Source organism: Schistocerca cancellata, chromosome 3, assembly GCF_023864275.1.
Source record: "Schistocerca cancellata isolate TAMUIC-IGC-003103 chromosome 3, iqSchCanc2.1, whole genome shotgun sequence".
Taxonomy (NCBI): domain Eukaryota; kingdom Metazoa; phylum Arthropoda; class Insecta; order Orthoptera; family Acrididae; genus Schistocerca; species Schistocerca cancellata.
This window is the reverse complement of record NC_064628.1, coordinates 237,632,029-237,704,117: the sequence shown is the minus strand read 5'-3', so window position 1 is coordinate 237,704,117 and position 72,089 is coordinate 237,632,029. Positions and strand designations below refer to the sequence as shown.

General features: G+C 44.2%; 1 protein-coding gene across 1 annotated transcript; it reads left to right on the top strand.

Annotated features, from left to right (window-relative positions):
- The first annotated feature begins 26,132 nt into the window (after positions 1-26,132).
- LOC126176240 (alpha-2C adrenergic receptor-like) lies at positions 26,133-69,387 on the top strand. Its single transcript, XM_049923385.1, has 2 exons — positions 26,133-26,305; positions 69,150-69,387. Exons 1-2 carry the CDS (start codon positions 26,133-26,135, stop codon positions 69,385-69,387), a joined length of 411 nt encoding a protein of 136 aa, XP_049779342.1.
- The last annotated feature ends 2,702 nt before the right edge of the window (positions 69,388-72,089 follow it).

Here is a 72,089-nt window from a genome sequence, read left to right as displayed (position 1 = left end):
TAAACCACAGCTGCAAAATACTAACACGAATTCTTTACAGACGAATGGAAAAACTAGTAGAAGCCGACCTCGGGGAAGATCAGTTTTGATTCCGTAGAAATACTGGAACACGTGAGGCAATACTGACCTTACGACTTATCTCAGAAGAAAGATTAAGGAAAGGCAAACCTACGTTTCTAGCATTTGTAGACTTAGAGAAAGCTTTTGACAATGTTGACTGGAATTCTCTCTTTCAAATTCTAAAGGTGGCAGAGGTAAAATACAGGGAGCGAAAGGCTATTTACAATTTGTACAGAAACCAGATAGCAGTTATAAGAGTCGAGGGACATGAATGGGAAGCAGTGGTTGGGAAGGGAGTGAGACAGGGTTGTAGCCTCTCCCCGATGTTATTCAATCTCTATGTTGAGCAAGCAGTAAAGGAAACAAAAGAAAAGTTCGGAGTAGGTATTAAAATCCATGGAGAAGAAATAAAAACTTTGAGGTTCGCCGATGACATTGTAATTCTGTCAGAGAGAGCAAAGGACTTGGAAGAGCAGTTGAACGGAATTGATGGTGTCTTGAAGGGAGGATATAAGATGAACATCAACAAAAGCAAAACGAGGATAATGGAATGTAGTCGAATTAAGTCGCGTGATGTTGAGGGAATTAGATTAGAAAATGAGACACTTAAAGTAGTAAAGGTGTTTTGCTATTTGGGGAGCAGAATAACTGATGATGGTCGCAGTAGAGAGGATATAAAATGTAGACTGGCAATGGCAAGGAAAGCGTTTCTGAAGAAGAGAAATTTGTTAACATCGAGTATAGATTTAAGTGTCAGGAAGTCATTTCTGAAAGTATTTGTATGGAGTGTAGCCATGTATGGAAGTGAAACATGGACGGTAAATAGTTTGGACAAGAAGAGAATAGAAGCTTTCGAAATGTGGTGCTACAGAAGAATGCTGAAGATTAGATGGGTAGATCACATAACTAATGAGGAAGTATTGAATAGGATTGGGGAGGAGAGAAGTTTGTGGCACAACTTGACCAGAAGAAGGGATCGGTTGGTAGGACATGTTCTGAGGCATCAAGGGATCACCAATTTAGTATTGGAGGGCAGCGTGGAGGGTAAAAATAGTAGGGGGACACCAAGAGATGAATACACTAAGCAGTTTCAGAAGGATGTAGGTTGTAGTAGGTACTGGGAGATGAAGAAGCTTGCACGGGATAGAATAGCATGGAGAGCTGCATCAAACCAGTCTCAGGACTGAAGACCACATCAACAACAACTTGGATTCCCACGTAGATTTCGTCGAAGTTGTTATGGCTCATATTTTTGATTCTAGGGTGATTCCACTTTGACTGCTAGAAGGTCCAGATCTGTATTTTAGCAATATTTGAAGACCTGACAAATGCGTTTTGCAGGAAATTCTTAATGTTCAAACCATCCCAGATTAGAACAATGGTATGGTAGAAATAATTTTTGACTTGGTGTTCACGATCCACATTTTTATTAAACTCTTGTAAATTCACATATATTTCTTAATTGTCACATCATCAAGAAAACATTTTTGTATCAATCTTCATATACACTCCTGGAAATGGAAAAAAGAACACATTGACACCGGTGTGTCAGACCCACCATACTTGCTCCGGACACTGCGAGAGGGCTGTACAAGCTACGATCACACGCACGGCACAGCGGACACACCAGGAACATGGCGCTAGCTGCGCAGCATTTGTGCACCGCCGCCGTCAGTGTCAGCCAGTTTGCCGTGGCATACGGAGCTCCATCGCAGTCTTTAACATTTTTAGCATGCCGCGACAGCGTGGACGTGAACCGTATGTGCAGTTGACGGACTTTGAGCGAGGGCGTATAGTGGGCATGCGGGAGGCCGGGTGGACGTACCGCCGAATTGCTCAACACGTGGGGCGTAAGAACTCCACAGTACATCGATGTTGTCGCCAGTGGTCGGCGGAAGGTGCACGTGCCCGTCGACCTGGGACCGGACCGCAGCGACGCACGGATGCACGCCAAGACCGTAGGATCCTACGCAGTGCCGTAGGGGACCGCACCGCCACTTCCCAGCAAATTAGGGACACTGTTGCTCCTGGGGTACCGGCGAGGACCATTCGCAACCGTCTCCATGAAGCTGGGCTACGGTCCCGCACGCCGTTAGGCCGTCTTCCGCTCACGCCCCAACATCGTGCAGCCCGCCTCCAGTGGTGTCGCGACAGGCGTGAATGGAGGGACGAATGGAGACGTATCGTCTTCAGCGATGAGAGTCGCTTCTGCCTTGGTGCCAATGATGGTCGTATGCGTGTTTGGCGCCGTGCAGGTGAGCGCCACAATCAGGACTGCATACGACCGAGGCACACAGGGCCAACACCCGGCATCATGGTGTGGGGAGCGATCTCCTACACTGGCCGTACACCACTGGTGATCGTCGAGGGGACACTTAATAGTGCACGGTACATCCAAACGGTCATCAAACCCATCGTTCTACCATTCCTAGACCGGCAAGGGAATTTGGTGTTCCAACAGGACAATGCACGTCCGCATGTATCCCGTGCCACCCAACGTGCTCTAGAAGGTGTAAGTCAACTACCCTGGCCAGCAAGATCTCCGGATCTGTCCCCCATTGAGCTTGTTTGGGACTGGATGAAGCGTCGTCTCACGCGGTCTGCACGTCCAGCACGAACGCTGGTCCAACTGAGGCGCCAGGTGGAAATGGCATGGCAAGCCGTTCCACAAGACTACATCCAGCATCTCTACGATCGTCTCCATGGGAGAATAGCAGCCTGCATTGCTGCGAAAGGTGGATATACACTGTACTAGTGCCAACATTGTGCATGCTCTGTTGCCTGTGTCTATGTGCCTGTGGTTCTGTCAGTGTGATCATGTGATGTATCTGACCCCAGGAATGTGTCAATAAAGTTTCCCCTTCCTGGGACAATGAATTCACTGTGTTCTTATTTCAATTTCCAGGAGTGTATTTAATTTCCACTTTAACCAAACACAAGGCCTGACTGTTTTTTTTTTTTTTTTAGAAAGCGAAATAACAACTTAACTTCTGCAAAGTAAAACAAAGACTGCTCTGTGCGTATTTGCGCCAAAACGGTTACAAGTAAGTCTAAGATTATAACAGTCTCACAGAAATGAATACATACAAGAACCACATCACTGTAATATATCGATACATCGGAGTACCTACACATTAATAAAACCAAATGTGAATATTGTCACAAAAATATGTCTATTATATCTCAGAAAAGTAGTAAGATATTACTGGTATCGAGTACTGGGGTTGGAGTGCCGTAATGGTCACGTAAATAAAGAATCATTACAAGGCCCTCTGGCCGAACATGTGAAAGTACTGTACCGGTGTCCACTTCGGTTATCCGTGCACACATCTCGAACCAACCCAAACATCCATACGGCATAGTGCCTGCCACTTGTAGCGAACGAACAGCATTTGTGTGATTTCCGCATAGGCAGACACAGTGTCTTTCTCGTCATGAAATACAGTCAGTGCAGCGTCTGTCTTTGACAGTGACCACACAGCAAATATCCTTCAGATGTCCGTATATGTGTGAAGGACATTTGTATGGACCTATGCAGACATCTGATCGGAAGTTACAAAAACAATTCTTATAACTACTCTTGAGCTGCCGGTGGCTGTTGAGGATATGAGGATCGGTATGAATCCTCGAGTAGATGGAATCCCTCTTCTACACTCCTCCATCAACGAGTCTGTGACGATACAGCTTTGAGGTATCTCGGATCCAAGGAATCATCAGCGCAGGAAATCCGATGCTATAGTTGGCCACTCAAATTGCTCCAACTCATGGGAATGGCAAAACTCCCCACGAAAGCCTAAAGTGCTGCACTGCATGAAGGGCAACAAGTTGACCGGATACGTGGATAAGGCACCAGCCGGGAAGAGCCCGGACCGTCATCGAGCGAAGCCCGCTCGTCGTCCAATTACGGATCAATCTGCGAGCGTGAATGCAGGTCCCCGGGCGGGCCTATCGCAGGGCGCAGTGGCGCGCCGGCTCCTGACCCGCTAGTGCTACATGGCACGGAAAATTGCTACGCTTCCGCGTGCCGCGGCGCCAGCGCGGTGCTCCGCTCCGCTCAATGGCTGGCCGTCCATACGTCAACTGCTCGCAGCGCGGCGCTTCCGGCGGTCGCCGGCCTGTTGTTGCAGTGACAATGGACATTTCTCCGCCCGCGTTGGCAACAGAGGACTGCTGTGCGTAGCATGTGGATCACTATCTCCTGTAGGAGATAGCTTCAGGCTAGAGCGACGCTTTTGCTAAACATTTAGAACTTAAAATCTCGTTCGAATGGTAAGAAAGAACTGCTACCAGTGGATGAAAAAGATATTTTGTTCATAAAGACAAAGAATTTTTCTGGTTTATTTTTGGTGTTGATTTCAGGTAAAGCACCTCGAATGTTTAATCACACGCAATTTTGACAGAAATTCAGAATTTCTGGGTGGTATACAGAACGTAGCTATGTAATCGTTGTAATAACGCCACCATTGGTTTTTGAAGGTTTGCAATACCATCTGCTACAGAAATATGTTTAATATTTCGGCCTACTAATCTTTTCCTCACTGATTAACCCATGTATGTGTTCGACACATATTATACAACCTACTCCATGCCCCCCTCTCTCTGTTTCCCACTCCTTCCCTCTGTCTGTCCGACTAATCCTTTCATCGGTCTATCTACTTCTCCCCACTCCTCTATCTCTACATATCCCAGGACCCCCTCTCTTTGCCCATTTCCTCCACCACTCTTCTCTGAATATATCTTCCTCAGTTCTCTCTTTCCATCTTCACCTGGACCTCCTCTTTTTCCACTTGTCCACCACCTCTCTACACATTGGGGTTGGACTGCGTTGTTTTGGGGAGGAGACCAGACAGCGAGGTCATCTATCTCTTCTCACTAGGGAAGGACAGGGTAGGAAGAGCCGTACCCTTTCAAAGGAACCATCCCGGCATTTGCCTGGAGTGATTTAGGGAAATCGTGGAAAACCTAAATCAGGATGGCCGGAAGCGGGATTGAACCGTCGTCCTCCCGAATGCGAGTCCAGTGTGCTAGCCACTGCACCATCTCGCTCGGTCTCTCTACACATTCCACCTGTCTCATGCATCTCCCCTCTCCCCACCTCTGTCTCTGTCCATTTCCTCATCCCCCTTTCTCTCTCCATTCCCTCTTTTATTAATCTCAACCTGTCCCAGCCATGCTCATCAGCGGAATTAGCTCCTACAATACAGTTAAACGAAACAGGCTAATACTGCTCTAACAACATGCCTGTAATTGAGGACAAGCTACAAATCAGGGGCTTGAAAATCATTTATTTGCCCCTGGCGTATAGGCTGTCATGCAAATCAGGTCGATAAAAAGTGACTGATACTACTCCACCATGACAAAGCTGCCAAACAGGGTAGCCTACAGGCCAGGACCCAGAAAAACTGTTTCTTGCTTCGGATGAAGCAGGTTCATTTGGCACACTGATAGACTTCCCACACAACACACTTGTCGTTCAGGGCAGCGTGTAAACCAGGGGCTGTATAAAACACATTTTTGCCAGCATCCCCACTTATATTGGAGCTACGAGTTCATACACTTGACAGTGATGATCTCCATGACGATTGCTATTTCTGTGCCAAATTTGCCTGAAATCGAGCCTGAAGTCTAGAACAAAATCTTGGACATACACATGTACACAATGGTTTAAACAGAACGTAATGGACATAAGACCAGGTATTTCTGTTGGTGACTGAGGAAAGTGTACTCAACAATTATACATCAGTATTTACATCAGCTGCAAAGTACTAATTACAGAATTTTTTCATTTTTTACTGAGTGATCTGTTTTACTCAGTAAAAACATTCTACAGCCAAGATCACATAAATATATCTCTATTTACAACAAGCAATTTCGACAGACTTGGCTGCCAGCCTCAGGTCTTAAAAATTTTTTTTGTTATAGATTGCCTTTATTTTGAGTTGGAACCTAACACCAAATTGTCATTTTGATCGATGAAATTTACCACATTATCCAAAGGATTTCATAAATAAAATCAATGAAATTAAAAGGCACCTTGTGTAAATATATGTACATGGATATAGCCAAGTACAACAACAGAGATGCATTGGAAGAAAAAATCTTGGTAATGTTTCTAAATTATAGTTTCCAGTAGTGCTGTACCTAAATCAGAGTGTATTCTTGCGATTGCCGGACAAACACGGCAGAAGTGTAACCTTGAAACAGCTTTGTTGTTCTGCTTTTTCTAAAATAGTATCTTCTGATTCTGAGTACGTATAGTGCAAAATTTTATACATTTTACCTTGTTCTGCGGTCTTATTATGCAAGTCTTCTGATCGGCAGATCAGGAAATACACTGTCGTGTCTTTAAACTATGAACACTATGTCTCATTTTGATGAATGCTTTCTTAGTTATCCACATCTATTATATCCCAACCGGTAGGGGCATGGAGGTGTGTGAGAATAACCGATACATGTACTATGAAGTCTGAAATTTTGTTGAACACCCGTTTAGAAGAGGAAGATGTTGTATAATGGTTAAGACTAAATATCTAACGTAAAAATTCTGTCTAGTACTATGCCCTAGACGTTGCCTAACAGGAAGTACCTCGTATTTTATGCACACGCCAGTTTTATGGAACTGCAGAGCACACTTAATACTGTAAAGTACCCAGGAGCCATCTCCGGCGTGAAAGCAGGTTACGACCCACCAGCCCATTTAAATGAGGCCGCTAACTGCACGTAGCGCGTTCGCCAGCCCGTTACGAAGCTGTGCTGTCTGATCTCATATAACAAAGAACCCTGTAGTGTACCCTGTAACCTAGTTTAGGCGATTACTGCTTAAAACAAACTAGAAAGAACTATTGTATTCTTTGTTAATGCCAGACTGAGGTAAACGAAGAATCAGCTCTTCTGTAGGAACAAAGATTGTTTCGCCATACAACGATCTTGAGAAAGAAAACAGTAGATAACGGCCTCCACGTTAATACCGTGCTCCATGAGTTACGGAAGGCGTTCAGTAGGCGGCCTCGCAGCACCCTAAGGAACAAAATTCGAACGTACATAATATCAGACCAGATTTATGACAGAATCATAGATTTCCAAATACGTCTTACCATTATACAGCGGCACTAAAATTAGTTTATAGCAAGAGTTATTGACAGTAAACTAGTGACTAAAACAAGCGTGTAATCTTTCACCAAAGCTTTTTGATACGTGTATCAACGAAGTTTTAGAAGAATGGAGCTCTAAAATTTCCAAGATGATTGACCTTGGAAGGAGCTAATTATTAACAGTATTTGCAGACGACCAAGTACTGATAGCAAACAGTGGAAGAGTCTTACAAGAAAATATATTTAATTTGAATAACTTATTACAAATTTATCCAATGATTATATTTGCTTATAAAATGAAAGTAATAGCAATTGAAGGGAATCATGTAATAAGACCAAATCCACTGATAAACTCTAAGTCAACAGAACAGATGAAATTGTTTGAATACCTCGTGACAGAAACATCTACATCTACTTACATACTGCGTGGCGGAGGGTAACTCGTAGCACAACTAGCATCTTCTCTCCCTGTTCCACTCCCAAACAGAATGAGGGGAAAATGACTCCCTATACGTCTCTGTACGAGCCCTAATCTCTCTTATCTTTTCTTTCTGGTCTTTCCGCGAAATGTAAGTAGGCGGCAGTAAAGTTGTACTGCAGTCAGCCTCAAATGCTGGTTCTCTAAATTTCCTCAGTAGCGATTCACGAAAAGAGCGCCTCCTTTCCTCTAGAGACTCACACCCGAGTTCCTGAAGCATTTCCGTAACACTCACGTGATGATCGAACCTACCAGTAATATATCTAGCAGCCCGCCTCTGAATTGATTCTATGTCCTCCCTCAATCCGACCCGATAGGGATCCCTAACGCTCGAGCAGTACTCAAGAATAGGTCCTATTAGCGTTTTATAAGCGGTCTCCTTTACAGACGAACCACATCTTCCCAAAATTCTACTAATGAGCCGAAGACGACTATCCGCCTTCCTTACAACTGCCATTACATGCTTATCCCACTTCATATCGCTCTGCAATGTTACGCCCAAATATTTAATCGGCGTGTCTGTGTCAAGCGCTACACTACTAATGGAGTACTCAAACATTACAGGATTCTTTTTCCTATTCATCTGCATTAATTTACATTTATCTATATTTAGTGTTAGCTGCCATTCTTTACACCAATCACAAATCCTGTCCAAGTCGTCTTGTAACCTCCTACAGTCACTCAACGACGGCATCTTCTCGTACACCACAGCATCATCAGCAAACAGCCGCACATTACTATCCACCCTATCCAAAAGATCATTTATGTAGACAGAAAAGCAACAGCGGACCTACCGCACTTCCCTGGGGCACTCCAGATGACACAATCAGAAGAGTGTCATGTGCTCATCAAAAGGATGCGACCAGAGCGCCTTCCACGGAAAGCATTACATTTCAAGGAAAGTGGCAGACAGAATATAGGACGGGACGGCCCACGACCGGCCGGAGTGACCGAGCGCTTCTAGGCGCTACAGTCTGGAACCGCACGACCGCTACGGTCGCAGGTTCGAATCCTGCCTCGGGCATGGATGTGTGTGATGTCCTTAGGTTAGTTAGGTTTAAGTAGTTCTAAGTTCTAGGGGACTGATGACCTCTGAAGTTAAGTCACATGGTGCTCAGAGCCATCTGAACCATTTGGACGGCCCACGGAGAGATGGAGACAACTGTTTTCTTAGTTTCCTTTCGTTTCGGAGCGGGCCAGCAGATACTCTTTGAAATGAAGGAAGAAGAAGAAGAAGGCAAGGAGGATATGAAATCAATTCAGTGGAAGAATACCTCAGGAAGTGAGTCAACCCGCTGTGGAGGTGTCTAAGAAAACTGTCGTCCAATACTTGCAGACATATATTTACGTCTCTACCCGGCAAGTCACCTTACAGTTTGTGGCGAAGTGTACTCTGAGTGCCAGTATCACTTTCTCTTTTCTTATTCCAGTCGTGTTTGGTTCGCGGGAAAAACGACTGCTGGTAAGCGTTCGTGTGGGCTGGATTCTCTCTAATTTTAGCTTCATGGTCTTTCCGCAAGATGTACGTAGCAAGAATTAGTATACTGGTTGATTTTTCTGGGAATGTACGCTCTCGGAACTTCAACAGTAGATAGGAACCTGATGTAGAACGCCTCTCTTGCAGCGTCTACCGTGACGCTTTCGCGCTCACTAAATGCATCTGTAACGAAACGTGCTGCTCTTGTTTAGATCTTCTGTATTTCTCATTCAGTCGTATCCAGTACGGATTCCATACCGACGAGCACGATACAAGTATTGGTGGAACGAGTTTTTTGCAATCGACTTCCTCTGTTGATGGACTACATTTCTTGTACATTCTGCCGATGAATCCCAGTCTGGTATCTGCTTTACTCGGGATTAATTTTGATGTGGTCGTTCCATTACAGTTCGCTCTGTACACATACTCCTACATATTTTATGGAAGTAAATGCTTCCATTCATAGTCCTGCAATAAGGTAATAATACGATAAAGGGTCTTTCTGCCTATGTATTAGCAATACATTACTTTTATTTACGTTTATGGACAGTTGCCACTCCCTGCGCCACGCATTGACCCTCTGAAGGCGTCCCCTTATTTCGCAACAATTTTCTAGGATCACGTCTTCTGTGTATACAACAGCATCATCCACGAAAAGCCGCATGGAACATCCGACGTTATCTACCAGGTGATTCATGCGCATTATGAAAAGTAACGGTCTTATAAAACTCTCTTGGGGCGTGCCAGAAGTTTTACGTATGAAGAATTTCCTCCTTTCAGAATGACATGCTGTGTTCTCTCTGGTAGGAACTCTGTACACCTGTCCCACAGGTGGTTTGGTATCCAATATGCTTGTATTTTCCTCATTAGTTGGCAAAGCGGAACTGTACCAAATGCAGAATACCTTTCAGAGGTGAAGGAACACTGTATCCGCCTGGGCGTCGGTGTCTACTGCTTTTTGGTTATGACTTGTCATCCTGTGACACTTACCAAATAATATTAACTTGTGGAACAGAGAGGAGCAGAAGAAGAGCAGCGTGTTTCGACATATTGTTTCGTAAGTGCGAAAGCGTAGAGATGATCGTCCAGTTCCAGCAGCAGACGCTTCAAGAGAGTCGCTGTACTTCAAACTGCGGTTTTCTGTTGAAATTCCGAGAGCCTAAGAACCTGGAACAGTCAAATATATTTATTAAATCACATATATCCACAAAAGGATAATCAGATATATTCGAGTTCACATGGAGGATTACCAGTAATTGGTCATCCCGCGTGTCAGACAAGAGTGAAACGCGAGGAGAAGCGACAATGGTACATCAAGCTGGTTAAGAAGTACAGGCTTAGATACAGATGTTGATTTAACAAAGACTGGTAGTCATGCTTTATCAATCATGCTGACATATGCTAGAAGTGATGTCCTATTAACATGCTGTCATCATTACCAACAACATCAAAAATTTCCTTCATTAAGATTGGTCCACCTTACAGGCTCCCAAAACTGATCTTCTGATCTTTACTTATGTCAACCACCATTATATTTCCTATGGCCTCATACTACACGGTCCAGTCACATCAATGCGACGACAACCTATGTAAGATGTCAATGTGCAATAGCCACTCAAAGATGAAAGGTCTCTGCAATACCAGTGGAGGGTAAATAAAGTGTGTGCAGTTGATGTGGAAAATAATACAGTCGTTGTCGTTATGCGGAAACAGATTGATTTGTGGGTCATCCAAAAGGTCACGATCATTGACTTTCGGGCCAAAGGTGGAACCGTTTCCGTGACAGCTATGTTTGTAAACTGCTTGTATGCCGCCGTGGTTAAAGTATATCGTGCATGACAAAATCGCGCCATCCAAAACCGGTGCCGAGGCAACCAAGGCACCACGGGCCTTGACTGACGGAAGTGAAGGAATGCTCCGGAGAGTGTGTAGGCGAATAGACATGCAACTGTTGAGCAACTGACCATCCACATGAACCAAGGGGCTACCAACAGTGTCTCCTCAATGGCTGTTCAGCGAATATTGCTGCATATGAGCCTATGCAGAAAGCGCATTGTTCTTATGCCCAATCTCACTGCTGTTCATCGGCAACGAAGACTGAGATATGCACTCCAACACCGCAACTGAAAATCCACTCAGTGAAGACAAAAGGCCTTTTCTGATAAACCACGTTTTTGGTCTGGGGAATGTCAGCGTGGCATTCCCTCAGTCATCTCGTCATTCTGTAAGGCACAGTGGATCGATATGGGGATGCATCTATCCTTGATGACCATGTCCATCTCTACATGCATATTGTTTTACCTCAACACGATGGCATTTACCAGCAGGATGCAACGTGTCACACAGCTGGTAGTGTATTTGCGTGGTTTGAAGAGCACCGGAATGAGTTAACCCTACTCGCCTAGGCACCAAACTCCCCGGATTTAGCCCCAGTAGAGATACTTGGGACCATGTTCATAGGGATTTTCGCTCCATGCAACCTCAACAGAGAAACTTAGCACAGCTGTAATGGAGTCGGCATGGCGCCACATCCCTGTCGGTGCAATCTAGAACCTCATTGCCTCTCTTACACCACATATCGCAGTGACTCGAGCTGCAAAAGATGGTTATTCTGGCTTTTGACTGGTTTCACATTAATGTTGAAGAAACGAAGATTGGGTTTTTCGTCTGGTCAACATCGAGGTCATTAGAGGCGAAGTACAAGCTCAGTGTGTGTCAAGGATGTGGAAGGAAACCGGCCGTGCCCTTTCAGAGGAATCGTCCCCGCATTTGTCAGGACCGATTTAGGGAAAGAAAGGAAATTCTAAATCTGGATGGCCGGACGCAGGTTTGAACCGTCGTCCTCCCGAATGCGAGTAAAGTTGCTAACCACTGCGCCACCTCGCTCGGTCCACATTAATGTGACTGGACAATGTATATTGGCATGTGAAATAAAGGAAAGACATAAACATTATAGTCGGACCGCATATTTCAAATCGATTCCTTCTCAATACTACGCTATCAGTGGCAGTTTGTTGATTCCACGGAAAATAGGGCATTGCTAGATGACTTTTGCAATAACCACTTAGTTAACACCAAACGAATGTGATATGCACAAATACGTTCAGATCGAAGATCTTTCTTTAGCTGAAAGTAGTATGTAACAAAGACTGCTTCAATAAGGGGAACATTGGCAGATTTTGTAAAGTGATAATATTATTTTACTTTCATGACAAATCTCTGCTGTTGTTGACTGTTGCAATATACAGTTATACAACCTGGTCGCTCGTCCATTAGCACTTAAAGTGTACAAGATGCCTCCCAGACGGTGGACTATTGATCAGTTGAAACGCATTACGTGTTCTAATTGATCACATTTATTGCTAAACGAGGTCATCCAGGCGAATGACTGTTTGGGAGATACTATCACACGCATATGCAGCCTGAAGGGAGCGTACTTTCGCCTAGGTATCCGTAGGGCCGTTGGTAGTTCAAAATAGTTCAAATGGCTCTGATCACTATGGGACTTAACTTCTGAGGTCATCAGTCCCCCAGAACTTGAACTACTTAAACCTAACTAACCTAAAGACATCACACACATCCATGCCTGAGGCAGGATTCGAACCTGCGACCGTAGCGGTCGCGCGGTTCCACACTGTAGCGCCTAGAACCACTCGGCCACCCCGGCCGGCCTTCGGTAGTAATCGTAGGTGCTGTGACCATCTGCCGTGCCCTTCATGTTAGATGTCCTCCCCGGCGGTGATGGCATCATCCAGCAGGATAAATGTGCTGTCATCAGGTTACAAGTGCTCACAGTGGTTTGAGGAGTAACTGAACTCAGTTTGATGTTCTTGACCACCAAATTTGCCTGATATGAACCCAATGGAACAGTTCTGGGACGTCGTAGGGGGACAGCTCCACGACTACACAACACTGACTCTTAATTGACAGGAATCTCCTGACTTATCGAATCAATTTCACACTTTTCCAAATCGTTATTTTGAATTGTGAGTGTGTGTGTTCGTATATATTTGTATTTCTCTATAGAGAGAAGGCTTTGAGAGTAACGGCCTATTGGACAGCCAGGGAAATTTCAACCGGGCCATTATATTGTGGCTTACAGAAAATCCCAATTGGGATATCAAGTTTGAACTTGGACATTTATCTTACAATCAAGGGAAGCTGAAAATTTTGTTAGAACCCGGTGTTGAGAAGTATGTCTAATTAATTGTGTAATAGTATGTGCTAGATGAGAAGTGGATAGTCCAATGTATGTTGATGTGTTTGCAAACTCGATGGGATGTTCAACATGTGCACTGTACGTGGTATCCACAGTCAGTGCCAAAATGAGCACAATTAAAACGAGGAAGGAAATGATACATTAAGGCAAGACATCACTTCGGCACTACCTTTCATGCAAGACGGTGAGTCGGCTTAGTAGGCGTTATATTCAGACTGCACGTTTCAGGTCAACCACACGTCGACAGGTATAATCTGGTAGTCTGGTGAGTGCACCGTGAGAGGAGCCAGTGAGAACCAGCGGCATCTAGGGTCGAGTTCGCGGACTGCGAGGCTCGATCGATGCTGGCGAAACAATGGGCAGCGAGCTCTCCTTGTCAGCTCGCTGAACGCAAGCTTGGCGGGAAATGTGCGCGTGCGCGGAGGCGCCTCGTAGTCCTAGTCGCCTCACGGTGCCGCCGTGTATTAAAACATGCAGACAAGCCCTCCTCCCCTCTGCCCCGGCCACGCGTGTGTTCGATACTGCGTCGCCGTTACGCCGGCTGCCACCTACGAGGCTGGTGCCGTATCCCGCCAGCTCGCAATACCTCGCGCCTACAAGCTTGCAGAGCAGAAGGTGCGTAGCGTAGCGGCCAGGGCTGCCACCTGCTGCACGTTACCTCTACAGACGTCAGACATGTAAACTATAGGGCGTTTCAGAAACGCTCATCCAATTTCCACGTGAATTAAGGCAGAATGTTGGGACGAATGTTAACTTCGGCCGAAGCCACAGTGGCACCGACAGTACAGCATTGCACCGACGACAGACATCGGCCGAAAACGGACGATCTACGATCTTTCCAAATCAGTATGCCATTACGAGGGCGGTCTCGGTGGAAAGATCTGAACACCTGAACGTAGAGAGTACAGACGGTCGGTAGAATTATAATCACTTTGATTCCTTCGGTCGAATCTAACGTCGTTCCAACAGTAAAACATGGAGTGAGACAAATTTTCTAGTACAAGAAAGGCGGAGTATGCCACTTCCTGAGAATTGGAAATGCAGGATGTAACGGGTTTACGCACAAATATTTCTACTGATGATCAAGAAGGGTGTACCGAAGAACATTTCATTAGAATATTAGTCATTTGCAGACAATTAATTACAGCTATTACATGTCGTATGGTTTTAGTTTGAGTAGTACCTCCAAGCACGTGTGGTAGGAGCAAGCCATTGCTGCTGATTTTCTCCTAGGCAGATGCTCAGGTGTTGAAGTTTGGATGAGTGGACGTGAAATGGTTAGCCTATAGTCAGAGGAGTAGTCCGCTTAGTGGTGCACTTACTATCATGCAGTAAACATCAGTGACGTGTTTGTAGGAAGACTGATCGATGCAGAGGAGAAACAACCAACACACAGATGTGTGTGTGTATTAAGGTACCATAGACAAAAATAACTGCACTTATACACGTTAAACACCGTATAATAACAGGAGCATGTCTAAGAATCTATTTCCAACATTTTAAACATTCAATAACAGTTGATTGAACGTTACCTTATATTACATAATGCACGTTCTGTGGCTGTCTAGCCATTTCAGCCTCATGTATATGCTTAATGCTGCAATGCTAGATCAAAATTATAGCCTAAATTTTTTTGTATTTAGATGAGAAAATTTTATGTTTGAAGTTACTGTAGTGAACCTCTTTTGGGTTATGGTAGGTGGGCATTAGCTACCTACAAAATTACCCTACTTCTTACTGGTGCTTTTATGACAGTTGAGGGGTGATTCTGATATATGAGGTCATCAGAAAATGTGTATGTGTTTACGGCAGTCAGTGCTTTAGGATCTTATTCTAAGTTTTGTGATGTCTTTCACACATAGCCTGAATGACAGTGACCGAACGTTGGCTGACGTATGTCTGGATTGCTGGATTTATTCAAAGTTGTACAGAACACTGTAATCTTGCATTTCAATGTCGCCATGAATTACTCGAGTACGTAACAGAGTGTTTCTCTCTTTATCTTATATATTCGTAAAACTTGTCTGGTCGATGAAATACCGGCGGAATGAAAGCACAGTACTCGTTACGTTCCTTTTGCCACACTTGTAGGTTGGAACAGATTCTAACTTCGTTGATGGAATAGCTACTAAGCTCCTTGATTCAGTCAAAAACTGACCGAGATCGGACGCACTGTGACCGAGGTGACGGACGATGTTACAGATAAGGCGACCTCTGGCGACGGCGTCTGGCGATCGTTGTCGGTGCCACTGAGAACACACCCTCACGACTTCGAAACTAAATGTTTACTTTCGCACCAGTTGGTGAGTCAGTGGTCCACGTAGTTGCCACTAGGTCTCACGTTAACAGGCGTATATAAATAATTGAGTGAAAGAAATGAAACAATAAAAAACGATGACGTGAGAGGGGGATGCTTTCAAGTGTTTAGCCGCTCTTGGTAGCCGCGCGATCTCAGGCGCCTCGCCACGGTCCGCGTGGCTCCCCCCGTCGGTGGTTCGAGTCCTCCCTCGGGCATGGGTGTGTGTGTTGTCCTTAGCGTAAGTTAGGTTAAGCTAGATTTAGTAGTGTGTAGTGCGTAGTGTGTAAGCCTAGGGACCGATGACCTCAGCAGTTTGCTCCCATATGAGTTTACCACAAATTTCCAATTTTTTTTTTTCATGTGTTCAATAATCTATCACAGAAAGGGTGAGAGCATGAATTACGATACTGATCATAATACTCAAAATGTATTATTGTAGTTGTAATTCCTTATTAATATAACAAAGTTCTGTAAAACATATTGCAATACAGATAATATCTACCCTCAATTCACTATATTTAATTTATCAAATAACAGCATCTAAACTAAATTCCAGTACGTTGTTGGAGGGAATTAGCACTTGTTCTGTACAACAGTTCCGTTTTGAGTCTTATAGTCAAATTTTAAGTACGTTTTATGACCACATGAAAAGGCATTGTAGTTCCCAATCGCATGAGTCGCCCTCTGTTTCCACCACCTGTTGGAGTTTTGTGCCCCTGCTGGCCTGAGACCACTCTACTGTTCGGGAATAAAATAAAGTCTGTATTACTAGCCGGCCTGATTCTCTCGGCTTACACACGCGAGAGCGTACTACAAACACTGGGATTCGGCTCTCCATTGACACTGAAGTTAGCTACAGTTTACTAAGCTTGTTAATTTCCTATACTTTTCTTGTAACAGTGTCATTATGCTTCCTTTACTATTCTATTCACTGCTGTCCCCGACTTTATTCCTTCTTCATACATACGCAAGAATTAAGTGTGTATGATAGATAACTTCGGATGTCGGGTATGGTGGATATGCAGTAATGAAAAGCTATGGACAAGAGACTGATAATGACACCAAATCAGTGGAAAAAAAGAAAATAATAAAAATAATTATGAATCGCCATTTTGACTGTAGTTCTGTAGATACCATACACATCAATGATCTCTTTACCCTAAATATATAAATTTGTACAGTCATTAAAAAGAAAAAAGTACCATTTATAAAATAAATGTTACAGCCTCAAGTCACACATTAGTGGCTGCAACATGGTACCAAGACGTCATCACATGATCGGCTTAAAAAAGAAAGGGGGGAAAGTAAAATAATGGGGAACTGAATAATAAATTAAACATACTTCTATACTTATTAAAGTACACAGAAGATGATAACTGTTCACCTAAGGCAATATGCCCAGGCTGTGTAAAAAATTAGTTAAAATTTATCTTCATTCCGCGAGCTCTCGCCTTCACCTTAGTTTATCGGACCACAGATTCAGGTCAGATTCAAACTTTCATTTTCATTCCACCCATGTTTTACCAAGACATATAAGAGGTTTATAATGAATCACTTCATATTATTACGTCTTCATTAATTGTATCCCAACCGCTCAGTTCATTTCATTTCAATCCATTTTATTCATTTCATTGTGTTGAACAACTAAGTATATATAATGGAGATCTGCACCTGCTGCGGAGGTAGAATGCAACGTATTTCAAAATCACTCCTTTTATGTTAGCATCTACGCAACACTGACGTTAAAATGATAAAACACCTACACTAGTAGCTGCTGATACACATGCAACTGAATCTCAGCGACATTTATGAACATGTGATCTTAGGCTTTCCCAATTTCGATGTGGTTCTCACCAGAGTGCCGACAGCTGATACCCTAAACTGATGAATGGCACCACAGCGACTAACCTGTTCAACGTCGTTCTCCTACCTCTATTCTTTTCGAATGACTTATCAATACACAGAAGACGTCGGCACAGGGCATCATCTGTTAGCAGCTGTAGTACACATATTAATGGAGTTACCGGTTCTATCACACATATTAATGGAGGACTTGGAATCGAAAGCCCTGGAAAAGCTGCACTGAAGCCCACACGTTTTTCTTCAGATATGATACATTTTTGATGTGGCCACATGAGAATGAAGGGTTCCAAGGTCTGTTTCTCGATGGAGCTGGAAGAGAGTGATGAACCGCCCTTTTTAGACCTCCTGGTGAAGTGTAAAGCGAATGGCGCTGTGGGACCCAGTCTGTACAGGAGAGGCAGACAGAATATAGGGCGGGACGGCCCACGACCGGCCGGAGTGACCGAGCGCTTCTAGGCGCTACAGTCTGGAACCGCAAGACCGCTACGGTCGCAGGTTCGAATCCTGCCACACATACGAGGTATCTCCACACTTCCACCTGTCGTCAACCTTCACAGCGTTGAGGAGTGTTTCGTATACTGCTCCACAGGACCCTTACAGTGGAGCTCAATGACCTTTGGGATATTCAAGAAGAGCGGATGCGGCGGGAGACTAATGTGATGCCTTTTCGGGCAGAAGTTACAACCCAATCAAACAGAAGACGACCAGGTAGATAAGACCAAACAGTGTAATTTCTTCAAAGGTTTTCAATTACATCAGCCGATGTGGGCATTGAAATGAATCAGTGGTAACACGTGGACAATTTTGATGGACCAGGACTCGAAACCGCATCCCCCACTTAATGTGAGCGTTCGTCGTTACCACTGTGCCATCTAATCACGCTTTCCAACCGACCTAAATTCCCAGCATGATCGGTCACGAAACGGAAATCACAACGAAAATTCAATGGAGCTTTACACAGATACGCTGGACAGTGTCACTGGTATGCCCATAGATAGTGTCACGTCGCTCTTTTCATTTCGGGGATCGCAGTGATCGCGTAAAGATGCTTACAGAATAGTGTCTTACGCCAAGTATGGGTGACTGCTGAGAGATTTCGCCTGATTTTATGTAACCCGACATAACTTAACCGTCGCGCATTCCACCCTGGTGACAGTTCTCGGCCGCACACTGCAAGGGCAACGATGACGCTCCTGCAGTGTTTTAGATGGAAAGTGTTCGATCACTCACCATACAGTCCGGACTTGTCTCCTCTGCATTTCATCTCGGCTCAGTTGAACGGCTGGCTATGAACAAACATTTTGGCACAGACAACGAGTTGCACTCCAGTGCAGAAAACTGTTGAACTCACAGGAGGCTACGTTCTCTGACGAAGGTATTGGGAAGTTGGTACAACGCTAATAACGATCTCTAAGCCGGAGCGGCAACGATGTAGAGAAACGGCTGGAACGTGTAGCTAAGTGTTGCAAATAAAACAGTGTTGATTTTCACTGTCGTTTCTATTTCGCGACCGGTCGTTCGATACTTACCGAAATCGCTCGTAGTACGATTGTATGTGTGTGTATGTGTGTGTGTGTGTGTGTGTGTGTGTAATCTGTTCCTGTTCTTTCGTACGCTGTCAATAAACCAAACAAAATCGGCAGAACCTTGGGGCCAGGTAACATTAAATGTGTTTTACGTCTACTTCTGTAAACGTGTACACTATTAAGTAACTATAAAGATGACTTGGGGCTCCGTAAACAAGGCGTCTACCGTATTCCATGCAACTGCGCTAAGGCATACATGAGGCAGACTGTGCGCACAGTGGAAGGAAGGCACCAGGAACACAGGAGACGCACTGAAATCAGTCAACAAACAACCAACAAAATGTGCTATTGCAGATCACTGGACAGTTACATGGTACTAAGCTGAGTATGAACAAACGAAGTACTGTAAGAGATCCTGTCGTTTTGGGGTTGAATTCTAAAAATAAGATTAGCCGATGGTCTTATCAATAGACACGGGCATCACTCTCAGTAATGCATGGGATCCAGCACTCAGCCATCTGAAGTCACAACACTGAACGAGAGCGCCTTCCGCGCCAGAATGGGCGGTGAAAGCACTGGGGGACCCGGAGTTCATGCCAAGCATTCGATGATGTCATTCCCACTCGAGGTAAGAAATCACCTCCGTATACACAGCGAGCTCTATGAGGTCATCTCCGGACTCACAGCCACTGTTTCCTTAAGTGACTCGACTCTCCAGACACGCCGATCCGATGTAACCGAAAACTCTTCAGCTCGCCACTTTTAATGACATACATACTCTTTTGAGGTATTTGCGAGTTTCTGACGACAGCTTTAGAAAACATGACATAAGGGTGAAGTGAATTCTCCAAAAAGTGATAAATAATTCAAATAAATTTACAATAGTCTTCGCCGCGCCGGGTAGCCGCGCGGTCTATGGCGTCTTGTCACCGTCCACGTGGCTCCCCCGTCGGAAGTTCGGGTCCTAACTGGGGCATGGGTGTATGTGTCGTCCTTAGCCAAAGTTAGTTTATGTTAGATTAAGTAGTGTGTAAGTTTAGGGACCGATGACCTCAGCAGTTTGGTACCATACGGCATAACCACAAATTTCTAAATTTTTCCAATAGTCTTCAATAAAGTTGCAGTAATGGATGTTGAGCTATCAAATTCGATGTTTGCCCATAAATACAAGTCGCTCTGATCAAAATAATACTCAAATAGTGGGCTTTCTGGTCGCAGGTATATAACAGTGACGTAGCACTGTGCCTTTTATTCGTTTGGTGAAGCAAATAAATTGTGTTATGGTAGAGGAGGGATAAAGAAGAACAGAGCCACTTTGTTTGCATTAGACGAAATTTATATATATTTCGCCAAAACTGTGGATTGTAGGATGCAACTTACCAATATTTCAGACATCACTCCTCCTCTAATGAAACACATATGAAATTATGAACAATGCATCCCGTAATGTTTGTCTCACCTCCATAGTCTCACAAAATACCTCTTCGTTAATGACCATCAGATTCTGACAATCGGTCGTTCCCATTTGTCCGTGCTACTTTGAAACAGCGAGATAGTGTATTACTCTTCGTACGAAGCCACGACTAGCCTTAAACTCCGGTAAACTTCAGTAAGAGAGATCGAGTCGACAAACATTCAGCGACCGCAGTGCTACGACTTTCTGATTCATGCTCGCGGAACTACAGATGGAAGGAGGTAGGACTGCAGCATGGCGCTGACGTAAAAGCAGCGTCTTCATTTCTAAAGCACGCTACTCACAACGTTGGTCTCGTACACGCTTCATTTCTCACCTCTATGCCAGGAATCGTTAATGGCATGTACTGAGGGTTCATAATTAAACTTCCGTTACTTGAGCTAGTGTAGACGTAAAACTACGAGGGTTGGAACTTAAATAGTGGCAACTATTTCTTCACAACCGATGCAAAAGAGTTACATTTTTGCACCTGTTACTGTCCTTCAAAGTAGTCACCAGTGTTGTGTTGAACCCGTTGACATCGATGCGGAAGGTGTAGTATAACGTTAGCAGGGCCTGTTCTGTTGATGATGCGAATGGAGCGGTCTATTGCCTGTTGAATCACTGGAACAGTTCTGAAGCGAATGCCAAGAGGTGGTTCCTTCATCGTCAATCAAAGTCACAAGGACTTAAGTCATGGGAGTATGGTGGATGGTACAGTGGTTCCCAGTCCCATCGACCGAACAGAGCAGCCACAGCATGCCCTGTATGCGCAAGCGCATTGTTGTGCAAAATGATGGGTGGGTTGCGCAGAAAGTGTCGCCGCTTCTTTCGCAGAGCTGGTCGCAGGCGATGCTCCAAAAACGAACACTAATACTGTGCACTGACGGTCTGACGTGGAGGAACGCAATGCGTTAGTGTAACACCATCACAGTCGGACACGAGAATCACGATAACTTTCACCATATTGTGGCTCTGACGCACTTTCGACTTTCGCGGCGACCCATAATGACGCCATTCATGGGATTGAAGTTACAGTTTTGGCTCGTACGATGTGGCCCATGTCTCATCCAGTGTTACTATACTTCATAAGAAAGCCTCTTTTTCGCGCTCGTAGTGCTCCAAGTGCGTCTGAGCAGCGTTCTTAGCGCATCCATTTCTGCATTTCGGACAAGCAATGCGGAACCCATACTGATGCAGTTTTTCGCATGCCCAGGCGTTCTTTCAGAATGCAAAGCACAGTCATATGCGCTTATCCGGTTTCGTGGGTGAGCTCACGAACCGTATGGCGTCGATCATTGTCCACTATTGCGGCAACAGCATGAACTTCCTCTTCAGAGACGCTAGGACGGCCTGCCCGATGCATGTCTGCCACAGTTTGCCAACCTTCGTTGAAGGCTTTTACCCAACGTGCCACTGCTCCGTACGGCAATGCCGATTCCCCGAACGCCTATTGAAGACCTTGATGACAATGTCGTGCTGTACGATCTCTGGCTCATTCAATCTTGATCCAGCTCCGCTGTTCCTGTTTCGAAAACATAGAGACACAACTACATTAGACCGCTCGCTCACAAATGACTGTTTTTCCCTCGACTGTGCGCACGTCGGTGACGTGGGACGGGCGGGTCCGTTAGCTCTGAGGTAAGAAAGATATGTCAACAAAGTGTGCTATCAGCGACAATAGTAGATTCCATTGCATAGCGTCTCCACAGCAGTGTTGCCACTATTTAAGTTCCAACCTACGTACCGAGCGAGGTGGCGCAGTGGTTAGACACTGGACTCGCATTCGGGAGGACGACGGTTCAATCCCGCGTCCGGCCATCCTGATTTAGGTTTTCCGTGATTTCCCTAAATCACTCCAGGCAAATGCCGGGATGGTTCCTCTGAAAGGGCACGGCCGACTTCCTTCCCCATCCTTCCCTAATCCGATGAGACCGATGACCACGTTGTCTGGTCTCCTTCCCCAAACAACCAAACCAACCAATCCAACCTACGTACTTACCGTATGGGTACCGATCCTTTTAAGCGGGATATTAAGACTGAGCGCTGCAGGATTTGTGTTAGTAGAAGTGTTAGTTGTCATGACTTGTCGTTAGGTGGCCACGCTGGTACTGCAACACAGAGATGAAACACAAGCATCAGCGTGCGTTGTATATAGTTGCAGAAAGTCAACATGGGCCTCAACAAGGTCAGCACTGCTTTGCTTGGAAAGCTGTTTCATCGAAACAGCGTGCTGCTCCTCATCGCGATTATCGGAGCACTGGAGGAATATGGAGCAGTTGTCTTTCTGCACTGGTGTTAACATACAGTAGTCGCTATGTGAAATTAACTGGTGATTAGGTCACCAAGATCACCACGTTTGAAACCATGGGATTTCCGGCTGTGGGATTACCTAAACGATAGAGTTTATCAATGGGATACTAACACATGTCGGAGAGAAGTTGAGCATAGGAGGGAGGGAACCAAAATCCCACCTGAGATGTTTCGCGCAGCAGTAAAGCAATCTTTAATCCAGTTCCAGGCTGTAGTGGACACACCGCCCGACCTCTACGGTCACAGGTTCGAATCCTGCCTCGGGAATGGATGTGTGTGACGTCCTTAAGTTAGTTAGGTTTAAGTAGTTCTAAGTCCTAGGCGACTGATGACCTTAGATGTTAAGTCCCTTTGCGCTCAGAGCCATTTGAACCATTTTTGTAGTGGACAAAGGTAGTCTTCATATTGAGCAACGTTCGAGACCTGAAACGTAAACATGATATGCATAGGAAAGTAAAACAAGTTTCATTCAATGGTTTATTCGTTATTTCTCCTCCACATGTCCTTACAAATCTTTTTACAAAGTCTCATCGTCCTGTGATCACTCGTTTTCATGGGGTACCCTACCAGCTAGCGAAAGTTTGACTATAACCATCCTGTACCTCAGGAGTATAGAAGCAGACACCTAGTGGCCATAAAACCAGACATCTCTCCTATAGCTGATTCAACTGTGTGAAGCTTATTAGACGTCATGTAATTCCATCATTCGAATGAGTATAGAACATGAATGTTACCCTGAACATTTACACCGAGGATCGATCTGGCGTGGCAGATATGAATCATACACCTCAGGTATGTACTAAATACAAAGAAACAACTGTAACCTCCTTGCTGTACCGATTCAATGCAAATAAATTCCATTTTGTATAGAAATATTTCAAAGAAGCTGATATACTGATTTGCAGCTGATGTGGCTCAAGTACTTGTATGCAACCAGTCCGGTTAGCGAAACGTGTTGTACTTCGTACCTTTATTTTAAATTAAGAACTTTCGTTCATACGTAAAAACTCGATTTATTGTTCCTTAGTGAAATTTTAAATTATGTAAATTTGGCACAGCTATAATAATTTCTGGGTTTATGGTCCATGATAACTAAAGGCAAAAATCCATACGAATTATAAAAATGGATGTACGTATGTATGTACGTACCAGCGTTCCACATCTCCTAAACCATTAGACCCATTTGAACCAAACTTGGTACACATTTCATTTACTGTCTGAAAAGAATCAGAAGGGTAAGAACAACCGATGAATCAAAGTGTGTGGTTAATTTACAGTGTAGCCCACGACGCGAGAATACCCTTACCTTATTTGTTCAGTATTTCAGAATGAGAGCACTTATAGATTTTCAACAGACTTTATTCATAATTTCTAACCTTTAAGATACTTCATCTCGCTGACACCCTCCCTCCCCCCTCCACAAAATTATGAAAGGAAAACGTTTTCGCCGATTATGGAGTAAATCTGCCATATGGGACATGTTTTAATTTACTATTTCTTTAGCATTGACTGTATTCTTGACGAATTTTGCAGAGAATATTTACATATTTCACTGAATGTACCAGAGATACTACGACAGTTCAGGAGATACGACGCCATAAACACTGAATGCTTGAAAACTTACCGCGTCATAGAAGACGTTTTAATTTATTCCATATCTTCTACAAACTCTATTCGTAACACATTTTGCAGGCAGCATCCACATGTACGCAGAAATATATATCATTTTACAACACACAGTTCAGAAGATGTGACGTCATAAACACTGAGATACATGAGAAACTGCAGCATTATGCACGACGTTTCAATTTATTACTTGTTTGCTACTAACTGTATTCGCAACACATTTCGCCCACAGTAGGTACGTATACCACTGGATGTACTTGCACAGTTCTGTCATTTTAAAGCACATACTTCAGGAAATACGTTGCCATATTGTGCTGCGTGAAAATGAAATTATGTAGTGAAGTTCGCTAGACATACAGCTGAAATATGTATAAAAACAGATGTGAAAAATGTTAAATACGTGTGAAATACATTTTTCATGTGCGTATGCGAGAAAAGCCAATGGTAAAAATCTCATCCTAAACGCCTGGAACAATTTGGTTGAAATGGCTCTGAGCACTATGGGACTTAACACCTGAGGTCATCAGTCCCCTAGAACTTAGAACTACTTAAATATAACTAACCTGAGGACATCACACACATCCATGCCCGAGGCAGTATTCGAACCTGCGACTGTAGCGGTCATGCGGTTCCAGACTGATGCACGTAGAACCGCTCGGCCACCCTGGCCGGCTGGAGAGATTTGAATCAAATTTGGTACACATGTTGGTTACAATCAGGAAAGAAATACGGTAGGGTTAACAACAGCAAGCCTCCGATTGGGGTCAGTATGGTAACGTGAATAGAAAAGAGACGGCGAGGAGATGGACAGAGAGCGAGTGGGAAGGACGAGATGGGCACTGATAAAAGGATGAGGAGACAGAAAGAGACGGGGGAGGGGAAAATGGACTAGATGAGATGGACATAGCTGTAGAGCGGGAGGATGAGATTGATAAAAGTGAGGTCGAGGAGGATATGGAATTAGAGGGGGGGGAGAGGAGATGGACGGAGAGAGGAGGTGGTGGAGATGGACAGAAGAAGATGTGGAAGTTGCTGGCAGAGACAGAGGAGATGAATGGATGAGGGAGGAGAGTTGGGTAAAGAGGGGATGGGTAGAGAGAGGGGAAGAAGAAGGTGGACAGAGCGAGGGGAAAGGAGGAGATGAGCAGAGAACGGAAGGGAGCTGGACTAGTAGAACACTGGAATAAATTAATACTACGGCAGCGCCAGGCTTCTCAGCTAGTAGGTAAATAAGTAGTTCCCCCCGCAACTCTACCCAAAGCGTCGCGCGGCTGGCATGGCGAGAAGTTACGTTGTGCAGTATAGATACATAAAGGAATGCACACGGCTGCACAACCGAAAAAAATTTTTTTTTAATTATTAACGCTATCCGAGATCCCATGGGAGCAGCTATCAGAGAAACAATGGGCTTAGATTGGTGTCACAAATAATTTGTGCTTGTGGTCGTTATACGTAGTGTACCGCCACATGCGGTAGTTGTAACAATTTTACCGCGTTAATGTAAACTCACACAGCACCATCCATGTAAAGGGTTCCTCACAAGTGGTATTACACCGGTTCCTGCACTGTCGCAAGTGGCCAACAATATGAGGTGGCACCTGTATTGTGATAGATTGCGAGTGCGATCGGGGGCAACAGAGCCTGCCTTCTACCGCAATGTTGTGCCAGCGGGCGCGTTCTGTGGAGTGGCCCTCGCGACGGTGGGATTAGCTTGCTAGGTAGAAATAATGCCGGCGGCGGCGACGCACGCTGCCGGCTCCGAAATGAAGTTGGCGAGCCGCCAGGCGGCATATGGGACGGCCGCCAGTGGTCGAACCAGCGCCCTCCCACTCATCACGGCCTCCGCTACCCCTGCTGCCCCCACCGCCTCCACTGCCACCTCCGCGTCCGCTGCTGCCGCGTAAATCGAATGGAAAGGCGCTGCGCGGACCGCCGCTGTATTTATAAAGCGGACGCTACGCGACGCGCCGCTGACACTTCGTCGGTCACACACTGGGCGCTCGCTGGTCTGGACAAGGCAGAGTGGTAGGAAAACATGAGACTCATACTGAAATAACCAAGGCTACTACACGTAACTAGGAACTGATTCCAGCTCAAAACAAGACGTTATAGAGCAGATAATATGACTATCAAAAAATTATTGTGGCTTTTCTGACAGCAGAGTCATTGTACGACAAATGTACACACTCCGATGAGAAGTATCTGGACGCAGCTATCTAATACGGAATTGACGACTCGATGTCGTGAGTATAAAAGAGTAGACAAGTGTGAATATTATAGCACGATCAACTTAACAGCTCATGCGTCCAAGTTGTTGACAAGAATAAAATACGGAAGAATGGAAAAGAAAACTGAGGGCGTGTCAGATGACGATATTAGCTTTAGGAATAATAAAGGCACAACAGAGACAATTGTGAGGTTTCTGTTGATAAAGGAAGACAGACAGAAGAAAAATAAATAAACGTTCACAGGATTTAAAGTCAGACGGTGATGTTCGAAATCATGAGAAAAATGCGAGTTAGCTGTACGGAAAGATCGGTAATATGAAATATGTACAAGAGCTAAGAGGAAAAATAAGACTGGGAGACGAAGAAATAAGTGCTCGGATTACAAAGGGTGTAACGCAAGCATGTAGTCTTTCGCCCCTACTGATCAATCTGTACATCGAAGAAGGAATGATAGAAATATAGGAAAGGTTTAAAATTGCAATTAAAATTGAAGACGAAATGATATCAGTGATAACATTTGCTGATGGCTTTGCTACTCTCAGTGAAAGTGAAGAAGAGTGCAGGATCAATTGAATGGAATTAACAGTGTAATGAGTACAGGATATGTATTAAGAGTTAATCGAAGAAAGGCGAAAGTACTGAGAAGTAGCAAAAATTAGAACAGCGAGAAACTTAACATCAGGATTGGTAGATGGATTAAGGAATTCTGACTCACAGGCTACAAAATAACCCATGATGGTTAGAGCAAGGGGGCAATAAAAGCATGCTAGCGATAGTAAAAGGAGCTTTCTTGGCGAAGAAACGTGTATTTGTGTCCAACATAGGCCTTAATCTGAGGCAAACATCTGTGAGAAAGTACGTATGGAGTACAACATTGTATGGTGGTGAAACATGGACTGTGAGGAAACTGGAACAGACAACGATCGCAGCATCTGGGATGTGGTGCTACAGAAAAGTTTTGAAAATTTAGTTAGATGGACTGACAAGTTTAAGAATGAGAAGGTTCTGCGCACTATCAGTGAGGAAAGGAATATATGGAAAACACTGACAAGAAGAGGGGAAGAGGATGGTAGCACATCTGTAAAGATATCACGGAGTACCTTCAATAGTATTAGAGGGAGCTGTAAAGGGTGAAAACTATACAGGGTGGTCCATTGATCGTGACCGGGCCAAATATCTCACGAAATAAGCATCAAACGAAAAAACTACATAGAACGAAACTCGTCCAGCTTAAAGGGGGTTGGCCCACTAGGTGGCACTGCCATAGGTCAAACAGATATCAACTGCGTTTTTTAAAAATAGGAACCCCCATTTTTATTACATATTCGTGTAGTACGTAAAGAGATATGTATGTTTTAGTTGGACCACTTTTTTCGCTTTGTGATAGATGGCGCTGTAATAGTCTCAAACATATGGCTCACAATTTTAGACGAACAGTTGGTAACAGGTAGGTTTTTTAAATTAAAATGCAGAACGTAGGTACGTTTGAACATTTTATTTCCGTTGTTCCAATGTGATACGTGTAGCTTCGTGAACTTATCATTTCTGAGAACGCATGCTGTTACTGCGTGATTAGTTTTAAATGCCACATTAATGCAATAAATGCCCGAAATGATGTCCGTCAACCTCAATGCATTTGGCAATACGTGTAACGACATTCCTCTCAACAGCAAGTAGTTCGTCTTCCATAAAGTTCGCACATGCATTCACAATACGCTGACGCATGTTGTCAGGCATTGTCGGTGGATCACGATCGCAAATATCCTTCAACTTTCCCCACAGAAAGAAATCCGGGGTCGTCAGATCCGGTGAACTTGAAGGCTATGGTATGGTGCTTCGACGACCAATCCGCCTGTCATGAAATATGCTATTCAATACCGCTTCAAACGCACGCGAGCTATGCGCCGGACATCCATCATGTTGGAAGTACATCGCCATTCTGTCATGCAGTGAAACATCTTGTAATAACATCGTTAGAACACTACGCAGGAAATCGGCATACATTGCACCATTTAGATTACCATCGATAAAATGGGGGCCAATTATCCTACCTCCCATAATGCCGCACCATACATTAACCCGCCAAGGTCGGTGATGTTCCACTTGTCGCAACCATCGTGGATTTTCCGTTGCCCAATAGTGCATATGATGCAGGTTTACGTTACCGCTGTTGGTAAATGACGCTTAGTCGCAAAATAGAACGCGTGCGACACATCTGTCATCGTCCCGTAATTTCTCTTGTGCCCAGTGGCAAAAATGTAAACGACGTTCAAAGTCGTCGACGTGCAATTCCTGGTGCATAGAAATATGGTACGGATGCAATCTATATTGATGTAGCATTCTCAACACCGACGTTTTTGAGATTCCCGGTTCTCACGCAATTTGTGTGCTACTGATGTGCGGATTTGCCGCGACAGCAGCTGAAAGGCCTACTTGGTCATCATCATTTGTTGCAGGTCGTGGCTGACGTTTCACATGTGGCTGAACACTTCTTGTTTCCTTAAATAACGTAACTATCCGTCGAACGGTCCGGACACTTGGATGATGTCGTCCAGGATACCGAGCAGCATACATAGCACACACCCGTTGGGCATTTTGATCACAATAACCATACATTAACACGATATCGACCTTTTCCGCAATTGGTAAACGGTCCATTTTAACAGAGGTAATGTATCACGAAGCAAATACCGTCCGCACTGGCGAAATGTTACGTGATACCACGTTTGTGACTATTACAGCGCTATCTATCACAAAGCGATAAAAGTGGGCTAACTAAAACATTCATATTTCTTTACGTACTACACGAATATTTAATAAAAAATGGGGGTTCCTGTTTAAAAAAACACAGCTTATATCCGTTTGTCCTATGGCAGCGCCATCTAGTGGGCCAATCATAGCGTCATCTGGTTTCCCCCTTCAAGCTAGACGAGTTTCGTTCTTTGTAGTTTTTTGGTTTGATGTTTATTTCGTGAGATATTTGGCCCGGTCACTGTCAATGGCCCGCCCTGTAGAGTAAAACAGAGACAGGAATACATGAAACAAATAATTGAGGACGTAGGTTGCAAGTGCTAATCTGGGGATGAAGAGTGTTACACAGGAGAGGACTACGTGGCGGCCCGTATCAAAACAGTCAGGTGACTAACGGAAAAAAAATATAGTGTAGAGAAACAGAAACAGCGGAATGTCTCGGTCAAAAGAGCTCAGAGGCTTCGAACGTGGACTACACAGCCGGCCGGAGTGGCCGAGCGGTTAAATGCGCTTCAGTCGGGAACCGCACGACCGCTACGGTCACAGGTTAGAATCCTACTTCGGGCATGGATGTGTGTGATGTCCTTAGGTTAGTTAGGTTTAAGTGGTTCTGAGTTCTAGGGGACTTGTGACCACAGCAGTTGAGTCCCATAGTGCTCAGAGCCATTTGAACCATTTTTTTGTGGACTACTCATAGGATGTCATCAGAGTAACAAATCCTTCAGTAACATTTTCAGTCTTACCAAAGGTCCCCATGTCAACTGTCGTGAAAAAAATAGCGAAGGAAGAATAACAGCTGAACCAACGGTATGCAGACCTCATGTACAGTCGGACAGGAACCGTCGAGAACTGCGCAGGCTGGTTATAAAAATCAGAGGGTTGGTAACGCATGGGAACAACGCTGCAGGAGAGAGGATGACTGGAAACGAAATATTTGGATTGATGAGTCACGCTATAAGTTTTGGTACTCCGATGGAAGGGTTGGGGTTGGTCGAATGCCTGGATGACGTTACATGCCATCACGTGTAGCGGCAACAGTGGAATACGAAGGCGGTGGTGTTGCTGTATGGGCATGATTTTCGTGGTTAGCACGTACTACATTTACTGAGCCTGTGAAAGACTTAAATGCTGATGGATCATTATGTACAGCATACAGTATAGGAACAGTTCGGAGACGATTATTCTGTCAACATGACAATTTAGTCTGTGATAAAGCAGCGTCTGTGAAGGAACTTTTTGTGCACAATAAAATTTATGGAACTGACTGGGCTACCCAGAGCAGTGACCTGAACCCAGTGGAACACCTTTCGGATGAGTTGTAACCACACCGCTCCACGTCCCACCTTCCAACACCACTACGTGCTCTGGTGTCTGCTCTTGAGGCAAAGTGGGTCACCATTTCCACACAGACATTTCCCAGGAGAGGTCATGCCATCATAAAGGCGAAGGGTGAACACATCAGGGTCCCCTAATAGGCATACTTTTGGTCAGATGTTGTATGAATTATGTTTATTTAGTTTCCTGTGGACTCTGTTTCCGACAAATTTGGAGCATAAAGAAACGTCTCCAAATATTGCATACTTTCTCTTTCAATATAACGTAACCTGCCGGCCACGTACTTCAACTGATTGTCAATGTTTAGTCTGCGGCTAACGACAGTGCTACTTTCCAGCTCCACAGCTTCCGTATATACATGAATATGCGCTTTCAGCTGGGGCTACAATCCCGAAAGTAGTCTCGAAAAAGTGCATATAATAAAAAAATACGTAATGTAACTCAAAAGCTTGTGTTTTCAACTGAACATTGCTTTAACCTGTATCAATGAAAAACTGAGGATATCCCATAGCAGCTGAGGAACGACTTCGTGCACCCAACAGAGTCATCGCCTCTGGGGCTGTGTTTTCGCGAACCTGTGGTCTAGAGAATAGGGTCAATGAATGGAAATAAATCGTCCTAGGTCCTGGGTTCCAACGTCACAAGTGCTCAATTTTGAATAAATATCATCATCAATGGCGGCCGAAGATTCCCTCATAAGTCACCTTCATTCTGCCAATTGCCTACGGAGGAGCGGACACAGCTTAAGCGCACACTGTTGCCCTTGGGGCGGGAAACTACTCCTAAAATTTGGAAGGATCAGCAATGACCAACGATAAAACGAAGCAGAAGAATATGGAAACCACCGCATTAAAGTTATATAATGTGTATCCACAGGACATGAAGAAGTGTCATGATGGTGAAAGATTCCGGACTAGTCCCCATTCGAATCTGTGGGAGAGGACTGCCTTTGGGAGATGAGCACAAGAAAAAGGTTGAATTACCAACGGACGGGTATTTTTCTACGAGTCGAGAGGTGGAATGTTACAAGTTTGAACTTAGTAAGAAACGTAGAAAATCTGAAAAAGGAAATGCTGTTGCTCAATTTAGAATTTGAGAGAGTGAGTGAAGTGAAACAGAAAGAAGACAAAGATTTCTGGCCAGCTATTGGGTGATAATACCAGCAGCAGAAAATTATAAAACGGGAATACGATTAGTTATGAATAGGAAGGCAAGGCGGAGAGAGATTTATTGTGAACATTTCAGTGATACCGGTTGTTCTCATCAGAATGGTTCAAATGGCTCTGAGCACTATGGGACTCAACTGCTGAGGTCATTAGTCCCCTAGAACTTAGAACTAGTTAAACCTAACTAACCTAAGGACATCACAATCATCCATGCCCGAGGCAGGATTCGAACCTGCGACCGTAGCGGTCTTGCGGTTCCAGACTGCAGCGCCTTTAACCGCACGGCCACTTCGGCCGCCTTCTCATCAGAATCAACGGCCAAGCAGCACCGTCAACAATAGTTCTTGTATACATGCTGACGTCGCAAGTAGAAGACGAAGGGATACAGAAAGTATACAAGGATATCGAATGGGTAACTCAGTATGTAAATGGAGACGAAAATTCTCTAGTACTAGGGGACTGGAATTCGGCTGGAGGGAAGGAGTAGAAGAAAGGGTTATGGAAACATTGGCTAGGTAGCAGAAGAGAGAGGGTAGTTTCAAGAGGCGGGGCGGGAGGGAGGCCAGGGTGTTTGGAACAAAGGTTTCGTTAACATACCATTAGAGAGCAAGAATGAACTATCATATTTATTACGGTGCCAACCTAGCCAAACAGTTACGTTACACTCGTTACTGAAATCTTCGTGTTTTGCTTTGCGTTGTGCGTTGTTAATTCTACAGTTATTCTGAAATGAATGAAGAGAACGAAACTGGTCCATTACGGGCTTAGAGTATGACCCTCACAACACGGAAAGGGATCGGCGATGCTCATGACAGTTACGTCAGTTCTGTTTTCGCAGTAGTAGAGATGACGTAGTATGGCAACCTTGCAAGAGGATGGCGGGGTGTGTTCTCCCGATCCGCTCCTCTCCTCTCCATCTAAGTTATAGTTTGTTTACGCTCACGGCCGCCTGTCACATTATAGTGTCCGTTGTGGAGCCATTCGGATCATTCGCTGTGACAGGACTGTTGTAGTCAACATTTACTTGAACTACGGCCGCACAGCTCCTGTAAACCATATATATGTGCTACTGTTCCCTTGTGGCACTCGCGCTACTGAAAATACTGCTGCCGGCCGCGGTGGTCTCGCGGTTAAGGCGCTCAGTCCGGAACCGCGCGACTGCTACGGTCGCAGGTTCGAATCCTGCCTCGGCCATGGATGTGTGTGATGTCCTTAGGTTAGTTAGGTTTAAGTAGTTCTAAGTTCTAGGGGACTGATGACCACAGATGTTAAGTCCCATAGTGCTCAGAGCCATTTGAACCATTTTGAAAATACTGCTTGCCAGTTTCGACAGTTATGTCATTCTCAAACACTTAGTCGCCGTCCGTTTGCTAAATTGAATATGTTCCCATTATAGATTGTGGAAACCTCTACAGTGCACTAGCACGGGGCGATTACTTTCTTGGGCTCGACATAACCTTTGAAACTGGTCAATGACATTTTTCAATAGAAAGATAAACATTGTCGGGTAATGATTATTGCTGTAGTTAATTGTCTTTGCGGTTCAATGAAAATACTGAACATTTACTGTACGAGCTCTCTTGTAGCACCAGCTTAGCTCGTTATGGATGCAATCTTTGTCGTATGGAACATTGCTGCTTTTTCATTAAAAATTAAATGGGAAAATACAGAATAGTTTTCTTGAAAAACTGAGAGTGCTTAACTTGTCATCACAACTGTTCAGCAGTAGTTCACAAATTCTGATTCCACGAAACTCTGAGGAAAGGCCTAAAATGAAACCCAGATCATATAAAAAAAGAAAATAGAACATCAAATTTTCTGTTTCGCGCCTCATCTCCTACTTAAACAATTGTTATCCCTGTGTCACATTATATTCACTGCCACAATAGTTGTAGAAATGCTATTTCCCCCTCTCAAAGTTAATGTTTACATGAACAGAGACGAATGTGGAAAAGTTACGTCAGTGATGTGGTACTTAATCATTTCCTGAGTAACAACGTTCTTACCATCACTGGCAGCTAGATTGTCTTCGTCGCTAGGTTGAGTTTCTTCCTGAGGTCTCCAATCATAGTGATGATACTACATAATGGTTTTAACAACCGCTTGGAGGCCGGCCGGTGTGGCCGAGCGGTTCTAGGTGCTTGAGTGTGGAACCGCGCGACCGATACGGTCGCCGGTTCGAATCCTGCCACGGCCATGGATGTGTGTGATGTCCTTAGGTTAGTTAGGTTTAAGTAGTTCTAAGTTCTAGGGGATCGATGACCTTAGATGTTAAGTCCCATAGTGCTCAGAGCCATTTGAACCATTTTGAACCGCTTGGAAAGTCGATTGTGTTTTCATTCGTTCGGTTTTTTCAGTCGAATGAAGCAGTCGAATGAAACTAGTTTCTGTGTTCACGTTAGTTGTTCGAGTCTTTTTCTCCATGTCTCCCGTTTTAAGTGGTTTCCCTCAATTTGTGACAACCAGCTGACCCAAGACTCTGTCAGTACGTCAGTTATATGAAGGGCATTCAGTAAATAATGCAACCTCACCGCCAGTTTCCGTTGAAAAAATGCTAAATTGGTTGTGAGACATCATGGAATACTCCCGCTCCAGCCCCTAAAGTTTCATGAAGTACCGATGGGAGGAGCCCTATCTGTGGCCTTAAAAATGGAGTCTCTAACAGATATGCGCTCCAAGTAGAGAGGTATCATTCAGTTGCTTTTCGTGGAAAACCACAGCATCGCAGATATTCAGAAGTGCTTTGCAAAATGTGTAACGAGACCTGGCAGTGAACAAAAGCACGCTGACTCGTTGGGCGAGATGTTTGGCATCATCGTAACAAGGGCGTGAAGTACCTGCCCAATCTTCCGCGTGACCGCTTGCCGCACACAGCTGTGACTTCTGTAATGTTGGAACGTGCGGACACTCTCTTTCCAAGTGAACAACCAATCACAATTAAGCATCACGTTTCTCAAATGGACGCACACACATTCGTTCATCTGTTGGGGTATGTGCCTGCTTGGTTCCTCGCCACCAGACATCATATAGAGCAACAAAGAACCATCTGTGCCGAACTGCTTGTGCGTAACGGTTCGAACCGTACAGAAATGGCAAACCATGGAGTGGCGCCACACCACCACTCCTCAGAAGAAAACGCCGTGTTCTCTGCCGGTGAAGTCATAGCGACTGGCTTCTGGGACTCTGAAGGGGTCATGCTGTTTGATGTCCTCCCTCAAAATGCAGAAACCAATTCGGAAGTGTTCTGTGCCACCCTCAGGAAATTGGAGAAACAACATCAGCGTGTTCGTTGCCACAAAAATGCTAATAAACGTCTCCTTCTCCACTACAAAGCAAGGTTCCATACAAGTGTGCGCACACTAGAGGTACTCACAAAACGTCAGTGGACCGCTCTTCCTCATCCACCATATAGCCTGAATCTCACATCTTCGATCTGTCTGGCCTAACGAAGGATGCACTCCGTGGGAAGTAGTACGTGAACGACGGAAAGATTATTGATGCACGACTTTGGCTGCGAGTCGACCAGTAGATTCGTACCATGCACTCACGCAGACCCTCCCAGTAAGATGCCGTGGCGCCGTCTCACTGAACGGAGATAATGTTGAAAAACAGATTTTTGTAGCCAATAGAGTGGGGATTAATATGATTTATTTGCATCCTGAACAAAACCAACAAGTTTTTTAAAACAAAAAGGGTCGGAAAACTTATCTAACGGCCCTCGTATGTATGTTTTCACACAGCCTCCGGATTTGTGTGGTTCTATTTGTACCCTGTTCAGCCTTCTCGGTTATGTATGAACCAAGACTTGGTTTGCCAGCCCTTTGATTCAAATACTGTGTGTTATCTCCTGGAGATGTAAGAAAGCAGTATTTCTGAGAATGAAATATAAGAGGCGATCAAAGTGTTTCCGTTTGAGGACGATGCTGCTTCGTTTATGCAGCTTAGTGCGACTCCAATGGGTATATAAAACCGAAATGTATCTAAGAGTTTATTGCGGCATTCGTACCTTCCCAACGAGCGTGCGGTAAATGTAAAAACGTGAACAGTGGCGGCGCCGATGTCAAATGCGCCCAACAGGACCAACGTGCTGTTATTTTTTTCATGGAGGCTGAAGTATAAATGCCGGTAGACATCCACCACAGAATGAAGAATGTACATGGGGCAGCAAGTGTGTTCGAAACGACTGTTTTTGAATCCTGCGCCAAGTTAAATGCTGCTGTTTCACGTAACACACGTCTCCATATGGTAACGCACAAGTTATGCCAATTCAAGTGGGAGACACTCGGGTACCCGCCCCTTAGCCCTGATCTTTCCCCATGTAGATATCCCAGCTTTGGTCCCTTAAAATGTCCTATAAAGGTCAATGATTATTGTCGGGCTGGAGGCTCTGAGCACTATGGGACTTAACATCTATGGTCATCAGTCCCCTAGAACTTAGAACTACTTACACCTAACTAACCTAAGGACATCACACAACACCCAGTCATGACGAGGCAGAGAAAATCCCTGACCCCGCCGGGAATCGAACCCAGGAACCCGGGCGCGGGAAGCGAGAACGTTACCGCACGACCACGAGCTGCGGACATTATTGTCGGATGAGAATGTATAACACGCAGTTACGAACTTCTTCAGGCAGTAAGACACGGGTAACTTCAGCATGATACGTCGGGGCGGTGATTGGCTCAATTGTCACGGCGCTTTTGCGTCATTGGTATACAGATTCTGGACCACTTTACTATCCCCACATTTAATTTCAGAATGTATCTATTCACTTACTTTTTTTGTCATCAGTCTTCTGACTGATTTGATGCGGCCCGGCACGAATTCCTCTCCTGTGCTAACCTCTTCATCTCAGAGTAGCACTTGAAACATACAGGGCTATTACAAATGATTGAAGCGATTTCATAAATTCACTGTAGCTCCATTCATTGACATATGGTCACGTCACAGATACGTAGAAAAACTCATAAAGTTTTGTTCGGCTGAAGCCGCACTTCAGGTTTCTGCCGCCAGAGCGCTCGAGAGCGCAGTGAGACAAAATGGCGACAGGAGCCGAGAAAGCGTATGTCGTGCTTGAAATGCACTCACATCAGTCAGTCATAACAGTGCAACGACACTTCAGGACGAAGTTTAACAAAGATCCACCAACTGCTAACTCCATTCGGCGATGGTATGCGCAGTTTAAAGCTTCTGGATGCCTCTGTAAGGGGAAATCAACGGGTCGGCCTGCAGTGAGCGAAGAAACGGTTGAACGCGTGCGGGCAAGTTTCACGCGTTGCCCGCGGAAGTCGACGAATAAAGCAAGCAGGGAGCTACACGTACCACAGCGGACGGTTTGGAAAATCTTACGGAAAAGGCTAAAGCAGAAGCCTTACCGTTTACAATTGCTACAAGCCGTGACACCCGATGACAAAGTCAAACGCTTTGAATTTTCGGCGCGGTTGCAACAGCTCATGGAAGGGGATGCGTCCAGTGTGAAACTTGTTTTCAGTGATGAAGCAACATTTTTTCTTAATGGTGAAGTGAACAGACACAATGTGCGAATCTGGGCGGTAGATAATCCTCACGCATTCGTGCAGCAAATTCGCAATTCCCCAAAAGTTAACGTGTTTTGTGCAAGCTCACGGTATAAAGTTTGGTTCAAATGGCTCTGAGCACTATGGGACTCAACATCTTAGGTCATAAGTCCCCTAGAACTTAGAACTACTTAAACCTGACTAACCTAAGGACATCACACACACCCATGCCCGAGGCAGGATTCGAACCTGCGACCGTAGCAGTCCCGCGGTTCCGGACTGCAGCGCCAGAACCGCTAGACCACCGCGGCCGGCTATAAAGTTTACGGCCCCTTTTTCTTCTGAAAAAAAAAAAAAAAAACGTTACAGGACACGTGTATCTGGACATTCTGGAAAATTGGCTCATGCCACAACTGGAGACCGACATCGCCGACTTCATCTTTCAACAGGATGGTGCTCCACCGCACTTCCAACACGATGTTCGGCATTTCTTAAACAGGAGATTGGAAAACCGATGGATCGGTCGTGGTGGAGATCATGATCAGCAATTCATGTCATGGCCTGCACGCTCTCCCGACTTAACCCCATGCGATTTCTTTCTGTGGGGTTATGTGAAAGATTCAGTGTTTAAACCTCCTCTACCAAGAAACGTGCCAGAACTGCGAGCTCGCATCAACGATGCTTTCGAACTCATCGATGGGGACATGCTGCGCCGAGTGTGGGAGGAACTTGATTATCGGCTCGATGTCTGCCGAATCACTAAATGGGCACATATCGAGCATTTGTGAATGCCTAAAAAAACTTTTTGAGTTTTTGTATGTGTGTGCAAAGCATTGTGAAAATATCTCAAATAATAAAGTTATTGTAGAGCTGTGAAATCGCTTCAATCATTTGTAATAACCCTGTATGTCCTCAATTATTTTTATTTGCTGGATGTATTCGAATTTCTGTCTCCCTCTACAGTTTTCGCCCTCTACAGCTCCCTCTAGTACCATGGAAGTCATTCCCTCATGTCTTAACAGATGTCCTATCATGCTGTCCCTTCTCCTTATCAGTGTTTTCCACATTTTCCTTTCCGATTCTGCACAGAACTTACTCATTCCTTACCTCATCAGTCCAACTAATTTTCAACATTCGTCTGTAGTACACATCTCAAATGCTTCGGTTCTCTTCTGTTCCGGTTTTCCCACAGTCCATGTTTCACTACTATACAATGTTGTACTCCTTACGTACATTCTCAGAAATTTCTTCCTCAAATTAAGACCGATATTTGATATTAGTTGACTTCTCTTGGCCAGAAATGCCTTTTTTGCCGTAGCTAGTCTGCTTTTGATGTCCTCCTTGTTCCGTCCGTCATTTATTATCTTACTGCCTAGGTAGCAGATCCCTTAACTTAAGCTACTTCGTGACCATCAATCCAAATGTTAAGTTTCTCGCTGTTGTCATTTCTACTAATTCTCACTACCATGGTCTCTCTTCGATTTACTTCATTTACTTAGACACCAATTTTTCGTAGTTCTGGAATTAAATACCGATTTCTTGGAGTTTAGTATTTGTTGCTACATTGTGGAATCATTTTTAAGTAAATAAATGATTAATTTTTACTTAAATTTATTGAAACTGTGTGTCTCTCTCTCTCTTCTTACTCGTTTAATCTCATCACCGATACTTCTCTTTCAGTAAATGTTGATGAGAAGTTAACTAAACGCCTATAAGATACAACAGTTTTTAATTGTCTAGTAACTTGGTCACTTGCTTTTTAATCATATAATACAACTGCTCGTAAGTATTTTTTCCCGGAAAATAGCTGTCATTATTCGTTAATTTTCTTGTAGTTAATATACTGAGTGTTAGCCGTATAAGCGCAGAAATTGCTACTGATGACCGAACACAGTGCACCGAACATGACATCAGCGCTTGCTACATTTGCAGATTAATACTTACAGTTATTACCAGTAGTATGCTTTAGGTTGCATATTACCTCAAAGTACACATAGTACAAGCATCTCGTTAATACTTATTCTCCCCTGATCAGAAGACCAGTTACGGACACGTGGACGACAAGCGGAAATTCCCTATCGACATGTGTAGTCCACTTCCTGACGTAGTTACGATCGTGGAGAAAACATCAGGTAGTAGTTTATGTGAAGTACTTGCGGGAAGACTGTTAGAAACAGAGAAAAAAATGACCAATACAGTGAAGTGATTACCTTTTAAGGTTCCAGTGATTATAACATCTATACCTGTACCCCAACATCCTGTATAAGGATTGATCAAGAAGTTACCGTATGAGAGGGTTTATGCAGCATATAATTATGCAACGCAGCACGACTCTGATGCGGATATACAAGAATCAACATGTAGGCTTCGAATGGAAAATTTGTATCGCTCCTTATAGTTGCAGAATAAGAATAAACCTTGTAGCTAATGACATCACAGTGAATTTATTTTGAGGATCGCTTTTTATGCAGTCACACGATTTGTCCTGTTCCCACGCCACAGGGCGTTTCGGAATTTCGACATTTGGGAATTTTGATCCACACACAGATATCACTTTTAACTAAACACACTATTTATAAATAAGGACGGAAGCTCAAATAAAACCTACGTGTGGACAGAAAATAAAAAGTAAATACCGTAACTACAGTAACAGTGACAAAAGGCGATAACATAGCGCAGTCGACAATGATGATTAAACAACACAAAAACGATCGATTGTTTCCGCTCAGAACTGAATGCGGTGGGGAAACACTCGATTTGTCGCTCCCAGGGACCAGAAAGGTCGAACGTGGTTACAGTGACGGCTAGAGACATGTAACATGGAAGTATATGTGTAAATGTGATTAGCGTTTATGTCTGTGAAGTAATATACCTACTCATTTTCATAGGCAGTAAAATTTAAACATGTTTCAGCGAATGGGTGTGATTAGCACAGAGCCTGAGACGTAATTTTCTTCACAAAAATTTACTTTCCATACAAATAACTGACTGATTCAGTGCTTGAGGTCTATGCTCAAATGATTTTTTTTGTAGAGATCATCACACCTTTTTAATAGACTACAATGAGCAGACTTTCGTTTGTTCTCCATACACCTCTAAGTGCAGTCTTCTGCCCAACTTTGTACCCTAACGATTAGTCAGCTTAATTAGTCACACGTTCAATGCATCTGGCACATTCAGTCCACAATAATATATGAAAAGAAGAGTTAATATATTCGGTATATAATTAACTGATCATCTATATGAGGCTTATTTTACCTTTGTCGTACCATGCGAGATGCCTTAATGTACCCCCAGGGGTGGTATCCTCTGAGGGTAGGCGTATCCCCATTTGTATACCACTGTTGTAGTTGAACAAATGAAATTTCTACAGAGTGTTTGAGATCCACGTCTACGTATCTTTTTCAGCTCCTCCCCCTCCCCCCCCCCACACCACACACGTACATACATACACTAGTATCGCCAGGTGTGGTGTCCCAATTTCTGTCTGTCATCCCGATTTTCAGGGGTCTGTTGACACGTCCTGCTTCACCCTCGATTTGAACACCGAATGTCCCGATTTTGGATCAATTGAAAATTACAAAACCTCCAAAGGTAAAACAGTGTCTCGTCTTTTCGTTGACGCCCCGCTACGGCTGTTGTGCACGCACTCTGTGCCGCTCCACATCTCACTCACTCAGGTAGGCAAGTTAAGTTCCGTTCGTTTCGTATAGGACGTATAGGTTATGGTGGCCGATCTCTAGTACCAGTTTTCGTCCAAAGAGTTGTTCAGAAGGGGAGGCCCACAAGCGTTTGCCACCTTTCAGTCGTTTGGCGATGACAGAATAGACGCACATGCCCTGAAAACTTTCTCAAACGATTTTACAGAAACTATTTGGTAAAAAAATTTTCATTTTTGCTTTACTTGTAGCTTCATATGTCACGTTCATTATGATGTGTCCATGATTTCGTTAATGGTCACATTTGTTGTGATACTTACGTTAAAGTAAGACACTGCGCGAAATTCGAAAAAGTTTGCAGTGAACAGTGGGAGTCGCTATGCGCCTGATGCTTGTTACATATTATGTTGCTGCATATGAAATTTAGATAAAATATTGAATTTTACTTTAGACTTTAGACCTGTCACCAAACTCAGGAAAATTTATCTGACGCAGCACATTCATTTGCGATAGCTATGTGTTAGCAATAAAGCCAGCACAACATTTATCATATTCCATAAACAGTTTGAGATATCTACCCGACGGGAGGCCCTCGTCACACGACATGTTTTTTTATATGAGATTTTAGCAAATGTCACACAAAGAGGAGAGTATTTTGCTGTGTGGTTATTGGGCATAACTTTAATATATACCGTATTATTCCGCTAACTACAGACTTTTTCGATGAAAGAAGTAATTTTTTAGGGTCATCGATAGTTGGTGAAAGGAGAAATGCTATTGGTTTTGGAATACCATAAGAGAAATCATTACACGTTTATTTTCTACTGAAGATGTGGTTTTCCGTAAGATTCTGACCGTACTTTTCCTCAGTTCCGCACTTAATAAATCACTGTCTCACAATTCACTCAAAATCGCGTCTGCACAATATGTTAGTTAGGTGAATCTGTGTAAACTCTGCAGAGTTTTGGCAAAAGAAGCAAATCACAATGTGATGGCAAGAGAAATATCTAGGTTTCAGTACACATTCCCCACTCGTGACTCTTCTCTGGAAGCTACAAATGGGTAACAAATTAGACGAAAATAAAACGCTCCATTTTCGGCGGAATTCTTATTAGACACTCATTAAAAAAGAGGTGACAGTGGCCACGGCATTTTGCGTGCACTATATGCCTTCCAGTTTTTTTATGCGTAAACTGACGTAAGTTGTACCTACGCAATACTTTTATATATCGTTTAGAGGTGACATTGTTGTCGGCTATATATCTTCTTAACGTTCTGTTATGCTTTTAACTGAATAGTAAGGTTATCCATTATAAGTAAAGCGATTAATTTTGTGCAAAAAATGCAATGAAGGAAAAGCCAATATGGAACATTCCTGTGATTATGTATGGTGATTGTGGATAACTGACTGAGGGTGAAGATAGCGCTGAATTTAGGGAGGAGACGTAAGTAACTGAAGTATTCACTTATTTTTTTAAACATACACTAGGTGATCAAAAGTATCCTGACAACTGGCTGAAAGTGACTTACATTACCCTCCATCGGTAAGGCTGGAATTCAATATGGTGTCGGCCCACCCTTACTGTTGATGACAGCTTCCACTATCACAGATATACGTTCAGTCAGGTGCTGGAAGGTTTCTTGGGGAATGGCAGCCCATTCTTCATGGTGTGCTGCACTTACGAGAGGTGTCGATGTCGTTAGGTGAGGCCTGGCACGAAATCGGCGTTCCAAAACATCCCAAAAATGTTCTATAGGATTTAGGTCAGAACTCTGTTGAGGCCAGTCCATTATGGGGACGTTATTGTCGTGTAACCACTCCGCCACAGGCCGTGCATTACGAACAGGTGCTCGAACGTATTGAAACGTAAAATCACCATCCCCGAATTGCCCTTCAACAGTGGGATGCAAGAATTTGCTTAAATCATCATCGTAGGCCTGTGCAGTGATAGTGCCACGCAAAAAAACAAAGGGTGAAAAACACGACCACACCGTAACACTACCGCCTCCGAATTTTTCTGTTGGCACCACATACTCTGGCAGATGACGTTCACCGGGCATTCCTCATACCCACACCCTGCCATCGGATCGCCACATTGTGTACCGTGATTCTTCATTCCACACAACGTTTTTCCACTGTTCAATCGTCCATGTTTACGCTCCTTATACCAAGCGAGGCGTCGTTTGGCATTTACCGGCGTGATGTATGGCTTATGAGCAGCCGCTCGACATAAAATCCAAGTTTTCTCACTTCCCGCCTAACTGTCATAGTACTTGCAGTGCATCCTGATGCAGTTTGGATTTCCTGTGTGATGGTCTGGAAAGATGTCTGCCTATTACACATTACAACCCTCTTCAACTGTCGGCGGTCTCTGTCAGTCAACAGACGAGATCGGTCTGTACGCTTTTGTGCTGCACGTGTATCTTCACGTTTCCACTTTATTATCACATCGAAATCAGTGGACCTAGAGATGCTTAGGAATGTGGAAATATCGCGTACAGACGTATGACACGAGTGGCACTGACCACGTTCGAAGTTCGTGAGTTCTGTGGAGCACCCCATTCTGCTCTCTCACGATGTCTAATAACTTTTGATTTAGCTGGTAGTAGGCAGTAGTACAATGCCCGTAATATGAAAAATGTATGTTTTTGTGGGTGTCCGGATACTTTTGATTACATAGTGTATTCCTCATGCAAGCTGCATTTCTTATGCCTTTGTTTTGGTTTAGGCAACGTAGCGTCTACATTGGGGGTATTAGAGTGATAACTTCGACAGAGATGGGAGAAGTAATCGGTCTTGTACAGGGTAAGTTCTGATATTAGCTGAAGTGATTTAGGGGAACCTTTAATCTGAATCAGCGTTCCTTTATTTGAAACGTGTTTCTTCCAGATTCGAGTATGGTGTCCTAACCATCTCTACATCTCATCTGTCAGGACTAGTAAATTACCTACTTGTGACCAACCGAAGCAGATAAAATTCACGTAATGCTAAAACTGATAGTAATGGAGAAGTATGTGCTAAGGTAGATGCTGACCCTCCACGCAGTTTCGTACACAGAATACTTGGTTACATCGTTTCACATGTGTACAGTGAAGTGTGACATCACGATTACATGATGATACAATTGGAAATCGTAAATATACCGTAGCCTACACGCAATAAAATTGAATAATATATACCGATTGTCTCTCCCAAGAGTCATCAGATACATGTCGTCTGTGGTTTTGGCAAGTATTAGCAATTTAGTTTGTGCATTGCGTAGCTGGAGTCAGCCGAAGCAATTACTGCTCGTCACGTCTCTCATAGGACGACCAGATGTTACAAATAAAATGATTTTTAAACCGACATTTTACGTGGCCATGCGACAGAGCGCTCCCAAATAAGTCTAATATATCAGTTTTACACATATGTATTAAAAGATATGGTAAAATACGAGTAGTAAACAGCTCCAACAGCGATTCGGTAGCGCTTCATGATTGGCAGTAGCACGTCAGCGCGAGACAGGGAGGTGCTGTCGCTCCTGGAGTACAGGATATTTTTCCAGTTTTATTGTACCTTTTGATACGTATAGGAAAAACTAATATCGCACTAGGCTAATCTGGGGCCGATCTATCGAAGAGGCTCGTAAAGTTCCTCTTTAAAAATCATTCTGTTCGTAACAGGAAACTAACCGACGCTTTTCGACGATACTGGTCGTCACATGGAAGACTTGATGAGCAATATCAGTAGGGGCTGACTCCAGCTAGACGATGTAAAACTAAACTGCAAGCATGCACTCAAATACCGGATAAAAAGCGCCTGACGTCTCTTAGGAGAGACATCCTGCATACAGGACGTAACATATATTAAGTGAAGATACTTTTATACGTTGTACCTTAATATGTGCTCACGTAAGTGTGTTAATTGTTTTTTGTCTGCGTCAAAAAGTCTTCCTGCAAGCACATCACGTAATTTATTATCTGATGTTCTCTGCACTGTCGTAACTGCCCCACTAAGTGGACTACACCTACAGTACAGACTAACCTTTCTGCGTCGATGTGTCCATACCGCAACACTTGGGTCGCTTCCCAGGGGAAAATGAGCATTAATGAATTGCTTTTACCACAAGTACTTTGAGGTACTACACAGCCTAAAAAATATGCGACTTGCAATAGTTATCACTCAACAAATGGCGCAAATCTCTGTCCTCAGTCACCAACACAAGTATCTGCACTTATAAGCATTACACACTGGATTCATGAACAGGTGCTCAATACTGTGTTTGTTCACTTTGGTAGCTCTGGAATTCAGCATGTCATGGACTCGACGAGTCCTTGGTAGTATTTTGGGGATGTATGATGCCAGAGAGATTGGAATGCAGTTGTAGGGGAAGGAGTAGAAGAAAAGGTTACAGGAGAATATGGGCTTTGGACAGGGAATGAGAGAGGCGAAAGACTAATTGAGTTCTGTAATAAGTTCCAGCTAGTTATAGCGAAAATTCTGCTCTGGGAAAACAAGTGCATGAGGTACACGTGGAAAAGGCCGGTAGATACAGGAAGATATCAGTTAGATTACATCATGATCAGACAGAGATTCCGAGATCAGATACTGGAGGGTAAGGCGTACCCAGCAGCAGACATAGACTTAGATCACAATATGGTCGTGATGAAGAGTAGGCTTAAGTTTGAGACATTAGTCAGGAATAGTCAATACGCAAAGGAGTGGGATACGGAAGTACTAAGGAATGGCGAGATATGGAGTGCCCTAAGGCTATAGATACAGCAATAAGGAATAGCTCAGTAGGCAGTAGAGTTGAAGAGGAATGGAAATCCCTAAAAAGGGCCAGCACAGAAGTTGGGAAGGAAAACATTGGTACAAAGAAGGTAACTGCGAAGAAACTATGGGTAACAGAAGAAATACTTCAATTGATCGATGAAAGGAGGAAGTACAAAAATGTTCCGGCAAACTTAGGAATACAGAAATACAAGTCGCTAAGGAATGAAATAAATATGAAGTGCAGGGAAGCTATGACGAAATGGGTGCAGGAAAAATGTGAAGACATCGAAAAGGAAATGATTGTCGGAAGGAAAGACTCAGCATACAGGAAAGTCAAAACAACCTACGGTGACACTAAAAGGAAAGTTGATAACATTAAGAGCGCAACGGAAATTCCACTGTTAAATGCTAAGGAGAGAGCGGATAGCTGGGAAGAGTACATTGAAAGCCTCTATGAGGGGGAAGATCTGTCTGATGTGACAGAAGAAACGGAGTAAATTTAAAAGAGATATGGGATCCAGTATTAGAATCAGAATTTAAAAGAGCTTTGGAGGACTTAAGATCAAATAAGGAAGAAGGGATAGATAACTTTCCATCAGAATTTGTAAAATCATGTGGGAAGCGGCAACAAAACGACTATTCACGTTGGTGTCTAGAATGTGTGAGTCTGACGACATACCATCTGATTTTCGGAAAAAAATCATCCACACACCTCCGAAAACGAAATGCAATGACAAGTGCGACAATTATCGCACCATCAGCTTAACTGCTCATGCATCGAAGTTGCTTACAGGATGGTTGGTTTGTGGGATTAAAGGGACCAGACTGCTACGGTCATCGGTCCCTTGCTTACAAGATTAATATACAGAAGAATGGAAAAGAAAATTGAGGATACTTTGGAAAGATAAAGGCACAAGAGAGACAATTCTGGTTTTGCGATTAATAATGGAAGGAAGACTAAAGAAAAATCGAGACACCTTCATAGGATTTGTCGAACTGGAGAAAGCGTTTGACAATGTAAAATGGTGCGAGATGTTAGAAATTCTGAAAAAGTACGGGTGAGCTATAGGGAGAGACGGGTCATATACAATATGTACAACATCCAATAGGGAATAATAAGAGTGGACGACCAAGAACGAAATGCTAGTATTAAAAGGGGTAGTAAGACAAGGATGTAGCCTTTCGCCCTTACTGTTCAACCTGTACATCGAGGAAGCAATGATGGAAATAAAAGAAATTTTCAGAAGTGGAATTAAAATTTAAGCTGAAAGGATATTAGTGACATAATTGCTATCCTGGGTGAAAGTGAAGAATAATTACATGATCTGCTGAACGAAATGAACAGTCTAATGAGTACAGACTATGGATTGAGAGTAAATCGAAGAAAGGCGAAGGTAACGAAAAGTAGTAGAAATGAGAACAGAGAGATACTTGACATCATGATTGATGGTCACGAAGCGCAAGACGTTAAGTAATTCTGCTACCTAGGCAGTAAAATAAACAAAGACGGACGGAGCAAGGAGGACATCAAAAGCAGACTAGCAATGGCAAAAAGGGTATTTCTGGCCAAGAGAAGTCTACTAATATCAAATATCAGCCTTAATTTGAGGAAGAAATTTCTGAGAGTGTACGCCTGGAGTACAGTAGTGTATGGTAGTGAAACACGGACTGTGAGAAAATAGGAACGGAAAAGAATCGAAGCATTTCAGATGTGGTGTTACAGACGAATGTTGAAAATTAGGTGGACTGATAAATAAAGGTAAGGAATGAGGGGTTTGTACGCAGAATCGGAGAGGAACTGGATAAATGGTAAACACTAATAAGGGGAAGGGACAGGATGATAGGAAATCTTTTTAGACATGAGGGAATGATTTCCATGGTACTAGAGGGAGCCGTAGAGGGCGAAAACTGTAGAGGAAGACAGAAATTGGAATACATTCAGCTAATAATTGAGGACGTAGGTTGCAAGTGCTGCTCTGACATGAAGAGGTCAGCACAGGAGAGAGATTCGTGGCGGGCCGCATCAAACCAGTCAAAAGATTGATGACCAAAAAGATGAAGAGATGCCAGGTGTCTCCAGACACAATTTCCGTAAATTACACGTAGCGGTGTCGGGACACGGATCTGGCTCCGTCCCACATATATGCTTTCCATACAGTGTCACGTGACCAAAATGCCTCGGGGCTGGGTCAGTCTAGCGGTGGGGAGTGGTCATAATGTTTCCGCTCGTCTGTGTATTTCTCAATTGCTGATCAATGCATTTTAAATGTCTGCTCTTTTGGTATCTGAGAGAAATTCCTAAACCGCCGTATTCCTAAGAAAACCACATTCCCTAATGCGTCTTATACTACGTGATCCTAGTAGTGCTCTTGCTCATAAGTAACTTTTACTTTAAATGAAATCCAGTAAGTCTGTGTATAGGAAAATGACTACCCTCTCACTAAGAACCACCAATTTTGTACCTTTGGCACCAACTCAACCTTAGGTCAGTTTTCGATAGTGTGATGTACGTTGACCGCAGGCGATTACGCTGACGTTATCTTTGGCGCAGTCCCTGCCAGTTCGAATGTATTTCCGTATTCTGATAGAGAGCAATTGTTTTTAAGGTAGTTATAGCTAACTAAATATAGAAACCTGAATATTTTAAACGTATTTATTCTTGATTTATTGAGATTTCACGTACTTTTAATGTCTTAATTTACTTTATTTCTCATGATTTACTATTTTGTTTCGTCTTAATTATTTTAATATGTTTTGTCATAATTATTTCACTGCGTTCTTTTGTGGGAATGAATATCATTAGCAGCTCTCATCTTGTAATCGCATCGTTTTGCGCTCTAATACCTTCAACCACAGAGACAAAAGACCAACATAGAATTTTTGGCACTGTATGTTCCAGATTGTATCTTTCACTCCACGGAGTGGTGGATGCTGTTTTGGAAGTTCCTAAATGATTCAAGCTGCAAGCCATACTGGTCGAAATTTACTACAGTCAAGCAAAGTGAAACTTGTAATGGCAGAGATAGTCTCTTTATTTATTTATTGATGCATTTATTTTACCTGGCAAGATTAGGGCCTTCAGGCCCTCTCTTACACCTAACCAGGCATACTCAGATTCAACAAATTTCAGTTTCTACAGAACATTAAGGACATATAACATGTTATACAGTATTAATGTTACAGAAAAAAATTAGAGATTATAAAAGTAGTACAATGATAATTATAACAATCAAAAAATAATTATAATAATCAAGAATAATAATAATAGTAATGACTATGTATAGGAAAGTAAACATATTTTTTCTTTTATGAATGTCAGTCCTATTGCTAGTTGGGAATTTTCTCGTTATATTCTTGCAGCTTGTGAGTTATTCTCATCAAGCAGAGACATAAGACGATAGAATGGGGTGAAAGAGATATAGAAGAGGTAGATAGGTTAGAGGAAGAGAAATAGAATGGTAAAATTCGAAGCTATGATGGAGAGGGGAAAGAAAAAGATGAGAGGGGCACGACAATGGTGGCTATACCGTCCCTAATATGTAAGTCTTGAGTTCCCTCTTGAATGTTAAGTGGTTCTGGATAAGACGCAGATCATAGGGGAGCGCGTTCCATAGTCGTATGGCTGAGATGGAGAATGACACAGAGAAAGATTTTGTGTTATGTAAAGGCACAGCCAAGATGCTAGACGTATCCGATCTGGTATTGCGGTTGTGGAATGATGATAGGTGTTTACTGTGAGAAGATAAGTATTGGGGGCACCAGTGGCTAAGAAATCGATGAAGTAAGCACATCGTGTGGAGATCGCGTGCCTTATGTGGGCGTATCCAACCTAGCTCGGAGTATGAAGGACTGATATGATCATACAACCGTATATTGCATACGTATCTAACGCAAGCATTCATCACTAGCTCGAGGCATCTCAAATTTTCACTATTTGTGCCGTGTTGAACTACATCACAGTAGTAAAGATTAGGCAAGACTAGTGTTTGGACTAATTTTTGTTTAACATGGGTTGGAAATATTTTTCTAAATTTTTGAATTGCATGTAGGGAGGAGAGTGATTTCCGGCAAGCTGTGACTGTTTGTTCTTCCCAGTTTAGGTGTTCATCCAAGATTATTCCAAGGTCTTTTACTGTTTTTTGGTATGGTAGTTGGGTACTATTGAGGAGTATTTGAGGGACTGTTTCGCGAAAGTACCGACTGATTAACTTTGGATGAGATATAAGTATGACCTGGGATTTCTTGGGGTTTAGTTTCAGACCTAGGTTCTGTGCCCATCGAGAAAAAGAGCAAAGATCTGCGTTCATACCCGCTACTGCGTCAGCAATGTTCTTGGGGCTTGCACTTATGTACAGTTGGATGTCGTCGGCATATAGATGGTAGTTGCAGGAGTGAATCACTGAAGAAATATCATTAATGTACAGTGAGAAGAGTAATGGACCAAGGACGGACCCTTGGGGAACTCCAGAGCGCACGTTTTTCCATGATGACTTTTCCGACCCACAAATGACTTGTTGACTTCTGTTTTTGAGGTAGCTGTCGAACCAGTGTATAGCGCTGTTTGAGAAATTCAGCTGTTTCATTTTAATTAGTAATATATCAAAGTCAACTGTATCAAAAGCCTTGCTAAAGTCAAGCAGTGTTAGGATGGTAGCTTCACGTCTGTCCATAGCATGTTTAATGTCATCAGTTACTTTGATTAATGCAGTTGCTGTACTATGGTGCTTTCGAAAGCCTGACTGATATTTGTCATGGATGTTATGAGTTTTGAGGTAATCCGTCAGCTGTTCATGGACGATGTATTCTAGGGCTTTAGATATTGCAGGTAGTATGCTGATCGGCCTGTAGTCACCTGGCGACTTAGGGTTGTCAGTCTTGGGTATAGGTTGAATTAAACTTTGCTTCCACTCAGTAGGATATGTGCTACTGACAAGAGACAGGTTGAAGATGTCTGTGATAACTGGAGTAATAGTGTCTACGACATTCTTAATCATGCCAATGCTCACTCCATCATTTCCTACTGCCTCGGAAGAGATTCTCATAATTGCCTTGTGTACTGTGCCGGTAGTTACATGTTTTAGGAAAAACTTGTCTCTCGAGAGATTGATATCTTGGGGCTGGTAATTTGTCGCTGCGTGGCAGTTTACAGCTGTTGAGAAGAAATCGTTGAATTCTTCTGCAGACGCTTGATAAACAGCCTCAGATCTTCGCTTCCCTATACCGAAACTGCGCAGCTTTTTCCACAGTGCAGCAGGTTTTGTTATACCGCATACGACTGAGCGGGCATGTCTGATTTTGGCATTCCTCACGCTTTGCTTGGTTCTATTTCGGAGTTTCCTATAAGCTTCGTACGCCTCGGGAGTTGGGTTACGCTTGAAGGCCCTATGTGCAGCATCACGTTTATTCATTAACTGGCGTAATGCAGTGGTGAGCCACGGAGCGGGAGCTCTCTTTACCTTGACAGTGCGTTGAGGAGTATGTTTATCATACAGTGCAATAATTTTGCGACATAATTCCCGAATTTTTCCGTCTAAAGTCGGTTCATTGCTTATATCATGCCAAGGGATGTCTGAGCAATCCTTTTGAAGAGCGTCATGGTTAACATTTTTAAGGTTTCTGCAGGTTACCAGGTGAGATATTTCTTTGGTAGTATGCACTGAGTAATTTAAGAATATCATGTCGTGAGCAGAGAGTCCTGGAGCGGATGTCTGATTGGCGCGAATTATTTTATCTGGTCTCTTTGTTGCTATTATATCTATGAGTGTATGGCTGTGTGGCGTGTGATGAGTTGGGTCCAGCGGTGTTAAACTCATATCATTGGAGTGGAACAGTCTCCTTAGTTTGTCTGCAGAGGGAGATTTTAACTGTAAGTCGATGTTTGTGTCGCCCATAATGATTATGTGTTCATACAGTGTCACGAGCGAGGACAGGGCAGACTGAAGGGAGGACATAGCACCGACATTTGGAGGTTTATAGATTACTCCAATTAGCAGTTTCTGATTTGATGTATTTATTTCGAAAAACAAGAACTCTGCTTCTCCTTCGCCCTTTGCATCCGATGAGCATAGTACAGTAGGTCTGAGATCAGAGCGAACATAGGCACCCACACCACCCCCGCGTCGTGTTTCACTATCTGCCCTTAGGAGAGAGTAACCAGTGATTCGGATAGCGTCGGAAGAAATGTTTGGTTTCAACCAAGTTTCAGAGACGAGGATAACATGGAACAGCGATTGGCAGAACAGGTCACAGAACTCGTCGAAGTGCGCCGTTAGCGACTGAGCGTTCGCGTGGGCCACAAAGAGCCCGCCGCCGGAACCGGTCCGTCCCATTGTGGCCGCCTGTAGGACCTGGTTACGAAAAAGATAATAGTAGTAGTAGTGGTAGTGACGAGGATGAAAATAACAGATATAGAAAGGCGGTTTTAAGGAGATTCCTGTTAATGGAGAATGTTAATTCCCGTTTGACTGACAATATGAATATACATGAGCACTTATGATAGACAAATAAAGAAGCAATATTTATGTGAAACAATTGACTGATTTTAAATAGAGTACTTATGGTACTTATAAAAATAACGAAGCAATATTTACGTAAAAAAAAATGAAAAGAAAGAATAAAAATTAACTTATATTAGACAGAGTACAATATGAGACTTTGTGTCTCGCGAGATTTCGCTCAGTCTTTCAGTTCGGACATGTTCGTCACCGTTTTCCTCCCTCCTTCCGTCTTGACTACGATCCTGCCATCCTGGGTCCATACATTTTGAAGGCCGAACTGTGTGATGGCAGTGTTCAAAACTTTTAGTCTTTCGCGCGTCAGATCTTCCCTCAGGGTAACCCCACTCTTGGCGAGTTTTCTTTTCTGGGCAAACACTTCAGCTCTTTTCCGGTATGACACAAATTTAATTATTATGGGCCTGGGTTTCATGGCACCTGGTATCCTGCGCCCAACACGGTGGCTTCTGTCAATATCGGCCACGTCGATCTGCACGCCAAGTTTCTCACGCACGAGGCTAATGGCCAGGTCGTCGGTGTTTTCACGATCGTTTTCAGCTATCCCGAACAAGCGCAGGCTGTTCCTTCGCTGATACTGCTCAATTTCATCAGTGGCCGCAGACAGTTTAGCTTCTAGGTCGGCGGCTTTTTTCTCTTGTGCGGCCAGGGACTTTTTAAGAGACTGGATTTCGGTGCTGTTGCGCCCGACAGACACTTGCAGTTTTTCCATGACCGCGGCCGTCACAGAGTCCATGATGGACTGCACGATTACGGCTACCGTGTCTTTACTGTGCAGCGCCGCACTCACCTGGGACCGGACGAGCTCCCCGATGTCGGGAAGCGAGGCCTCACCTGCCGCCGGAGACCGGGCGCCCGCGCTGCCTGCGCCCCTGTAGCCTCGCCTGCTGCCGCTTACTCGTGCTCTTCCCATTTTTCACTCACTTGTCACTTATCACTTGCGGTAATCAACGGAGAACAACACACCACGGCAAGTAACACTTGTTTAGTCGGATGCACACGTTGTGGACTGCCGCACTTCTCTGTAACACCTTCAATGAGCGGAAAAACTCGCGAGCCAAAGAAACGCGCGTCTCTTGTTCTTCTTCTTGTTTTATCTTGACTGTTTCTTAAGACATGATTAAATTCTCCAACGTGTCCTACTCTGAGTATCTTTCTTCGATTTGTATGTCCATCATTGCAGTTCCCTTCCTAGTTCTTCCTCTCATTTCTTCCCTTTTTCCCTCTAAAACACTGGGTAGTGGAAAATTCCTACGCAGTCTACGTTCTGTCTAAGACTTTTCCTCTTTCTGCTCACTTAAAATAATCTTTCCATCCCTCTGTCAATCTACTGCATCTGGTACTGGAGAATTACAGCTGCGAGAGCTGAACGCATTGTTTTGTAGACAAAAGGTTCGCTAGCTAATGACAAGTGTTCGGATTAGATCTCCGGAACATGATGCAATTTTAATCTCTGTGGGTGGCAAATTATTTCGCTTGGTGCTACGCGACTGGGTAATTCCTCTAATCGTATTATGCCGGCAAGAGGGTCCAAATTCAGCTGTTACTAGTTTTTAATAGAAAAACTAATGGAAGACCTTGGGAGAGGATATAATGTTTCTCAGTGGGCTTTACGTTATTCGTTAGTGTATAATAGTTTTAATGTGAATAACTAATGATAGAAAATGTAATTTCTTCGTTAACGGTTGTACAATCTCAGTTTTTCCCCTTAGCTGAGTGACTTCTTTACGACGTTCACCAGCTGAATACGAAACACACTTTTCTGGAAAGCATTTCGGGGCACTGGTATGCTACAGACTGTAGAAAAGTAAAGAAGAACGCGTTAGAGTTTCTAACACGACGATGTCATTGTAGATGCAGCACGAACTCAGGTTGCTGAAGTATAAGGAAGGAAGTCGATCGTGTATTTTTTTAAAGATACCATCGCACGCTTTCCCTTATTGATTTAGGAAGATGAAGGAATTCAATATGAATACCCCGGTTAAGAATGAAGCTAAATCAGTTCCAGGACTTGAGACGACTCAATTTCCGTACCTTTACGGAGAGTAAAATAACGAAAAACGTAATTCAACGATAACAACTACTACGTCACCAGAAGCAAACTACTATATGACTCATATCAGTACCCATCCCGCGCAAACTGCTCTCCGCCAAACATTACGCCGCAATGAAACATGCAGTCCCAGCCTCGCCGGATGTTTTCATTGCCGCTACGTAGGATTTCAGATTTTAAAGCCGCGAAATTTCTGTTGTATTTAAATTATTTCATTGGTCCGTAATTCCACCTGTGCTTTGAGCCAGACGCACCGCTGTTCTGCGGCCATTAAAATGCTACGAAGGGCCCGGGTAGAATATTAACTGAGACGAACATTGCTGTGCTGCGGTGGAACATGCGTTATTCTGTGTTCGTGGTTGTACCTTCAGAAGTTCCTGATTTATTAAATGGAAAGTTGCAGCAGAAAAACTGATGACATTAAAATATTCGAGAGGATGTCTCAAATGTGTATGTCATACCATATAAACCTCAACGAAATTACGGTTCTAATTGTTAACGAGAACGCTTAGTTCAACCAGTTCTTTCGACAATACGTCTGTCGTCCTGCTTGAGACATACGATATTTTACCGGACATAATGATCAAATACTCGCGAATTAACCTTTATTTGACTTGGAGTTCAGGTTATTTCCTTACAACAGAAAGTAAGTCGGCATTTTACTGCAGAGATAGATTCTGAGAGTATTTATTAAGCGACAAATGTTCGAATGCGTTACGAGTAACAGACGTGATATGCCAGGGGTTTGCGTACTGAATACCACTCTAGCAGTATTTGGAGGATCTGATTTTAATCCTCTGTTTCTCGTTTTAAATTATGGAGTCTCATCAGGATATAAACCAACTGATGCTGCGAAGTCCCTGCCGAGTATATACCCAAATCTTCTGATTTCTGAACAGTGTGTTTGCTATTACTAACTAAAGTTATTGATGCTGATGCTCGGAAATGTATAAGGAGACCAAACGGCAAAGGACGTTATCTCCTATTAACCTCCAAGGACAGAAGCAGTGTATCCAATCCGTGAGAAGTACAGAGTATATTGCCGCCTGTGCAAGTGTTGGAAATGTTTGTGTATCGCGCGTCTGAGGCGTAACATGACAACCAACCGGGTATAGCCTAGTGAGACGTGCGAAACCGCCTAAAAACCACATCCAGGCTGCGCTGCACTCCGACCCCTCGCTGTTGATCCGCCGGACGACTTGTTTCGAAGCCAGTGCATCTCCCGGTCCCGAAAATGGGCCCTTCAGTGCATACAGCTATGCTGGTGGTATTTGCTTAGTGATACATTACCCGTGTTGAAATGGACCGATTACGAATTGCGGAAAAGGTCGATATCGTGTTGATTTGTGGCTATTGTGATCAAAATGTCCAACGGGCATGTGGTATGTATGCTGCTCGGTATCCTGGACGACATAATCCAAGAGTCCAGACCGTTCGCCGGATGGTTACGTTATTTAAGGAAACAGAAAGTGTTCAGCCACGTGTGAAACGTCAGCCATGACCTGAAACAAATGATGATCAAGTAGGGATTTTAGCTTATGTCGCGGCTAATCCGCACATCAGTAAAAGACAAACTGCTCGAGACTCGGGAATCTCAAAAACGTCGGTGTTGAGAATGCTACATCAACATCGATTGCACACGTACCATATTTCTATGCGCCAGGAATTGCATGGCGACTACTTTGAACGTCTTGTACAGTTCTGCCACTGGGCACAAGAGAAATTACGGGACGATGACAGATTTTTTGTACGCGTTTTATTTTGCGACGAAGCGTCATTCACCAACAGCGGTAACCAACGGAAAATCCACGATGGCTGCGACAAGTGGAACATGAGCGACCTTGGCGGGTTAATGTATGGTGGCCCCCATTTTATCGGTTAGCTCGATGTGTGGGTGCGTTGTCTTGGTGAAACAGCACACGCGCAGCTCTTCCCAGACGTTTTTGTTGCAGTGCAGGAAGGAATTTGTTCTTCAAAATATTTTCGTATGATGCACCTGTTACCGTAATGCCCTTTGGAACGAAATGGGTAAGGATTACGCCCTCGCCGTCCCAGAACATGGACACCATCATTTTTTCAGCACTGGCGGTTACCCGAAATTTTTTTGGTGGCGGTGAATCTGTGTGCTTCCATTGAGCTGACTGGCGCCTTGTTTCTGGATTGAAAAATGGCATCCACGTCTCATCCATTGTCACAACCGACGAAAAGAAAGTCCCATTCATGCTGTCGTTGCGCGTCAACATTCCTTGGCAACATGTCACATGGGCAGCCATGTGGTCGTCCGTCAGCATTCGTGGCACCCAACTCGATGACACTTTCCGCATTTTCAGGTCGTCATGCAGGATTGTGTGCACAGAACCCACAGAAATGCCAACTCTGGAGGCGATCTGTTCAACAGTCATTCGGCGATCCCCCAAAACAATTCTCTCCACTTTCTCGATCATGTCGTCAGACCGGCTTGTGCGAGCCCGAGGTTGTTTCGGTTTGTTGTCACACGATGTTCTGCCTTCATTAAACTGTCGCACCCATGAACACACTTTCGACACATCCATAACTCCATCACCACATGTCTCCTTCAACTGTCGATGTATTTCAATTGGTTTCACACCACGCAAATTCAGAAAACGAATGATTGCACGCTGTTCAAGTAAGGAAAACGTCGCCATTTGAAGTATTTAAAACAGTTCTCATTCTCGCCACTGGCGGTAAAATTCCATCTGCCGTACGGTGCTGCCATCTCTGGGACGTATTGACAGTGAACGCGGCCTCATTTTAAAACAATGCGCATGTTTCTATCTCTTTCCAGTCCGGAGAAAAAAATCGGAGGCTTTAGAACTTGAATGCACCTCGTACTACTGTTTAAAAGACTGACAGAAAAGTTGTGTAACAGCTGCCTCGTTCTACCTTCCTCAGCCGGCCGGTGTGGCTGAATGGTTCTAGGCGCTTCAGTCTGGATCCGCGTGACCTCTACGGTCGCAGGTTCGAATCCTGTCTCGGGCATGGATGTGTGTGATGACATTAGGTTAGTTAGGTTTAAGTGGTTCTAAGTTCTAGGGGACTGATGACCTCTGATGTTAAGTCCCATAGTGCTCAGAGCCATTTGAACCATTTCTACCTACTTCAGCACCATTCGAAATTTTTTTAAACATTTTTGGCAAGCGAACATATTCGCGCTCTTTTTGACATACAACTCACCTCTCACACCCACGAGCGCCGCTAACTGTAACAAGCTCACATTCAGTAGTCCATCGCAGTAAGTTGCTCAAAACCATTCTTTCCCAGGTGCCCAGTCTCACGCACTCATGCAGCCCAATTCATTTTCATTATTTCTTTATGTCTCTTTATAACTGTCTTCGAGTCACAGCCACAGTCGCCTTTGTTCTTTCACTGTCCCCCTCTTTCTCTCTTTTACTGCCACCATCTCATTCATTCCTTCCCACTGCTTCTACCTCTTCTGTCACTAGCTCTCTCTTGCTGATTGTCATTGTCATAGACTATGTATCTTGTAATCACTGGCTTTCACCCATTTCTACTGTTTACTTCTCTTTATTCCCCTCTCACTGGCACTGTTTCCTCTCTCTTTCTAACACTGTTCTGTCACTGTCATCTACATTCCACTGCCACTGTACCCCTCCCTTTCTCTCGCACTGCCATTGTCTCCCTCGCATTGTCTGCACCACAACCACTGTTTACTATCTACCAGTACTTACTACTTTCCATCTCTTTTTTCCACTGCTACTATCTCATTCTCTCTGAGTATAAAAAAATGCGAATATGTTTGCATGCTAAAATTTTTGGGAAAATTTTAAAAGTGCTGGGGATGTGGAATGAGGCAGCTGCTACCCCACTTTTCTGTCAGAGTCATTTAAAACAGGAGCACATTAGCCTTTATTTTTACACCATTGTGAACATTTCTCCGCTGGTTCCCTTCTTTTTCCTGATGCAGTACGACTTGGCTCTCACATGAAAAAGAAATTACGGGTCAGTAAAATTTTGATAATTTACTTAATTGAAACTGAAATACCGCAAAATCAATTTTACACCTCAGGCCGGATTTTAGGTGTACAAATGTGTTGTATGTGGTTCAGTATTACAACGTGGGGTTCTCAGAACTCTTCTGATGATAACGGAGGCACTTAGGAGCATATTTCTCCGTTCATTTTATGATCTAGATTTGTGCCTCACACAGGATATTACTTGCGTATTTTACACATACAAGTAGGGTAGCTATGAACGTCTGTATCTCGGAAACGCATGAAGAAACTTTTCTAGGTTTTCTGAGATTGGGATCTTAGGAATAAATCGTGAAACTTTCAACCATTTACTCTGGTTAGCCGCCTTGGAATACGTGGTTCGGATTTGGTAGCCAAACATTATGTTTTTCGGGTTTCTTCAGGATCCACCTGTGAACTAAATGGTCCTTGTATTCGGTGTACAAATGGTCCCTAGCCCAAGGGTTATCCCAAGAACACTTGACCCTGCCCTTGTATCACCAATGGAAAATGAAGTATGAGCCCTGGAAAATTCCAATTCTTATGCGTGGCGTTTTGAAACATGCGTACCGAAAGGGGGGGGGGGGGGGGGGGACGCGGCTAGGCTTTGGCGTGGACGGCGAACCAAGCTTGCTAGTGTCGAAGAAAGGGGTGAATGTCAGATAAAAGGTCAAAGAAAAGTACTTGGCATAATTCCAGCGTAAAAGAGACAGCCAGATTTGCAACTAAAGTCTACGTTTATTAAGTCATTGACCCGACCACTTTCGGGCTTCGGCCTTCTCAAGCCAATCTATATTTGCCAAGTAAAATGACCACCAGAAATAGCAGTAAATTAAGTGAGAATTCGTGTGGTAATGAATGCAGTTGGGATGTCCCCACTTAATTTACTGCTTTTTCGGACTGATGTTTTCCTTGGGAGACATTGGTTAGTTTGAGATAGAGCATATACCGAAACTGGTCACGGACTCATTAGTTGCAAGTCCGGCTGTCTCTTTTTTGCACCGGAAGTACTTAGGTACTTTTGTTGAACACTTACCCACTGCATCAGTGAATTATTGCAGTTTCACGTATTGGAGATTACCACTATGATCGTTACAAAACTAGCGTACATGCTGGAGAGTAAATTTTTGTTTTTGTTTTAAGTCGATGATAGTGGCAGGGAAACGTTAGAACTAAGCTGGTACACGGACACATGTCGACGATAGATCAGTAGCTGATGCCATACATTGAAAAAATAAATAAAATTAAGCTCTGCTGCCAGAGCTGGCCATGGTTAGACAGTATCCCGAGGGGCTTGGTGGGAGGGGGGAGGGGACAGCGTAGCTGACGTCACTTCCGGCAGGTCGGCCGCAGCAGATTATGCTGGTCGACGCTCCGTCCCCTGGGCCGCTGCGTCGCGACGCCCCACTGCCCTCCCCCCCTTTCACCCCCACGGGAGCCACGGGGCGGCGCTTATCTTTGTTCCGGGCAGCAGCGCGGTGCCGTCCTATCCGCGCATCTGCATTGTGAGGGTGGCCGCTGTTGTCTTGGGCCAGGCCGAGTCGCCAGCGTGAGAGGAGCTACTTGAGTGGGCGGCGCGGCAGCGCGGCAGGTGGGCCTGTCGGCGCAACTTGGGCTCTCTCGAGTGCGCCCCCGCGCTCACTCAGTGACGCCACCTCTCGAAACAGGAGCTCTGGCGCGGAGCAAGCGCTTGACTTCACATACCAACGGCTCCATCATCTTCAGGCCTCTTCCTACGTAGATGACAAAATGTGGTCCTCCTGTGTAAGTAACATGGGTCGGAAGGTGGCCATTTGAGACGGTCGAACCTGGTCATCTGCAAAGACTACTGCCACTGTTTGTATTTGTTCTAGCAAGTACGGTCGTCTCTAGACGATATAAAAATAGGGATCATAAATTTTGGAAATTTGTGGTAAGTCCTATGGGACTTAATTGCTTAGGTCATTGGTCCCTAAGCTTACACACTACTTAATGTAGCTTAAACTAACTTACGCCAAGGACAACACACACACCAATGCCCAAGGGAGGACTCGAACTTTCGAATGGGGGAAGCTGCAAGAACAGTGAAAAGGTACCCTAGACCGCACGGCTACCCCGAGCGGCAATATCATCATACTTGGTAAATGGAGAAGTAAGGCAATTAGAAAGGCTATTCTAAGGTTTCAAAAATAATTACTCATTCACGCCTTTTGTTGGGCTCGAAATAGCGTTTGACAATGTACGTGGTATGGGACGTAAGCAATAAAAAAGACAAGTTAATAAATGCGAAGTTGTCATTTATAAGGAAACAATAAACTCGCAAACTGCTGGTATGGTTCAGCATCAACTGTAGAACTTCGTTTCAGGAGAAACGCAAATATGGGCCAGATGGACTTGGAATCCGGATTTCCCGCTCGTCGCGAGTTGTTGCCTTAACCACTTTGGTTAGCCGAGCACGCGTCCAGGACTGGCCCAAATCTCCATTAGTCTTTGTGTTTCTACATTTCCAGGCACTCGCACTATATTCCTGTAATTACCACACAGTTTTCTCTCGTCATATTGCCTTGCCATGGCATAAAATGCTGTGGTGCCGTGTCTGTATTAGGCTGTTATACATTTTGATACCATGTTCCTACGGACATGCATGGCTGAAAGAACAGTTCTTGTGATGTTACAACACAAACACTGCACTAAACTATTTATAAGGAAATACGGGTACTATACAATGTGCACTAGTTCCAAAGTGTAACAACAAGAATAAAACAATAAGACTAAAGAGCATGGGTAATGGAGGGTGTAACACAGAGATGCAGGATTTCTGCCCTATCGCTTAATCTGTACGTCGAAGAAGGGGTGACGGAAATAAAAGAAAGACTCAGGAGGTGGGCTAAAATTCGGGGTGATAGGATATCCGTTATTTTATTGGTATCCTCCTAGAATAGGAGAAGCATTACCTGCTGAACAGAATGGTTTAGCTGCCATATAATATGGACGCAGAATAAATTGAAGAAAGATACAGTGTAACATTACTATTGAACTATATGAAATAAGATCATCATAACTTCTGAATGGTTTGCGTTAGGACGTTCAAACTGCACGGTTGGCCTGGGAGCATGATGGGAATTAGTATGCGTTGTATGGTTTGGTTCAGCGAGGAAGCCCACTTTCATTTGGATGAGATGATGATGATGTTTGGTTTGTGGGGCGCTCAACTGCATGGTTATCAGCGCCCGTACAATTACCCAATCTTTGCTCAGTCCAATTTCGCCACTTTCCTGGATGATGATGAAAGGATGAGGACAACACAAACACCCAGTCATCTCGAGGCAGGTGAAAATCCCTGACCCCGCCGGGAATCGAACCCGGGACCCCGTGCTCGGGAAGCGAGAACGCTACCGCGAGACCACGAGCGGCGGACGTTCATTTGGATGAGTTCGTCAATAAGCAAAATTGGTGAATTGGGGGGGGGGGCTGAAAATACGCATTTCGCGATCGAGAAGTCTCTTGACCCTCAAGGGGTCACTGTGTGGTGCGAAATGTCCAGTCACAGAATAATCGGTGCGATATTCCTCGATGGCACGGTGACTGCCGAACGCTGCATGAAGGTTTTGGAAGATGATTTCATCCCTTTTATCCAAAGTGACCCTGATTTTGACAAGATCTCGTTCATGCAAGACGGAGCTTGATCTAATCGAAGCAGCAGAATGTTTGATGTCCGGGAGGAGCATTCTGGGGGCCTCATTCTGTCTTTAGGGTATCCAGAGGCCACTGGCATGGGTCTCGATTGGCTGCCATATTCTCCGGATCTGAACACATGCGACTCCTTTTTGTGGGGCTATATTTAAAGAAAAGTTGTACAGCAATAGCCCCACAACAACTGCTGAGCTGTAAACAGCCATTCAGGAGGTCATCAACAGCATCGATGTTGCGACACTTCAGCGGGTCATGCAGAATTTCGCTATTCGTCTGCGCCACATCATCACCAATGACGGCAGGCTTGTCGAACATATCATAACCTAAATCCGAATACCTGTCGTGACGTTTAAAGTTGAATAAAGTTTGTGCACGCCGTAGATTGTAAGTAATTTGCATTTCTTTCATATTGTTCAATAATCGTCACCCTGTAAAATCACTGATGACAAGGAAACATTTCATTAGTGGTAAAACTTCAAAACTGATGGTACGAAGCATACGAAGAATTCTACTACCATGGAAGCGAAATAATACGCGACGGACGTACACAGAAACAGGTGAAGAGGTCATTCCTGGCCCAAAGATTTCTGCTAATATCAAACACTGTATATGAGAATAGAACTTTTTAGGTATGTGCGTCTTGAGCAGAGCATTTTGTGGTAGTGAGTAAATTGGAAAACGTGAGAATCGAAGCGTACGTGATGTGCCTTCTACGGATTTTAAATAGTAAGTAGTTTGATAACACAAGAAGTGAGGTCCTACACGGAATCAGCTAGGAAAGATGTTTGTAGAAAACACTGACAAGGAGGAGAGACAGGACTTTGCGGCGTTGTACTGCTTGCCAAAAAGATGGGATTGTTCCTTTGAAAGGGCACGGCCGACTTCCTTCCCCATCCTTCCCTAAACCGAAGGGACCGTTGACCTTTCTGTTTGGTCCCTTTTCCCCAAATCAACCAACCAACCAAACCAAGTATATGTACTCTCTTGTGTCTATGTGCCACTTTTGCTGCGCAATGGTCTTTGCGTGTGTCGACTCTCTGATATCCGTACGTAATTATGTGCTTTTCACCAAGGAACTTTGCTTTAAATTGACGCTCGACCTACTTTGGTTGGCCGGCCGCGGTGGCCGTGCAGTTCTAGGCGCTTCAGTCCGGAACCGCGGGACTGCTACGGTCGCAGGTTCGAATCCTGCCTCGGGAATGGATTTGTGTTATGTCCTTAGATTAGTTAGGTTTAAGTAATTCTAAATTCTAGGGTACTGATGACCTAAGATGTTAAGTCCCATAGTGCTCAGAGCCATTTGAACCATTTGAACCGACTTTGGTTGCGTATGAATAAACACACGTTGCATCAGGTTTTTCCTGGTTCCGTGAAGTCAGCCTTAAACCGAACTCATCTAGGAAGATGCAAAGGATGATTTATTCAGAATCCTTGACCTAAATCATCATATCAGCAGCAGCATCATCAACAGCAGTTACTCTTTTTCTCTTCTGTTACGATGTGACGTTTCGGTGAGCGCGAAGTCACAACTTCAGTAAAATAGAATTTATTCGGTATGAAACCACTACCTAACAACAGCATCAACCAAGCCGATGGTTGACTGGACGTTCGTTCCGGACTGCAACGCTAATGAATTTTCAGCTCCGTTCTTGCAGTTCCCAGATAAATGCAATAAAGTACCGTTATTTCATCATCCGATCTCCGTGTAATTAAGTGTGCCAGTTGCACGAGCTGCGCCGTTATTACGTTGTGGAATGTCACGGTATATTAAAGGAAACTTGCGCGATAGCTAACCTTTCATATTCGAACGTCTGTTCCACACACAGTTTCGCGTTATTAAAGAGGCTACACAGTGCCGCTGTACTGTGACTGAAAAAAAAAGCTTTCGCAAGGAAAACACTGGATGTAACAATTTTTAAAAATAATGGACTGTCGCCGACTCGCGCGCGTGTGCGTGCTGTGGAACCCGGCAGCGGCAGAGCAATATGAATGGCGAAGGAAGCGCGCATTAGCTAATGTGATTCCGATACGGGCCCGCGGCGCGGCTCGGCGCGGCTCGGCTCGGCTCCGCGCTGCCGCCGGCTCATTATTCAGCCGAGTTATTGGCAGTTTTGGGCCACTCGGCGCTCCAAGAGCGACCAACTCCGCCATACTTGTCTGCTGAGCGCGAACCGGCGCCGCAATAGCTGTCCGCCGCCGCCTCGAAACTGCGCTGTGTCAGCGGGGGCCGCAGCCTACAGTGTCTGCAAGGCCAGCCCAGAGGCGCAAGGTGCGACACGAAAGCACTCACGCGAATTACCTCCACTGTGGCATTAAGGTCTGACAGACAAATGTGAATTGCGCGTTTCTTGTTTCTCAGTGGTAGCTAACAAACGCACTGCATTTAGGGCAGTGCATTTACGTGAACATCCGGAATTGCTGACGCAAGACAGTATACCCGACAAAAGAACTTTTACACGGGTCATGAGCTCGACATTAGCTATATTGTGTGTCCACCTGTCTGTTGCCGTTATACGAGCACTCGGACACAAAATACGCCGTCTCCGAAGACGTCACGCATGCACCAGGTGAAAATATCGGCTCTCTGCTGTATTCTTGGACAAATTCTCAGTTGTAATATAATAGATTTCCACGAGTCTGGAAAACTTCTGTTCACGAAAGAACCAAGGATCTAGGAAGCATCGCTCGTGCGAAACACCGCTTGTCCTTTTCTTTCTGATATCCTGCGAAGAGCAGTTGAACGGAATGGATAGTGTCTTGAAAGGAGGATATAAGATGAACATCAACAAAAGCAAAACGAGGATAATGGAATGTAGTCAAATTAAGTCGGGTGATGCTGAGGGAATTAGATTAGGAAATGAGACACTTAAAGTAGTAAAGGAGTTTTGCTATTTAGGGAGTAAAATAACCGATGATGGTCGAAGTAGAGAGGATATAAAATGTAGACTGGCAATGGCAAGGAAAGCGTTTCTCAAGAAGAGGAATTTGTTAACATCGAGTATAGATTTAAGTGTCAGGAAGTCGTTTCTGAAAGTATTTGTATGGAGTGTAGCCATGTATGGAAGTGAAACATGGACGATAACTAGTTTGGACAAGAAGAGAATAGAAGCTTTCGAAATGTGGTGCTACAGAAGAATGCTGAAGATAAGGTGGGTAGATCACGTAACTAATGAGGAGGTATTGAATAGGATTGGGGAGAAGAGAAGTTTGTGGCACAACTTGACTAGAAGAAGGGATCGGTTGGTAGGACATGTTTTGAGGCATCAAGGGATCACAAATTTAGCATTGGAGGGCAGTGTGGAGGGTAAAAATCGTAGAGGGAGACCAAGAGATGAATACACTAAGCAGATTCAGAAGGATGTAGGTTGCAGTAGATACTGCAAGAAGAAGAAGCTTGCACAGGATAGAGTAGCATGGAGAGCTGCATCAAACCAGTCTCAGGACTGAAGACCACAACAACAACAACATCCTGCGAAACATGGATGAAGGACAGCAGGCAAGCTGAATACTCCTAGATTTCCTGAAAGTGACTGCCACTGTGTCGTCCAGACTGTTGACGAAAGTCCTAGCATACGGTCCATTTCCCAGATATGTGAGTGGCACGACGACCTTTTAAGCAATCGAGAACACAACGTTGCCATCGAAGGCGACTACTCATCAGAGACGAAGATATAGTCAACAGTGTCCCCAGGGAAGCGTGAAAGCAATGCTATTATTTTATGTCTACATAAATGATCTGTCATTGATTTGCGGCTGTTAGCTGATGACTCTGTCGTGTACGGCAGGGTATCGAAGTTGAGTGACTATAGGAGGGTACAAAATGACTTAGATAAAATCTCTAGTTGATGTATCTTTAAATGAAGAAAAATTTAAGTTAATGCAGATTAATATGAAAATCAATCCCGTAATGTTCGAATATGTCATTAGTAGTGTTCAAAGTGGTTCAAATGGCTCTGAGCACTATGGGACTTAACATCTGAGGTCATCAGTCCCCTAGATCTTAGAAAAACTTTACTAATCTAAGGACATCACACACATCCATGCCCGAGGCAGGATTCGAACCTGCGACCGTAGCAGTCACATGGTTCCGGACTGAAGCGCCTAGAACCGCTCGGCCACACCGGCTGGCATTAGTAGTGTACTGCTTGACACAATGACTTGGATTAACTATCTCGACGTAACTGTGCAAACTGACATGGAACATAATTTTTTAAATTATTTTTATGAAGGATAGAGAATCCTCGAAATCAAGATCTTAATTCTTTTTTTGTATTTTGATTACTAGTTTCAGCTACACACGACACATCTTCAGACCTTAGAAAGAATATTATTGATTAGTGTAACTGCCATAACGGCTCAACAGATTGTTAAAATCTGTTTCAAAAATGACAACATCAATACAGAATATGTAGGTAAAAGAACTTTACATGTTTCACGATAAATCCAGTAGAACAAAGACACTAAAACTAAGGCGTTACTCCGAAGTTAAAAGTTGATGACTGACACCCTTTAGTCAGCAGTTGTTTACTATTAATGCATTATTTCTTGAAAAGAGCAATATTCATAGAATTGAAGGATATAAACGAATACATGACTCGTGAAATAATTGTCAAAACACGAAGTGTTTTCAAGAGGTCTCTGTATGACGATCAAGAACTAATACATACAATTATCGAAACACCCATCTGTGTTCCGACAACATTTTTCTAGTAAGTTCAGTTCTCTCATAAAATGAACCCCGGACACAGAGTGAATTGAAATAGGCAGAATAAATTACTTTCTTCATTTTTAAACCAGCTTAACGTGTTCAAAAATGGTTCAAATGGCTCTCAGCACTATGCGACTTAACTTCTGAGGTCATCAGTCGCCTAGAACTTAGAACTAATTAAACCTAACTAACCTAAGGACATCACACGCATCCATGCCCGAGGCAGGATTCGAACCTGCGACCGTAGCGGTCGCTCGGTTCCAGACTGTAGCGCCTAGAACCGCACGGCCACTCCGGCCGGCAGCTAAACGTGTGACTGTGGTACTGCAAGTGTAGTAACGTTAACGTGTTTCATTAATTTTATCATGTGGGACGTTTACGTAAGGCTGTCCTCTACCTGTGTGCTTAAATATTAACATTTTAGCTCTTATACTTCTTTGTTACATAGTTATTGCCGAACTGTCGAAGGCAGAAGGAAAATTTTGTGTCAAGAGTAGTCTGTCGTTTTGTAATACAGCATAACCTGCCTTTTCAGTACGAACAGTAGTATTTTTGCCGATTCTTATATTTGTATCGTGTACTAGAAGGGAAAATCGTACATCTTCTGCCGATGCTAGAAGACCATCATTTCTGAATATAAGAGACGGAGGACGCACAGTAGAACTAAGCGGTTTATCATACCTCAGTTTCTTCATATTCTAAGTGCTTATGGCCATATGATCGTCTCTGAATTAAGAGACTTTATTATCTGACACACTGGTGAGATAAAACCCATGAAACTGGTGTGTCTACTATTTCATATTATTTTAATTTTAGGATGAACATGTACAACGCAACAAAGAGTGTGAAAGTCATAGATTATTTCGTTTTTCATCTAATTTGTGAAAGTAAATTTAATTTCCACACATAAACGTCTGTCCGATGTAGACATCAAATCTTTGCCTGTATTTTTTTGAACAGTTTGGTCGCGATTCTGTTGATAAAGTCGTGGCCCCTTTCAGGAAGAGAGACATCTGGTATTGCTTTCGCTGAGCAGAAAACTTATCGCTTTCACTATTGAGCTGGAACTATCAGTTAAGCCAAACGACGCCGTAACGAAAAAAAATATTTTTGCTTCTGCATGCAAAAGTGAAACGCTAAAGTATCCAGCCGTGCTATGTGTACCTGCGTGGCAGTTATTCACTTGCATGTCTAATTTATTGTTACTTAAGCCCCTTAAATTCCGTGTAGCAACGTTATAGCACTGTATATTTTATTTATTTGAATATGATGGAAGTTGCATAACGCTTACAGCACACCAGGATGAATTCAACAGAACACGATGCAGAAAGTGATAACTTAGACATAAATGAGAGGCAGAGCTCAGGAACAAGGAAAGAAAGAGATGCTAAATTACCGTATTTGACGGACTATAAGACGCTAAGGACTATAAGACGCCCCTTAATACTTATGCACCTTTCTTTTTTTTTTAAAAAATATTTTTACCAGTCTTTGTTTATAAAATCGATTAGACGGTTAAAATGTCTGAAAATCGTCGTCTGAACTTTCTTCCTCTTCGTCGTCATCGTTGTTCTCTTATGTATAACATGGTCCTTGCTGTCATCGAGAGCGTTACTTATACTGCACTTCTTGAAATATTTAACAGTAATGTCTTCTCTCACTCTAGACCACGACCGTTTTGTCCACTGACAACACTTCTTCGGTTGAAAGTCGTTTTGAACCTCCATTCGCCGAGAATTTAGGTTCGATTTCATCCATCATCCATTTCTTCCATTCTTCTCTCTTATAGACTTTAAATGGTTTATTTATCGAGCCACTGTTAGCAAGCTTGAGATTTCCCGCACCTCATGTTCATCGCATCGGTGAACTGCTGCTGGAAGTTCAATCAATGTTGCCACATGGAGACAGGTTTCCCCCTGCATAAAATATATTGCCATTTTTAAGATTAGGGGGAATTTTAAATCAAACACTGAACATTTTTATATTAATTTCGAGTAAGAGACGCACCTGAATTTTGGAGGCAAGTTTTCGAATTGAAAAGTGCGTCTTATAGTCCGTAAAACACGGTAGGTTCGAAAACGAGGAAATGGATGAAGTAAAGGATAAATTTAAAAAAAGCAGGCTATAGGGCGAACAGGAGGGCGAGATTAAGGGAGACAGGGAACTACACCGCAAAAATCGGAGACTAATCCATGTCTTGCGAACTGCTCATTTATTAAAGGGAGAGGCAGTTTTGTATCACTCACCAGTCCGTGTTAAGACGGTATTACACGGACGTTTTGTAGATGAGACGTGCAGTAATTAAGCGTGGTCACAGATTTTTCTCGGTCGGGGCGTCGCGTTAATTACACGGCTCGGAGTCACGCCCAAGGTCAGCTGTAGGCCCACCCACAAAGCAAACGCGCCCACCACCATCACCATCACCACCACCACCACCACCACCACCACCACCGCTACGTGGCAGGGGAGGAGGGCTCATCGGAGCTGCCTCAACTTGGTGCCTACTTCGTAAGCAGCTTTAATCGACGCCGGCTTAGGCGGGACTTGCCGCGCAGAGACCGCATGGCCTCGGGCCGCTGTCTACCGTTCGCGACCTCAAAAGCCAACGCCTGTGCTTTCCTTGAGGGCCTGTAAAGTCTGTGAAAGTGTTCCAAGCGTACTTTTTTAAGCTACGCAACACTTTTTTGCGTTTAATGTAATGACAACAGCAATTATGCGTCTTTATTTGAACCCAGATTAGTTTAATGACGGTTCCACTGGACCACTTTATAATGTGTCAGGTAGAGGGTGACCGAAAACCCGCTAACATTTTAAAATTCAAAACTACACAGAATAATATGCACTCCTGGAAATTGAAATAAGAACACCGTGAATTCATTGTCCCAAGAAGGGGAAACTTTATTGACACATTCCTGGGGTCAGATACATCACATGATCACACTGACAGAACCACAGGCACATAGACACAGGCAACAGAGCATGCACAATGTCGGCACTAGTACAGTGTATATCCACCTTTCGCAGCAATGCAGGCTGCTATTCTCCCATGGAGACGATCGTAGAGATGCTGGATGTAGTCCTGTAAGAACGGCTTGCCATGCCATTTCCACCTGGCGCCCCAGTTGGACCAGCGTTCGTGCTGGACGTGCAGACCGCGTGAGACGACGCTTCATCCAGTCCCAAACATGCTCAATGGGGGACAGATCCGGAGATCTTGCTGGCCAGGGTAGTTGACTTACACCTTCTAGAGCACGTTGAGTGGCACGGGATACATGCGGACGTGCATTGTCCTGTTGGAACAGCAAGTTCCCTTGCCGGTCTAGGAATGGTAGAACGATGGGTTCGATGACGGTTTGGATGTACCGTGCACTATTCAGTGTCCCCTCGACGATCACCAGTGGTGTACGGCCAGTGTAGGAGATCGCTCCCCACACCATGATGCCGGGTGTTGGCCCTGTGTGCCTCGGTCGTATGCAGTCCTGATTGTGGCGCTCACCTGCACGGCGCCAATCACGCATACGACCATCATTGGCACCAAGGAAGAAGCGACTCTCATCGCTGAAGACGACATGTCTCCATTCGTCCCTCCATTCACGCCTGTCGCGACACCACTGGAGGCGGGCTGCACGATGTTGGGGCGTGAGCGGAAGACGGCCTAACGGTGTGCGGGACCGTAGCCAGCTTCATGGAGACGGTTGCGAATGGTCCTCGCCGATACCCCAGGAGCAACAGTGTCCCTAATTTGCTGGGAAGTGGCGGTGCGGTCCCCTACGGCACTGCGTAGGATCCTACGGTCTTGGCGTGCACCCGTGCGTCGCTGCGGTCCGGTCCCAGGTCGACGGGCACGTGCACCTTCCGCCGACCACTGGCGACAACATCGATGTACTGTGGAGACCTCACGCCCCACGTGTTGAGCAATTCGGCGGTACGTCCACCCGGCCTCCCGCATGCCCACTATACGCCCTCGCTCAAAGTCCGTCAACTGCACATACGGTTCACGTGCACGCTGTCGCGGCATGCTACCAGTGTTAAAGACTGCGATGGAGCTCCGTATGCCACGGCGGCGGTGCACAAATGCTGCGCAGCTAGCGCCATTCGACGGCCAACACCGCGGTTCCTGGTGTGTCCGGTGTGCCGTGCGTGTGATCATTGCTTGTACAGCCCTCTCGCAGTGTCCGGAGCAAGTATGGTGGGTCTGACACACCGGTGTCAATGTGTTCTTTTTTCCATTTCCAGGAGTGTATGTAGATAGGTTAAAAATTGACACACATGCTTAAGACGACATGGGGTGATTGGCCCTTATATGTTACAAAAGCCATAAATAGCATAAAAATTGGTTTTTAGGAAAGGTGAGGTTTGACTTCCGATTCACAGCCAATAATCAAACAGATTCAGTGTTCTGGGAATCTGGGAGACAAAGGTCGACGGAAGTGGCGGTTCAGCTCGCGATCCTCACACAATGATGTGCGCAAGAGATCTTTTACACGTTAGCATTTGGCTTAGAGCGCCGTCGTGCATAAAAGTCGTACCTTCCAGCAGGCGTTCATCAACCTGGCAAGGGGTGATGCAATTCTCTAACGTATCGGCGTTCCTCGCACCCGTCCGGCTGACAATTTGAAAAGCAGCACCTCTCCCAGTTCCCTCTAAGAAAAAGGATCCGACCACGACTAATGTGGTAAACCCAAAAGACACCATGACTTTTCGTCACGCAATGGGGTTTCCACGCACCTCACCCCCCTTCCCCTCGAGTTAATCTTACTAGGGGCGTTCAGTAACTAATGCAACAGATTTTTTTCTTGACTTGTTTCAGTTGCATAAATGAAGAATTTGTTGTGAGACATATTGGAATAGCCCCGCTTCAGCCCATGTAGTTCCATCAAGTTCCGATATATGGTGGCAGTATACGTAGCCTCCAAAATGGCGTCTTTAACGGAGGTGTTGCAAGCAGAGAGCTGTCATTCAGTTCCTTTGGTGTAACACCAGGGCATCGCAGATATTCATAGGTGCCTGCAGAATTTCTACGGAGACCTACGTGTGAACAAAATCTCCGTAAGCCGTTGGCCGAGGCGCCTATCACCATCGCAACAAGGTCCCCCAACATGTCTATTATCCCCACATACCGACCACACGCACACAGCTACGAGTCCTACAATGCTGGAACGTGCGGACACTCTCATTCGAAGTGACAGAAGGTCCACAATGAAACACCTTCCTGCTCAACTGAAGTTGCCTGTTGGTAATGCTGACACACTCCTCCACCAGTTGGGGTACTTAAAGGTGTTGCGGGTTCCTCGCAGCTTCGCATAACGCAAGACCATAAAGATCGACGAGGGGAA

Coding starts and splice junctions, on each gene's coding strand:
- LOC126176240 (XM_049923385.1), top strand. CDS start 26,133: ATGCCGGCGGCGGCGACGCACGCTGCCGGCTCCGAAATGAAGTTGGCG. Junction 26,306..69,149: donor TCCGCGTCCGCTGCTGCCGC/GTAAATCGAATG, acceptor CCACCCACAAAG/CAAACGCGCCCACCACCATC.